This window comes from Lycorma delicatula, chromosome 9 (assembly GCF_047948215.1).
Source record: "Lycorma delicatula isolate Av1 chromosome 9, ASM4794821v1, whole genome shotgun sequence".
NCBI lineage: Eukaryota > Metazoa > Arthropoda > Insecta > Hemiptera > Fulgoridae > Lycorma > Lycorma delicatula.
This window is the reverse complement of record NC_134463.1, coordinates 15,281,737-15,353,825: the sequence shown is the minus strand read 5'-3', so window position 1 is coordinate 15,353,825 and position 72,089 is coordinate 15,281,737.

Genomic DNA, 72,089 nt, shown 5'->3' with positions numbered 1-72,089 from the left:
ATAATGTTATAGGACATTAAAAACCTCAAGAGAACACAAGATTACAAGGGTGTATAAGGGCTTTTGCCGCTTATAAACACACTTCCATTTCAATGAAATGTTTTCATATTTCAAAGGTCTAGTAATCTCACAATTCTTAAAAACTAATCCTTATTGAAAATTCGTCAAAAAACTACAATTACACCATCTATCACCAAATTTATTCGTAGGCCATCCTTTTTAATTTCTTTTTCTCCATCATCCTCACGGCCCTCACTAATGTTTCCAGGGTGTCTGATGCTTCGGAAATGGAATTTTCCGTAGTAAATCACGGAGGATGTTTTTCTGCCGGCATCAGGTGATACTGACGTAGATGGTGCGTTGAACATTGCATCGGAGTCTAAACTTTATGCACTCCCCGTCTAAAAGTTTGTGGTGGCATAACAGCTTGACCTCTTTTCTAAAGGCTTCCGAACTTTCTGGGCTCCAGTAATGCTTATCCGTCTCTCTTTATTTCATCATCACGTCATTTTCTTTTCTGATTTACTGAGTGAAGATTTCCTCTAATTCAACTTTTACCGTCGGTGCATTATGTTCACAAGTAAGTTTTTTTTACATAAATGTTCTTTTTTTAAACTACCGTGAAGTATTTAGGGTGACATTCTTTATCTTCTAAGATAGCCATTTCATTAATTGGGTTTTTGTTCATATTACTAACAATAGCCGGTTTATTGTCTAGAATTATTTTAATTTATTCATTAAGCCTACTCTAAATGAAAAATATTGAACTAATTCAGCTGTCTATCCATTTTTTGTTCTAACACCTGTTTCTGTAATCTGAATTTACTTCTTCATTCTTGACCCACACAGAATCACTACTAAAAGTATTTGATAAATTCCTATTACAACCACCAAAAAAAAAATCAATTTCTCTGTGAAAGTGTTTGTAAATCTCCTTATCACTTTCCCAAAAAGTCTGCTCTTCCAAAAAAAAAGTTAAGTTGAAAATAGGCTCAAAAAACAATTGTTCGTCCTGAAAATAAAAAAAAAAAACAAAACGAAACATAATGGTGAGTAATACAAATCCCCGACAAATATTTACAGTGTGAAGGAAAAATTGATATACAAAGAAACTAAATACTATTTGCAACTCCAGACTCCTGTAAAACACAATCCTTTAGGAAAATTTAACAAATTAAGTTGTGTATAAACTTAAAAAAAGTTACAAAAATTCACTCGCCACGGGCTGTTTCAGTTACAAAATAATAAATATCAATATAATTTTACTCTAAATAAACTTATTTAATATATCTGTATTATTTATTAATAATAAATATTATATTCCGTTAACTAGAATTACCTTATCGTAGACCTACTGATCGTAATTAAGCTGTAATTTTACTGTAATCACTCTTCACTATAATAATACTCAATAAATATATATAATAACCATTTTATTATTTTTTTTAATCCAAAATAATAATACATTCATTATCATTTTTATATTATATTCATATTCTATTATATTTATAGTATAATTTATTAAACAGTAGTTTCATCATAACCTTTTGATACATTATAGAACCCTAATTGCTTGCGCCATCTGACGAAATATAGACAGAAAAATGGTAGTTTCATTTTCTTGAGAAATTAGTAAAATCATGTAATTTGTCAATTAATGAATAATTAATAATGAAAATATATTTTATGTAAAGAAAAATTCACGACAAAGCGGTATTACCGGTTACCGTAGTGTATATTTTTTAGTGAACGAAAAGTCGCGACCTTTCATAAGAAGCTTAACCTTTACTTTAAATAGCTCCTGTTTGTTTGGGATTCATTGACTCCTAACGAGAAGTCTTAATACGTACTTTGAAAAGATTTTGTTAAATAACAATTAAATCATTGTTAAGTTAAAATATATTAATCAGAACTTGACTTGTTTTTTAATAATTGAATATATTTTTTTTTTAATAATAATCTTATTTCCTCACTTGATCTAATTATTATCATTACTTTTTTAGAAATAGACAAAATAATAAAATTTCAGGAAATATTTAGCAATTTAAATTGTTTTACTATTACCAAATATGCTTTCTCCCTCAAATCCATGAATAAACTCGTTAAAATATTCTTATAATCTAGTAGTTCCATTAATTATTTTCCTCACCATTTCCAGCTAAAATCTTCTAAAGACAAAAAATTAATAAAAAATTGATCTTTTACATAAACAGATTACTTACGGGAAAGTAACAAAAACATTGAAGAAAGGTTTTTCATACACATGTCTTCAACATAGCACATATCTAAATTTTGTATTTTTATGTTTAATACATTAAAAAAGGCTAAAAATATTTGATTTTATAATAGATTATTTGTTTTTTAACATAATATCGTATAAAAGCTTTGTATTTTTTGTACTGGATGAGGAGCAAAATAATAATTATTATTCTTCTTTTTTTTAATTTCTTCTGATATTTTAATTTAAAACAATTTTTTACCATCATTTTAATATTTAATCTTTCAAAGTATTTTTTCTCTTTCAAATTCAATTGTTTATACTGGATGGTTTTTAACATTTAAATTTTTTTATTAATACTTTTATTTATATTCGCATTAACAATTAAAGTCATTAGCGACTTAACAATGCAAAGTAACTGGACCGGTAAACGTGTAGTCTGAACAAACTCAGACTACCATTCCTGAAATTTGTGGTTAATTGAAACATAACTACCAAAGAACACCGGTATCCACAAATTAGTATTCAAATCCGAATAAAAGCAACTACTTTTATTAGGATTTGAACCTGAGAATTTCGACTTCAAAATCAGCTGATATACGACTACAAGATTACCACTAAACTAACCCGGTGGGTTGGTTTAGTTAATTACTATTATTTTTTTTTTTTAAATTAATTTTAATAAAATTTTCTTTATGGTTATAGAAAAACAGTAAATCAGGTTTGAGCTTAAAGTTACATTATTTGTTTTTGAGAACTTCAAAAAAAATAAGTTAGGATAATATTTAATAATAATAATCTTATTGATACTTTCCTAAATTTTTTTAAATAATTTTTCCAGATATTATTTTTGGAAAAAAATTTTAAGCTTCTTTTTAACTGAATATACAATGACACTGTTATTACTAATATTTATCTTACAGTGTTTAGAATTATAAATTTGTTTTACGTTATGGTTGTTGATTACATATGTTCTTTTAGTTAAATTTAATAATTATTTATAAATTTCATAATATTCAGATATCTGTTTTTTTATAAGTTGGATGTAAATTTTTCTGTTTTGGCTAATTTCTCAGTATGTACACCCTGTTTTTTTTTTCTTGAGGTAATCTACATAGTAAATATTGATTCTGTTCTGTCAAAGTTCTGTATGTATTCATTATTGTGTAGATTAATATTCGTATCCGATGGTTGAATTTAATTCAAATATTTATTTACAAAATACTTGAAAAAAGCAATATTTAGTTTTTTTTTTCTAGGATAAAATTCAGAAGGTGAATGTACACAGCTTGCGTTTACTAAAAGAATTTTTTTTTATTGAATTACTTCAATAAAAGTAAGAATTTAAAAGTACTTAAATAATTTTTTTTTTTAAACATTGAATTACGAGTAAGTTCCGCTTCCAAGCTGTCTAATAACTTGTATATTGTGAATTACTGTTTATTTAATAATGTATCCTATTACTGGGTAAAGTTGACGATAATTCATTATTTATGTCTGAAAAGGAAAGTAACTGGCCTCTCACTTAATATGCAGATATTGCGAAGTAGTAGTAGTATATTTTGTTTTTGAGTAGATAGGTAGTATTTGAGAAGATAAGACAAGACACTATTAACACGTATTAACACTGTATAAACTCACATCCCCACACACAAGCGGTAGACTTTTGAAACGAACCACTTTAGAAATTCTGACGAAAACGTTATTACGTGCTAGAAATGATTTTTTTTTAAAGTCTCGTTTTTCTCATATGAAAAAATAGACAGACAAGGCAGTAACTTTCAGACTTGAACTACCATGTCATTTTTAGCTATTAATAACATTTAATGATTGATAAAGTTATTTTATTTTGTACATGTTAATTTTGAATTTATAATGTTGAACAAAACTTATTTATATAATTTGCTTTTAATTTTTTCAAGTCTCAGAAATAATCACCCAAATAACGATGCATAAATTTGCTGGTATCAAACAATTCTGTGTACGTGTTATGCATTAAATTTTGAGTATGAATAGGTTAGTTGTGTTAATATGTTTTATTTTCTTAAAAGAAATTGTTTGGAAAAAAAAAAATAGAAATACATAAAATTTAATAATTTGAATGCTTTAGTGCTCCAAAATGTTTGTGTATGCGTTTTTAAAAGGATATGTGTGTGTGTGTGTGTGTGTGCTTGCTTACTTAACTGAAGTTCATTTATATTAAATTAACGGTTTAAGATCAATTAAAAAGGATGACAGAATTATCTAGGAAGTAAAATAATTATTTTGTATGAATTCGAGATGGGTGCGTGTAAATTTTTTTATACGTTCGGTATGTGTAGAACGCAGTACATGTAAATATTCTTCGCGTAACTTAACACAACAATGTTGGTTAAAAGCGCTAGGCGACCAAAAATTTGTTTTTAAAAGAACTGCATACTTTGTGTTCTAGTCAATGCACGAAGTATAAATAACATATTTCAGGTTTTGTTAGTTAAATGCAGTATACTGTATTATTTTTTTTATTAGTTTTACTTTGCTACATTATTACTAAGTTTAGTTAATACTTTTGCAAACTTAAAAAAACACCAATTATTTGAACAAATATATAAACACACACGCGATTAACTCGCACGCACATTTTGTGTGTGTGAAATAAATTATTTCATTTTTTATTTATTTAATTTTTTCTGTTTATCAGTCAGTGACAATCTAAAATCAATCTTGGTTCTACGATACGAAGTCGGGAATTCCTCAGGGCTCTGTTCTGTATTCGATTTTAAGATCAGACCTTTCTGCTCCGGATTGCAAACGACAGGAGAATCCTAAATGATGATGAAGATCCCAATCAAGCCTCTGCTAAACAATAATCAGAGTTAGACGAAACCGTAGCTAACGAAATGAAAAATGAGGTGAATCAGAATAAGCCATGTGATATTAATATGGCTTGTCATGGCTGATATAAATTTCAACCGTGTGACATTTACGAGGGAAGGTTGGTTTTCCACTGGTTCACCTGAACGGTGTCTACATTCTTCAAATAGATCAGATACGATACCTTGGATGGTCGCCTTACGTAGAAGGGCCGCATGATAGAAAAGAGGAAACAGCTTAACATCAACTTTAGGGAATTAAACTGGTTGCTGGGTAGAAATTCACAGTTATCGTTATCTAGTAAACTGTTGATCTATAGTGTTATCCTTAAACCTATCTGGACATATAGGAGGATGCTATGGGATACGACGTGTAACAGCAATTTTGAGATAATTTAAATATTCCAAAATAAATTGGTGAGGACCATAACAGAGGCGCTGTGGTTTGTTAGGGGTAGAGAAATTCATGACTGTCTAGAATTACCTTCTGTTTCCGAAGAGATCCCAAAAATTGTCTCGAACTAACAAACAGAGGTTTGACAAACATATAAATTATCTAGCGATAAATGTATTGGACAAGAGATGATATCAGGCGACTGAAACGTTTTCATGTGCTGGATCTGGAAGATGTAATCACAGGAGTAACCTGGAGGAGGAACCTAGTAGTGGAAACACAGGATGACTCTGTCACTGTGAAGTGAACTTCACTTTGGTAGTCTAGGAATTACAACTATTTCTACAGAGTTATTTTTTAGTCCTGTTACCCAATTTTAAATGTAATTTAAGAAAGGGAAATTTAGGTGGAATAAAAAAATGTATTTGTTACTTACAAAAGAGATTTAATAAAAAGCTATTACTTATATAATTGTTAAAGAATATGCCAAAAATGCCCACCCCTTGCGGTTATACACGCACGGACTCTTTTCAGCATATTAGAAGAACCCTTTTTAAGAATTGCATTGGAAATATTCCTGATTGTCTGTAATATTTTTAGTTCTTCAATAGTGTGAGGATTATTTTTGTAGACCTCGGACTTAATATAGTCCCACAAAAAGCAGTCAGGAGATGTGAGGTCTGGGGACCTTGGAGGCCATAAGCCCTTGCTTATTATTCGATCATCAAAGAACTCTTGCAAAAATCCATGGTTTCTCGAAACGTGTCGCATGTAGCGCCGTCTTGCTGAAACCAGCACTACCGTTCTTGAGGTTCCAGGAAGGACACAAATTGGCGCACAATATTCCTGGATACTTGATAACCATCAGTAACACAATGTTACTGGATAACCATCAAGATGGATCCAACCTTCACCACTAAAGAACACAGTGTTTAAAAATTCGATTCCGCTATCATTTACAAGACCTAAACCAACAGCAATATTGCAATCGCTTGTTTAAATCTGGAGGCTGAAGTTCTTGGGGTAATCGCACGCGATACGGATACAATTTCAATCTTTTAGCAGCTTTCTGAATACTGGAATATGACAAACCGAACTTGCTTGGAAAGTTTTCGTAAACTTTTCCGTCGATATTTGAGCAATCTTGTTTTCACATTCTCTAAAACGTCATCTGTCAAGCGAGTTGGTCGACCGCTACGTTTTCTGTCGCAAACACTACCTGTCTCTCGAAATCGGTTTGCTAGCCTAGAAATTGAATTTTTTCTGGCGGAGGAACACCAAAAAAGTTAATTTGAAATAATTCTTTTACACTCACGCACAATTTCGCAACAAAATATTGTTCAAGAATGAAAACTCGTTCTATGGTAAAAGACATTCTGTTTGTAACACGACCGAAAACGGCACAAAAGTTTACACAGTTCAAGGAGAATCAACTCACACTGCCGTATCTATATCGGTTGAGTAGTGCTACCAACTTCGTGTCACAAAACAGAATTTCCCTTTCTTAGAAAAAAATTACCAGACATTAACAATCGGGTAACAGGACTAAAAAATCACCCTCTATTTATCTACGAATATTTGTTTTATCTATAGTATTGTTTTCATATGTTGGTATTGATAGCATTTTTTTTTTCTTTCCTCCTGTGATTTATTTTTAATGCTACGTTAAATATTAAACTTTATTTTGACCACTTGTGTAGAAGTGCTTTTTTTATATAATTAATTATTGTATTGTACCTTTCTATGCTTTAATGAGGGTTTTCGTTGGGGGACCTCTCTTCACGTCATTACCATGACTCAAAATTTATTTTTGGTCCCCTGTGAGGTTTTTTTTTTGTCTTCAGTCATTTGACTGGTTAGATGCAGCTATCCAAGATTCCCTATCTAGTGCTAGTCGTTTCATTTCAGTATACCCTCTACATCCTACATCCCCAACAATTTGTTTTACATACTCCAAACGTGGCCTGCCTACACAATTTTTCCCTTCCACCTGTCCTTCCAATATTAAAGCGACTATTCCAGGATGCCTTAGTATGTGGCCTATAAGTCTGTCTCTTCTTTTAACTATATTTTTCCAAATGCTTCTTTCTTCATCTATTTGCCGGAATACCTCTTCATTTGTCACTTTATCCACCCATCTTATTTTTAACATTCTCCTATAGCACCACATTTCAAAAGCTTCTAATCTTTTCTTCTCAGATACTCCGATTGTCCAAGTTTCACTTCCATATAAAGCGACACTCCAAACATGCACTTTCAAAAATCTTTTCCTGACATTTAAATTCATTTTTGATGTAAACAAATTATATTTCTTACTAAATGCTCGTTTCGCTTGTGCTATTCGGCATTTTATATCGCTCCTGCTTCGTCCATCTTTAGTAATTTTACTTCCCAAATAACAAAATTCTTCTACCTCCATAATCTTTTCTCCTCCTATTTTCACATTCAGCGGTCCATCTTTGTTATTTCTACTACATTTCATTACTTTTGTTTTGTTCTTGTTTATTTTCATGCGATAGTTTTTACGTAGGACTTCATCTATGCCGTTCATTGTTTCTTCTAAATCCTTTTTACTCTCGGCTTGAATTACTATATCATCAGCAAATCGTAGCATCTTTATCTTTTCACCTTGTACTGTTACTCCGAATCTAAATTGTTCTTTAACATCATTAACTGCTAGTTCCATGTAAAGATTAAAAAGTAACGGAGATAGGGAACATCCTTGTCGGACTCCCTTTCTTATTAGGGCTTCTTTCTTATGTTCTTCAATTGTTATTTTTGCTGTTTGGTTCCTGTACATGTTAGCAATTGTTCTTCTATCTCTGTATTTGAACCCTAATTTTTTTAAAATGCTGAACATTTTATTCCAGTCTACGTTATCGAAAGCCTTTTCTAGGTCTATAAACGCCAAGTATGTTGGTTTGTTTTTCTTTAATCTTCCTTCTACTATTAATCTGAGGCCTAAAATTGCTTCCCTTGTCCCTATACTTTTCCTGAAACCAAATTGGTCTTCTCCTAACATTTCCTCCGCTCTCCTTCAATTCTTCTGTATAGAATTCTAGTTAAGATTTTTGATGCATGACTAGTTAAACTAATTGTTCTGTATTCTTCACATTTATCTGCCCCTGCTTTCTTTGGTATCATAACTATAACACTTTTTTTGAAGTCTGACGGAAATTCCCCATTTTCATAAATATTACACACCAGTTTGTAAAATCTATCAATCGCCTCCTCACCTGCACTGCGCAGTAATTCTACAGGTATTCCGTCTATTCCAGGAGCCTTTCTGCCATTTAAATCTTTTAATGCTTTCTTAAATTCAGATCTCAGTATTGTTTCTCCCATTTCATCCTCCTCAACTTCCTCTTCTTCCTGTGAGGTACCGATTGTAAATTCTAACAGAAAAAAAATTTAAATACAGTTCAAAATTAAATATTTAATGATTATAAATTGATATTACCAACCTATTTAATTTAATTTAGTTAATATATATGATTATTTTAAATCTGCAACATTTAAAGCGATGAAAGAATTAATTTAATCATGCTACTTGTAGTCGTTAAAAAACTTTTTTTATGTTTTTTTTTTATGCGGATTATTAAACAAAGATTTCATTTCTGACTTCCGAGGCTAAGTAGGTAGCGTCTCGGCATTTCCCGGGTTCAAATCCCGGTCAGACATAGCATCTTTTCATACGGTACCAATTTCCACCTCGTTAATGACTGGGTTGTTGATGCCCTCCTCTTTCGTAACAAAAAAAATTTTTTTTTTCTAAACTTTTTCCTTCATATTTTCAAAAAAATATGTTTAAAGGTAATTAAATTTTTATTTTATTTTACTTGAAATATTTGTAAATGTTTACTTCATGTTTAATATTCGTTTTCTTGTTGTAATATGTTTTGACTTAATTTTTTTTTTTTTGATTTGCCTATCTATATTATACTTGTACAATTTATTACTATTATAATTTAATAGTAAATTATTTTTTATTATTATTTTTTGAGAAATTCTTATTCACTTTTGTACAGGAAGTATCAAATTTCTTCACAAATCATACAGGAAGTAAAAAATTTAAAGGTATACTTAAAGTTCCTTAAACTTATTTATTTATTTACAAAATACCAATAATATAAAACCAATATTCCATTTACAAAATGTAATGTAGTAATGATAGTGATTATTATATGAATTATACCATAAAATATGCTCGTACTTACCAAAATAAATAGAAAACAAAAGGTCAAAGACTTATAGTTTATGGTAAAGTCTAGAAGACACCAATAAGCATACTTTGAATTCAAAGTATTATTGAATAATAATGATTGAATACCATCATAGAAGTTATTTTACATTAAATCAGTAACAAATTAGCTACAAATTAATTAAAAACAGATTACAGCACAAGATAATATAGTAGAACCCTTGCCATGACAAATTAATTAAATATTCATCCTCTACACAAAAATCCATTCCGGGAAGAAACAAACAAATGAATACAGCATAATTAAATAAATATAAACCTATTTTTCGCATTATTGATAATAATCTTAATCAATTGAATCATTAAATATTTAGAAGTAATTTAAATAACTATTTCATTGAATATTTTAAAAATAAATGTCTAATAGAAAAAAATATAGTGATGTATACAATATAGATTCTAAACCGTTAAGGTGTTATATTTTTATCCTTAATATCTGAATGAAATGTTGTAAATTCTCCCTGCAATTCTGAGTTTTTGGCATATATAAAGTATTATTTCACTACAGAAACGGCTATGTTAATTTTGTTGCGTTACAATTCCTATCTTGTAACAATCTTTAATTTTTTCGACGACTATGAAACATATAAACCATCGACTTTAAAAGAGAAAATTTCTGAATTACCTTTCTTTGAGAGTAACGATGTTTACTTTAGAGTCGGTTCCAATATGAGAAAATGATTGCACAATAGTAAGTAAACTAAAGACGTCACTTAGTCATCAAGGTTGAAGATATCAACCTTGACGAATGAAATGATTCGTATTTAATTTGCGGTTACCAACCTGCAAATCTAAAGGTTGATAAGCTGATAATGGTAGTGTATATTAAGTTCAGTAAGAAACGTAACAGGAACCTAGTTCATTCTTGACTTTTTGTACTATGTTTATTTGGAACCTTGTTATTTTTTTAAAAATGGCGTATTGGTCGTAGAAAGTACTTGTGCTACAAGTCAGGTAGCTTACAGAATCTTGGTGATGATACTTAACATACATGTCATATCTATGATGTGACATGCATACTATTTTACTGTTTATTAATTATCAGATTATTAAAAAATAAATTTGCATATAATTTCATTGTTTTTTACATAATTTGATGTATGTATCTTTATACGTAATTATTATTATGTATATAAGTTTAGAGCTGATTATCATTAAATTTGATTTTATTTTTAAAAAAAAGTGGCTGGAATAATTTTATTAGAATACCTAAAATTAAAATCTTATTTTTAATTTACATCGTCTATAAGTTTAAAGATTATTAAAAAAATAAATATAGATTGACATTATTTAATATTAGAAAGACATTTTTAATTAAAATTATGTGGAAAATATTAATCGTCTGAAATTTTTACATGATTTTTTATCATTAAATAATTAATGACATTTAATGTCATTACAATTGGTGACAATTGTAACTGCTGACATATGATTTAAGTTTAGCTATCCAACTTTTGGACAGCTTGCTCGTCAATGAACTCCCTACTTTTCAGCAAAATTATTAGAATAACTTCATAAAATTACTTTAATAAATAATTTATTTTCAAACAATTAAAACTGAAAAAGTAAAATGTAACTTTTTGTTTATTATCTTTTAACATGAATCAACTAGGATGGTTGCTAAAAAGTCAAACAACATCCAACTATAAGTTTAAATAAATTTTAATTTTTCATTTAACATTGATAACTACTAACAAGAAATTGGCCACATCCCTAAAATTATTGTTCGACAAAATCACTTTATTGTTACCTAGAAATATCTGTAATAAAAGGTGCTGTATTTTTCCAGACCAACGACGAAAAGAACAGTCAATTGCGTGATCATGTTTGGAAAGGAAATAGCCACTATCCTAAAATTGCTTACTAATATTAATTCAATATTTCTGCCAAGCTTTGTATTATAGTTTATATCATTACTGATAAAACAGAGTAGACCCTCGAGTAATTTGGTAATGTAATGATCTATGTCTTTCTTGAGGAAGGTGTTGACTGAGAATATCTTTTTAAAGCTACCGATTGAAATATTTCAAAGCAGTGCAGTTGGATAAATAAATTCAAAGTAGTATTTGTTTGTAATGTTAATAAAGTTTAGTTTGATTATCGAGTTGTTTATTAATTATAAGTTATTGCAAAATAACTCTGCGTATAATTTCATTCTTTTATACACAAGTTAATATACTTATTTTTATACATAATTATTATTATATACATAATAATTATATAGTAACTGTAATAGTTACAGTAACTACATCCCAACCCCGTCGGGGAAGACACTCGTCTCTTCCGGTCGCCACACCACCCTCCCACCGTTCCAAGCCCTGATGGACTTCAATGGGAGTCGTCTTTCGCCCTGTAATTTTTACATCTCATAGTAATAACCCAGGCCTCGTTGGGATTCCAACGATATAAATGCCTGGGTAGACATTTACATCGATGATTTTTAAACTCAGCTTTTGCCTTCGCTGTAGGTCTCGTCCGGACTACAATAACTACAGCAGGTATTACTATATGTAACATACCTCCTAGCCGGTCGGGGTTCATTCACTCACCGAAGCCGTGGGGCTCCACGTCCTGAGCCTTGAACTTAGATCGGCCCAAGCGAATCCCAGAGCCATCCCAGGAATCTCCCAGGGGTACGGGGCCTACCCCAGGGTACAGAGCTGGTTTTACTCTCTATCTCGTCTAGCCAGATCGCTTCACCCCCTGATCCCGTTCGTTACCCTCACGGTTGTGAGAATAATCCTGATAAAGAACAATTAGAGTATTCAGGCTTTATAGAAACCTGAAAAAGAAACTAAATTACAAAAGACAAAATAGTTATAACTACGGTAAATAAAGTACGCACACCTCTGACAAGGAAAACTTCACAACGTATTTCTGTTGGCATGGTGACAGAAATATAACAGTGAAGTAAAAAGATTAATTTTATTTTCTTAATGAATATCATTAATTGCAAACGTCATCCTCAAGGGAGGCTGACAAAGGACATTTAAGCCATAGGTCTTGACCTATGGCTTAAAACCTCCCCTGTGATGATAACACGAGTGTACTCTGTAAATTAATTCTTAAATTTAAAAAAATAATGTACTATATGTTAATTTTTACATCACTGGCTGTCATAGTGAAAAGCAAAATACTGCTATAATAAAATATTATATTTCAGATTAGAATATTGATTCCTTTTTTTGCAGATACCATGAGACCAAAAATAAAATAAAAATATTTGTTAAAAACTTCTTATGGCATAAATATATTTACCGTTGGCGTTTATTTTGTTTTAATATATTCATAAATTTTTATTTTTCAGATCAAGAATTAAAATAAAATTACTCGAAGTAATATTTTTAACAGTAACTGTATAGTTAAATATATATATATATATATATATACAACATTTTGTAGTCTTTGAAATTCTATTTATAATTTTGTTTATAAATTCATAACTGATAAACACTTCTCTTTCGTAAAATGTTAAAAGTACTATTGTAACAATAAAAATAAACTTCATTAATTCAAATGGGCCAAATTTATTTACTATTCATTTGTATACATTACTTGACTACATTGATAACGCTGATTCTAGCGATGTTGTAGTATTTTTATTTCTTTGCTTTAAGTTAATTGAAAATTCATGATGAAAACTAAAGAAATTGCAACACTATTGAAAAGGAAGGGAGAATACGGGGGAATTATACTGAAACTGGATAGTCATTAAGTTAATTAATCAAAAGGAGACAGTTGCAAGACCAGGAGCGACATTCCTGTTTTCCCTTAATCCTTGTTATCATTCTCTCACTCTAATACGTACACTTTCTCTCTTACTTTGTACTTCTCACCCTTTTGCTCTTATTCCTTACATCTATTCTATACTGGAATCCACTTCATTCTAACTATTCATTCTCAGTTAAAGCTCTTCAGATGCTTATTCAGTGGATTGAAATGCATCTGCATGCATTTGAGCTTACACAGATACTTCAGATTTAAAGAGGTACGAATAAAATAATACAAAAAAAATAAAGAAAAAAGGTTTTTTTTAATTTTATTTTCAGTTTATTTAATGTTTTGTATGATAGAAATTTATATCATTTATATTGTTACAATTTCTTTTTAAATTTTACAGGCTATGTAATTTTCTTAGATAATATTTTATAAATGTAGAAGCTTTTTCCACTATATTATATGGGGGATGGGGGTCTAAATACAGTTCAAATTTTATTTTTTTTTAATTGTATAATTATAAAAAAATTTATGTATGTGTAAAATATTTGAAAAACTCATAAAATTCTATATTTAAAAAAAATATTTTTATGGTTACTCGCTAACTGAACCAGGCGTTTCCTGGGTATTTATTTATCCCAATCTTCTGTTATATAGGAAAAGGAATCACGTCTATCTGTAGTGTAAAATCAAAGTAATTTTATTTACAGGATTTTAACAGTATAAGTTCAGTATACAATATATAAAGTAAAATCTTTTACAATTGTTTTATTCGTTTTGTTTGACTAAACTTGACTTAAATGTCAACATCACCAATCAACCTAGCGAACCCGAAAAATGGATTTGTCATTAATATCGGTCATTTTTTATTTTTTCACGTCACCCTGTTTCCGATACTAGCCGTGGGGGTGTCTTTCCCTTACAGTATTTTTTCCATACGGTAAGTCATACGTGTACCAAGTTTGGTTGAAATTGTTCCAGACGTTCCAGAGTTATGCTGGAACATAGACACACACTACATCCGTTTTTATGTACACAGAATTGCAAATTAGAAAAAAGGTATATATTCAGCTATTTAACTGTCTTTCATAAAAATAGGATCATAGCTGATTCTCTCAAAAACAACAATTTTGTAGCTCTTTCCCTTTTATAATTTTCTACAATCTTTCTTAAAGCTTTCCTCTAAAATTCGAGATTATTATTCGAGATGTGTAAGTTACATTCTGTTCAACTATTAAATAATAGTAATATAATATGGATGGTTCTGGCAGAAACTTGGCAAAATGCCAACAATCCAGGCAACTTAAAAAGAGTGCAAAGAATCTGAAAGAGTCTAGATTGTTGGCGACTTGCCACGCCAACAATCTATACTTTTTTCAGATTCTTTGCAGTCTTTTTAAGTTGCGTGGATTGTTGGCAACTTGCCAAGTTTCTGCCAGAACCATCCATATTATACTACTAACAATAAGCAACCTCTTCCTAGCCAAATGAGATAAGGATTATATATATAACATATATATAAAGTATAATCACGTACAGACTCAGGCCGACCATTCCTAAATGTGGGATTAATTAAATACCAACCACCGAAGCACATCGGTATCCACTGCCTAGTATTAAAATCCATATCAAAGCAACCATCCTTTACTAGGATTGAACCTGAAAACCTTCGCCTTCAAAAATCAACTGTTAAACAACTGGTTTGTGACAAAGAATCTACCACTAGACCAGCCCGGTGGGCTAAAATTGTATTTATTTTATAATTTTTCTCGGTAAATATTTCAGAAAATTTGACAAAAGGTATTACATCAATGAAAAATAAACCATAAGATTTCAATTATTCGTACGAAGAAAAATTATTTTAGTGAAAGAAAGTAATATTACAAAAAGGAATATTGAAAAGAAACCCTTATTTCTATATACAAAAATTTTAAATTCTTGAAACAAAAATAATTTAAAAACTCAAATAATAATATATCCGTTTTATTATTTTTTATTCATTGCATTTAAAAGTTTGTTATTTTTTTTTTCGTTAAATGACAGAATTATATGTAAGACTCAATTATTTATAAAATGATTTTTAACAGTATGTTGAAATTTGATATTTCGTTCAGTATTTTGTTTGATTTAATTTTCTGAAATTTAGTTTTCTGATCTATTTGTTATAATAAGGATAGAATTTAAAAATCTTGTAGAAGGCAAGAAAAATGAAATTTTAATATCAGTAAATATATAGAATTTTTATTTGATGAGATTACCTTTAGGAAATAAATTTAAATCTTTTTTTACAAAGTACCAAGAATAAGATATATAGGAGGATATAATGCAAAGAGGTGAATGGAAAATTCTTTTCGATTATTAAAGGGAAATTAGACAAGAACCGGTTAATCACACCATAAACCGATAAAAATATCATTTTCTCTCTTTTAAATTTTTCCGATGAAAAATAGAAAAGTGGTTTCTCTTTCGTCCTTGTTTCCATAAATATTTTGTCAAATTATATTTTTAGTGTGATAAACATAGCATTCTCAATTTTGGTGAAAACCGTATTAATTTAATATTTTGGTTAAAATATATTAATTAGTAAATATACAAAATTATTTACGCATGCCAATTATCAGTTTGACAGAAAACTTTAGAAATAAGTTAATTAAAATAATTTATATTTACTAGTGATACTATTAACGTAAATAAAGATCGGTAATGTGGCAATAATATACATTTAATATTGTAACTACATTTTAAAGTCCATTAAAATTACGTTTGAAGCTGACATAAACGAACGCTGTACTTGTTTATCGATGGGTTGTGCATCTCTCTCTTAGCCCGTGAAATCAATTAGTGCAACACATTCTAATATTATTAATTTATACAAATATTATTTATTACTATAATATTTTAATTTGTAAATTTTTGTTTCTTTTATGGCTAATGACATCTGGTAGTATCGGGAGAAAACGATACAAAAACATTTTCATGAAGAATATGTCTGCCGGCTGCAATAACGATGGTTTTATTAACCCATCCTTATAGTGTGTCTATGAAACTCTTGGATGTTCATTTACACGAGAGACGTAGATAATCCAGGTGTGTCATTAAATTTTAGATGTACAATGAAACTTGTTTGTACCATCTTAGCTAACCGGTAGCTATTGGATACTAAATGCTGCGTATAATTTAACATAATTTGTTTTTAATTTTTCCACTGTACAGAAGAGGAGTTAAACATTCGTAAGCAGTGTTATTTTAAAATTCTTTTACAAAAATAACGGTTCAATAATTTTTTTACTTAAGTTTATTGTAACAAGATTATAATGCAAAATAATATAATATATATAGGCATAATTGTATTAAATTTATACCACGAGATTAGGTTAAAATTTAATTAAATTTGTGAAATTATGGCTAAAATAAGCAATAAATAGTAATTTTTCTTATATAAAGGAATATACTGTTATAATTGAAACCTATATTATAAGGAGCGTAACTTTTTAACAATACACGAAACTAATTGATTAATACGTAAATAATGACAAAGAAAGCTTATTAATTAGTTTTTTTACAAGAGAATTAAGTCAAAATTATTTTAAACATATCTTCAATAAATTTAACAAAATATAAAAAAAAACAAACATTATATTAATTAATATTGTAAATCAGAAATAATATTATTTCTTAATTCTTACCATATATAATACGATATAAACAAAGAAAAATTCTGTATAAATTTTCGGTTTAAAACACTAGGGACATTTAATAGCAGGAAGTTTTAAAAGAGAAATATATTTTTCATTCAATTTCACTTTTCAGCCTACATTACATTCACAACTTCCGGTGTGTAGAAAACATTATTCCAGAAAAAAAAAACAAACATGCTATTTTTAACAGACGCTGGGTTCTCATTTTTTTTTGTTTTTAATGTAATAAAGCTTAAAAAAAGTAAAGGAAAGTTTTTCACAATCGAATAAAAAACATAATTTTAATACATTATTTTTATCTTAGCACTTAGTATTAAAATTTAATTATATTAAAAATAACAATAATATTACGTAGAACTATAAATTATCTTTAAAAAATCTGATATGGGCACCACATAACTTCCTTGTACGCCTATTAAATTGCATATACAAATTTTTTGCTGCACTTCACTTAAACTTATTTCATTTGAAAGTCAGATACGATCCTCCAATTCTTTAATGAAATGGACAGTTACACAATTGCTGAAACATAACATCAAATATTTATATAATTATTAATTCAAAAATCTTACATGAAATATTGGGATAGAGTATAAATCCCTTTATTACTTGTATTACTAGATCGTATCTAGTATCTCGCATTCGTATCTAGATCGTATCTCGTCTTCGTATCTTCATGAGTTGCTGATGAACATAAGTTTCAGATTTCTGGTGTGTCGTATAAATAAAAGTTAATAATAATTAAACTATTCCCTTTAATGAACACCTGTGTACTGCTTACAAATGTTAATTTCGACCTTACGGTGTAAAATATTCAGTTTTTTATTATCGGATTATTTGGTGATAATCAGAGATTAAAGAGAAACAATCATACGGAAAAAGAAAGATAATATGAAGAAACATATCTCAAAAAAACAACAAGATGAATATGAAAAGGAAAAAAAATGTAACGACCAAGGGAACAATAAAAAAATTAACTGATGTAAAATATAAACAGGAAGAAAACGTTAAGACCAAGGAAAGAATTAAAAGATTAAGAGAGTATAATAAATATAAAGAGGGAGAATATTTGAAAAATAGAGAACGTGTTCACAAATTAAGATCACAAGATTATATCAAACCAAAGATCGATTAAATGAATGGCGACAAAAAACAAATAAACGACATAATGATCAACTCCGACTGTTAGCAGAATTGTCCGATAATATCAGAGAAGCAGTGAACTAAAAAGTAAAAATTTTTTGCTATTTATTATAGATCGGTCATGTGTGTCTCAGTGCATATGTTGATCTTGTGAGAGTACGTTTCAGTCACTCTGTAGTTACATTGTAAATAAAATTAAACAGAAATTCCAGAATAGTTAAATAAAATTAAACTAGAAAATACAAAAATAATAGATTCTAAACTATAATTTTCAATTAATGTTAAATAACCAGATGTTTCACCCACTCTATTACATATACACATTTTTAAAAATATCAAAAATTTTATTTCACAAATAACTTCTGAATTTTTTCTTATTTTTTTTTTTTTTATTGTCATTATTAAATAATTATTTATTATTAAACCTTTTTTACAATCACGGGTTAATAATTATTAATAAATCTCTATATTTAAATTAAAAGAAAAATGGGAAGAATTCGGATTCGAACCAATGTGCCTTCCCCCTGTAAAATCCAAATATTTCATCTGGCTATAACTCTGGAACCAATGAAAATAAGAACCTTCTATGACATATTGTTGAAAAGCTTTCAATGAGAGCATATTACTGCAGATAAGAAAAAGTCCAAAAACCAAAGATTTTATATTTTGTGCTTTTTTGGAAATTTTTGGTTCAGTCAATTGGTATCAAAACGGGAGCTGCACAACTAGCTGTTACAACAGTCCTTAAATCCAAAATTTCATCATACTACGTTTTTGAGTTATGCGAGATACCTACGTACATACATACATACATACGTACTAACAGAGGTCAGATCGAAAGTAGTCAAAATGGATTCAGTTATGGTCAGAATGGATATTGTCGTTGAAATCTGGAAACTGAAATTTTTCACGATCACAATATACTTCCTTTACTTCGTACAAGGAAGTAAAGACATATTAAAAAAAAAAATATTCTTTGATGAAAAATTCAGATTTTGTATAATGTACTTAAGCTAAAATTCATTGATTGCTAAAACTATTTTTTCCTCTATTAAAACATTTAAAATTCATAGTCTGTAATTGATAAAAGAAAAAAATTGCTTAGATATTGTTAAATTTTACAGCCGAACAACTAGAGATATGACTTCCTAAATTTTTGTATAATCACATCCCTTTGAAACCCCGATTTCAAACCTTAATAGCAGTAATAATCCATTTTCAGAAGTCACCATGCCAAAGATTTTGGCATGGGAAGATTTTTGGTCAAAACATTCCCGAATTTTTAGGCCAATTATATGCCAAGCATATATATATATATATATGAAAACACAAATACTAACACACACACACATATATATATATAAACGAATAAAATTTACTCTCTTTTTTGTTTATTCTTCGGAATTTTTGGTTTTGATTCCTGATTCAAAAACCTTTTTTTTTGCTGAAAGCAAAAATTTACAATCGGTTTCTCATGGCAAAATTGTAAGTAAATACTTATGATTTGACCCCCCACCATAAAAACAAACAGAAAATAGTTTTAATATCAGAAAACGTAATGCACTCATTATGTCATAAACATTATCATCTTTGTGTTCTATAACTTGTTTAATCTGTTTACCGCATGTATCCAACACGTTCAATTCGCACGCGATATTTTTTTCCCAATCAGAAGATCCTAACTCACGTATTAACACATGGACATGAACAAATGAAAAATTAAAACACAAACTTAAATAAAAGGTGATAAAGTAAGCGAATATAAATAAATGAAAAGCAACAATAGTGTCAAAACAGCAACAGTAAATAGCAACAATGTAAACAAAAAACAGTAACAGAAATAGGTAAATACACAATTTAAAAAAGTACCTATAAAACATAAGTCTAAAACATAGAAAAAAAAAGTATATGTGATTTTTATGACAATACGATTAACAAACTTCGCTCTTGATATAGTTTATTCTCTACTTTTACTGCTAAGAAAATAAAATATTATAATACCATTCTAAATGTATTTGAATAAGTTTTTATTTGATATAGTTATATTATTTTAAATATACATATTTTTATAAATAAGTAAAATACTTTTGGGAAATAGTTTTCCAAAAATCATTTCTTTTTACTTCCTTATACAAAGCAAAGGAAGTATTGTGATCGCGAAAAATTTCATTTTTCATATTTCAATGGGAATGTCCATTTTGACCATCCATGAATCCATTTTGACTAGTTTCGTCATGACGTTTGTACGTACGTACGCATAACTCAAAAACGATTAGCCGAAGTATGTTGAAATTTCGGATTTAGGACAGTTGTTAACATCTAGTTGTGCACCTCCTTTTTTGATTCCAGTCGACTGAACTAAAAGTATCCTAAAAAGCCCAAAATCCAAAAGATTAGAATTTTGGACGTTTTTTTAACTGTAATAATAAGCTTTCATTGATAGCTTTTCGACGATATATCAGAATAGGTACTTATTTTCATTGGTTGCAGAGTTATAGCCAAATTAAATTTTAATTACTGAAATATTTAAATCTTACAAGGGGAAGGCACATTGGTTCGAATCCGACCTCTTCTCCTTTTTCTTTTAATTTAAATATTTCGATTTATTAATAATTATTAACCCCTGATTGAAAAAAAAAATACAATAAATAATAATTCAATAATAACAATTAAAAAAAAAAAAACAAAGATATGAAAATATATGAAAAAATATTAGAAGTTATTAATATAATAAAATTTCATGTGGTTTTCATTTAAAAAAAAAAAAAATGTGTATATGTAATTTAATAGGCGTACAAGGAAGTCATGCGGTTCTACATCAGATTGTTTTTGTAAATCTTCGGAATGGATATTTATTTTTATAATTATTAATGTAGTTTCTCTAGATATATTTTCCATGAACTTTACTGTTTGTTGGTTAGCAGAAAATATCGATTTATGTTGTTGTAAGCCAATAATGTTCAACGATTTAGGTCAATCTGCTGTTGAGTACATAAAAGAAATTAATGTTATTAGATATGATTCATCAATGGATTTATGTTCTATTAATCACGCTATGGTAGGTTCTTTGTAAGAGTATAAAATTGGATACTAAAGATTTAAATTTTTAATCTAGTTAAATTCGCTAATGGTTTCTGGGCTTTTTAAGAAAATGAAATTTTTATAAGTTTTCAACATGTTTAATGTAATACTGTAAAAGCGGATTAAAAAAAATAAGTTACGTTTAAAAAACTTTTATCTCTTAAAGTAAATATTTTATTTTAAAAAATTCACGTTATTGTAATTTAGTTTATATTTAATTCTAATATAAAGAGTGACACAAAAAAACCTAAGATTTAAATTTTTCATTCGATAAGTGATAATATTTTTGCTTTATTTGACAGTAGTGACATGGAGGTTATGAGTGGTACAAAACATCTGACAAATGAGCGCCCCGGACTTGGCTGTACATGTTCACCCTTGTGACAAAATTCTTCAAAACATGTTGACATAATTGCTGGGAAATGTTGCGTCGAATTTCTTCTTTGAAGTGCTCAGTGGTTGATAGTTTATTGATGTATACTTCATCTGTAAGATAATCCTAAAGAAAAAACTCTTACGGTGTCAAGTCACAAGATCATGGCAGTCAATTCAAATCATCTCGCTGCGAGATGACACGACCATTAAATTTCTCTCGTAATAAATGCATGGTTTCACTGACAATGTGGGATGTTGCACTGTTTTATTGAAACCACATGTATTCCACATACATATTATTAATTATAGGCCATAAAAAGTTTGAAGTCATCTCACAATATCAAACTCCATTGACGGTAAGAGCATCTCCACTTTAATTTTCGAAGAAAGTATGATCCAATCAATCCCCCAACCGAAAATCCACACCAAACGGTCGTGAATGTATAGGAAGTTCTTCAGTATTTTTTGAATTTTCTGATCTACAAATTCAACAGTTCTGTTTACTGATAAAGCCGATAAGAAGGGAATCTATCTCATCGTTAAAGATGATGTTTTTCGAAAATTTGTTATATTGTTATTTTTACAAATTTTACGCTTTATTCAAGTGTGTACTTTTCCATAATCTAACTTCAATGTTTACTAATAACATATAAAAATCTCTACTCTGGTTTTACAGTGAAAAAAATGGCAGCAAATTAAAAAAATATCAGTTCATTTTCGGACACTTTTTATAACTAAAATTATATTAACTTTACTTTTTACATTTACCTTCGCCAACATCTTCATTTAAAACCCCCAAAAAAAGGATTTGTAAAATATAAATATTGAAATTTTCTCGGGAAATATTTCTGTTTCTGTAAAATTTCTTGTAATATTTTGTAAATGCTAGATGATATAAGTAATCATTAATTTACCGATTTTTATAACGGATGAAAACTGCGGAGAAGTTAAATTTAAGGTAGATTCATATCATACCAAAAATTGCAGCATTAAAAAAAAATAATTAAAGTTTTAAGAAAGGTGTAGAAAGTATAGAATATTAAAATCCAGGAAATTACTTATTATAGAAAAAATTTGAAATAAAAAGAAGAATACTTACATAGTTTAAATAATATAAATTTTCTTTTTTAATGGTGAAGCTTGATTTTTGATAAGAGAATAATTAATGATAAGTCATTTTAGCTGCCTCGAGTAAGAGAATATAGTAGTGAATAAATATATATTGGATAAATTATGTAAAGAAAGAGAGTGATTGAATTAATTAGAAAGGTACGTCGTGTGTTCTATTTAAACATAGTTAAGACAGAAAGGGGGGTGGATAAGCTGATATCATTAATACGACTGACTTAAAAAAAAAAGAAAATTTCAGATTTCATGAAAATTGTTTGAGATCTTCAAATAAAATTGTAAACCTAATATTATAAATATTAACTAGTACTTTGAATTTAGTCGCGCAATGTTTTTAGGAGATCTAAGAAATTGGGTTCGGGAAACCACTTCAAATGTTTTTATTTATTCATGTTGAACCTTGAATATATCAGGAACTCAGTTGACCTTAAAATTGGTAAAATTGAAAGTGATTGATCATTATTGGCTATTCCAATACTGGATAAATTTTTTATTTTCTTATGTTTTACTCTATTTATTTTTTATCTTTTAAACTAAACCAATATTGTGCATAAAGTTATATCATATAGAAATAAAAATAAACAATTCATATAAATAGGAAAAAAAAGATAATTTGAGAAAATATTTTTAAAAACATGTTATAATAATATTATTGTTCAAAATAGTTTTATGATGAGATAATGTAATAATGTTTTAATAGTTTACTGTAGTAAAGAAAAAACAAATGTATATTTAAATACGATTTTTTTAAATGAAATTATTATTTTAGTAGCTTAAATGAAATCTGAAAATATTAAAAGTTTTAATGAAAATAGGTAAAAAAAAATTACAAGGAAAAATTTTATTATGAAAATAAAATAATATTATAAAACAAATAAAAATAAATTATATTTACTAAAGAAGAAAAAAGTATACTAAAATATTACTCAAATTAATTCAAAGTAGAATGGTTAAAAATAAAATGGTTAAAAAAGTGTTCATTTAAAACTGGATGTAATTTTTAATTATTAAATATTAAAAAAATATTATATTTAAAAAACATTACAAACTTTATAAAAATAAACAAAAATAAAATAAATTACAGTAAAGAATAACCAGTCGCCATCCGTAGCGCGATTGGTAGCGTCTCGGCCATTAATCTGGAGGTCCTAGGTTCGAATTCCGGTCAGGTGTGGCATTTTCACACACTACAAATCATTCATCTCATCCTCTGAAGCAATACCTAACGGTGTCCCGGAGGTTAAAAAAAAGTTTCAAGTAAATAATAACCAAATAAATAATACTTTTGAAACATTTATAACAAGTTTTTTATTTACGTTATAATAAAAAATAAATAAAAATAATTGTTGATTAGAAATTAAAAAGTAAATAAAAAATCTCTGTAAACTGTTTAGTTAAAACCAGTTTTAACTAAATATTCAGACTATTTTAGATTTCAAGTTTGATTGGTTAGAAATACTATTGTTTCGTAAGAATTATTTATTTAGTTATTAATCATTACAAACATTCTGTTTTTGTATAAATGACGAATACTTGAATCATTTTATTTTTATATAATTATTACTTTTATTAATAAATAGAATTGCAATAATTGGGAAACCGTGATTGATAAAAATAAGAAAAGAAATGTTGAGAAACGACGAAATACTGATCGTAAGGGATGGTTCAGGAATTTAATAATGTGTTATACTTTTTATTATATTATTATAATAATATTATTTATATATATGTATAATTATTATTATAACCTTTTTTCTACTAATTTTTCAGTGAAAATAATTTGAATATCATAATTATTACATCAGATTTTAGCGCTACATAATTACTCTATAATAATGTAATACTAATCATGATACAAAATTGAAAAATATGTTTAAATCGTTTATGTAGAAATGGAATTTTTAATTAAGAAAAGTCATTCACATAAATTAAAAAAAAAAAAAAAATTAGCGATACAGGGAAAATGAGCAAAATAAAATAAATTGTCCGAACGATTTATTTGATAAATATTAAGCTGTAAAAAATTCATTATATAAAATAAATGTCCTGACTGTCTGACTGATTCATTAACGCCCAGCAAAAACTATTGAAGATAAATTGATTAAAATTTGTGTATATGTTCTTTTAACAGTCAGAAAGGATTTTTTTTTAATTCAGAATTAAATGGTTAAAACGGAGTAAGAATGAAATTTATAATTTTTTTTATTTTTCTGTAACAAATGAATATATCAAATTTAATTTGGGTGTACGTAATCTTCATGTGAATATCTAAAAAAAAGATTTCTACATTTTTTTGAAATTCCAGCTTTGAAGGGTTAAAATGGATTTTGAATTTTTTTTAAAACCCGGCTGTTATTTAATTTCTTGGTAAAAAATGAAGATATCAACGCGATATTTGCTGTAATATTCATGAAAATATCTAAAAAAAACATTTCAGAATTTTCGAATTTCGAACTTGAAACGGGTGAAGTAAATTACCAAAAAAATGAACAATGACTGAAACTTTTACTAACCGATATATTCATTAGATTGGCGCTCGCAAATAACCTTCAGATAAATATTTAAAAACCAATTTCGGGTTTTTTAATTTCGATTTTTTAAGTGCTTGGCGCAGTGGCTCAACCAACAACAGCCAGTGCCTGTGTCTGTTGAAGTGCGACGGGATTGGTTGTAACTGCCTGTGGTTACTTAATTAAAAACCATAAAACAAACAAAAATTTAAAAAATGAGAAACAAAGTACGGTTACCTGCTTGTGGTGTTTGTCGGATAACGCTAAGAACTAGGTAAAGTACATTTTTACCTAACAAAGGACAGGTAACCAGCTATAAATAATATTTTTAATAGAACCAGACTCTTTTGGAGATCGCATTCTTCAGATCACTCACGAGTTTCGGGTCCTGAACTGACCAAACTGTTGCTCTGAAGAAATTACTATACACTGATAATTTTTATAAATTGAACAGGCTTTAATTTTTGTTTTTCGTTATTATTCTCCCAAGCTTGAGTTTAATGAACATAGTGGATTCCAGAGGTAGAACTTCCTGACCGGTTATACATCCTCTGATCGCTTTTTAAAACGCAAGTAATAAAATAGCGCGGGTAAAGCGCGATCGCGGGGATCAACAGGTATGGTCATTAGCCCGGTGGAAATTAGTAGCATATGAAAAAAATGCCATACATGAGCGGGATTCGAACCCGGAAACTCTACACATTGTCTCTTTATTCTAATCTAATTATCATATAAAAATTAATCCATTCCATTCTTTATTTTTTAAATATATTTTTGGTTTTAATTAAAATAATATTTTCATTACCTAATGATAGTATGTTTTTGTTGATCATTGTGAGAAAATGCGTGGTTCAATATTTTGATGTTAAATTATAACTTCAGATTTGTTTTATTTGATATTTTTTCCATCTAAAAACGATGATTCTTAATAGTAACTAACAAGACGGTAAGAATGAAATAATCAATTCAGTATAAATATTTATTATAAGTTTATTTAATTACTTTCAAATTTAAAGTATATATATATATTTTTTTTTAAATATTTTCATGATAATCTAAACTAAATGACATATTTTTTAAATGTTTTAAAATTATTCTTGGTGCCTAACGTTTTGAATCACATGCTTTTGATTTCCTTTATTCAATCTCTTTTATTACTCGATCCACTTGTTGAATATCAAACAATTTTGATTTTTCAGCCTGTAAAAAATTACTTTTACACTCCGTCACACACTTATATACTTTAAATCGTTGTATAGGGAGTATAAATAGATGAGATGAGATGGAAATTCCGATAGTTATTTCAAGGGTACCAATTCAGTTATTCTGGAGTTATAGAGTACGAGCAAAAACTCATTGATGTACTTTCATTTCAACGTATTCATTGAAAATTGTAAATAAGTGTTTCTGTAAATTTAAACAGTTTTCCTTAATATTTTAATCATTACACTGCCTCCTACGTTAATTAATTAATTTTTAAAATCTGTATATCAGCAACAGTAATTTTTCCTCTACATTTTAAATTTATTGTGAGAGTTTAAATTAGTTTTGATACCACGAATTTTAATAACCAAAATTATATTCAATTAGTAAATGTATTGATCTTCATTACGTCCTCTACGTTTGTTTTTCTGTTATTCTACAAATTGTAAGTCTAAACTATTTTCTAATCTTTCGATTTTTTGGTTGTCCATCACTGGTCTGTAAAATATTTTTAAAAATTATTAAAATATTAACTATTAAATAGACCTAAAGGGAATTTTATCAGAAAAATGATCTCCATGGTCAACTTTGTACTTATTTCTAGATAATATGAATTCAGTGGTATTACTTAATGCTATGATATTCAAGTAATAGTAAGAACCAAAACTTTAGTCCCGTAATATAAGTGAACAAATCTGAATAGATTATATTAATAATAATTATGCTAATAAGTACCCCAGATCTGCTTTCTGTAGTAACATATTTGTACATCCTTATGAGCAATAAAATTCACCTAACCAATGGGGTTTATCACATCACGTGCCATCTGATTCACACTGATTAAAACACCGCAATCATCGGCTTAACCTTAGGATCCGGTAACTCGTAAAATATTGCATTACCAGACTTAACCATATTAGCTTCGTTTTTTCGTTTTGGTAGAAAACAGGCTTTTACTTCCACGTGTACCTTGTGGGTTTGCTGAATAAGATTTTATTCTGATCGGTTAACCGGTGGTTACCTATATTCCAGTTGGAATCAACTGCAGCAAGCACTTACGCACGATGGTTACATGAATCAACTGTCTTCACTTCATACTGAATTTTGGACCAAAGGTAAAGGATGTGTTCTGATTGCAGACCTGGTTTTAGACTCACCGTTTATTTTAATATACCTAAATTCTTCCCTGGGGTAGTGATCTCACTCCGCCTGACTCACCGTTGAAGGTGAAACCATCCCGCTATTGGGAAAACAATAACAAGGGAATTGACCCGTCCTGAACCCATCCGCTGTTTGATATGGTCTTATCAAAGTGCAGATAATACAATCTTTAGAAATAATTTAGATAGGATATGACCCGGTTGCACAAAATTTCCCTCTGTATTAAAAAAAATAAAAAAAATGTAATCTTCTTGCTTGAATTAAGTGAAAGGAAAACTGTGTGTTCACAAATTAATGGTTGATTCAGTGGTCGTTTTAACATTATCTTCAAGTCACTTTAGTTAACAGCCACCCATGAGGATAGGGACAGTATCCGGTAAAATTATGAATGAAAAAAGTAAGGTACTCAAGTTGTGTAATACTATAATACGGTTATTATTTTCAAACAAGAACTTCCAATCCATTAAACAGCCTTAATGTATAATTTAGAGTTTGTTAGTCAGCTCTGCCAGTAATTTAGAATTTTTCATAAAATATTTTATATTAATTTATTTTATATATTACGTTAAGGGGTTAATTGTTTTTAAATATTATAGTTTTAAGCGAAAGAAAATGTTTAATAGTATTGATTGTTAAAAACGAAATTTATTAAAATTACTAACAATAAAAGTAAGGACTCGTGAAATAATTTATCAAGATGAAGATAAAAAAGATATTTACAACAAACAGTATTATATATCGGCACGGTATATTTATTTTAAAATAAGGCGGTCGTGTGAGGAAATCAACGAAACGCTGGAGGCTAGTGTACAAGATACAGACTCGGTGTTATCAACATCGAATAGTTATCGTCACTGAAGCATGTGGCGGATATGATGGTCCAGGGATGAAGATATCCTTCTCTCATACAGAGGGAGATGAAAAGTGAGGCGGGTGCTTGCCTGCCTTCCCTTGCTTGTATTGATTACGCCATAGTATGCCGGCCTGTTTCCCTTCTGGGCTCTATAGTCGATCTCAAAACTACGCTGCCTTTCCATTTCATATAAATATATATATATACATATACAATAATACATTAAAATTAAATATTTCTTCCATTAATAAGTAGTTTATATATTGTATAATTCGGAAAATATTTGAAATTAAGTTAACTAAATATTTACAATGAATTAAAACATCGAAGTTCATCATGGAATGAATTTTACTATAATAATTATAACATAAAGATAATAATTTTAAAACAATAATTATTTTCAAAAATAACAAAATGATCATCTAAACTTTAATACATTTAAATATTAAATTACACAAAATGATGATAAACGGATAGTAGAATGAATAACAAAGCATGCACTCAACTTTTATATAGCACTTTAGTAGTCAAGAACTTTTGCATAAAATAAACATAAACGGTTATGGAATAAGTAAAAAATAAAAACAAAATTCTTAATAAAAAGAAGACCGAGTTTTCGATTTCAACGCGCTCACTATTTCACAGTCAGCAACGCACTGATTTTTAGACGTTCGATTAATGAGAAGACCCTACACACAAGCATCACTACCTACACATAAGGACTCAATGGAAAATGCGTATAAACAATACACCACTAAACAGTAAACATAACCAAAAATATTTTTTTCAACGTAAATTGAACGAAACTCAAGAACAACTCAACAAACCGTAATGAAATTTTCACTTGTACAACCTTAGATATACTACTAGCATATGTAAATTTTAATGAAACTGATCCAGTTTTGAAGATTTTCGTTCCACAAAATATTATAGATAGTCCTCTTCTCACTCTCTCTCTCTCTCTCTCTCTCTCTCTCTATATATATATATATGTTCGTATGAATAAGGAAACCCCAATTTAAGAGAATGGTTTTTCGTACTTTCTTTCCTCAAAACGTAAAGAAAATTAATTTTCTCTCCTCACTACCAACATGCGACCCAAAGAAGTACAGTACCTTTCTTCGAAAACTCGTAACAAAATTATAAGTTTTAAAATTTTTTAAATAAAATAAAAAAGACATAAAAGTATAAAAAAACACTCTTACACAACATTAAAATTGTTTAAATATTCTAAAATTATAACTATTTTTTTAAAAATATACTATTTTGCATATATTATTTCTATTGCTTCTGAAGTGTATTTTATTATATTTTCCCTTGAATTTTTGTTTCTGATAATGATTATTGATTAATATATGTATGCAATTAGATTTTATTTTTAATTTATATTTAGTTATTTTAATTAAATAAATAAATAGTTAATGTTATCAAAATAAAACTATTAAATGTAAATGTAAGTATTTAGTAAATTTTTTTCACATTTTCTTTGGTTTACACAACACAATTGAACAATTTTTATCTATTAATTTTTATTTTACCTATGTTTTTAATATATTTTTTCTTTTTTATTTCAAAAAAGTTAAATTTTAATTTTTTTATAATTTTAAATGGTTTCAATTACTTTACACAACTGCACAAAATGTAGTGTGCTGTATTTAAAATGCATGTATGTATGTATGTTCCACAGTAGCAGCTCAACAGATTATGAACCCGCGTTGGAATCCTTACGTTACTGGGAGTGTCATAGGCTATATATATATATATAATTTTCAAATGTTATATATACATATATGTATATATAATTTTCAAATGTTATTTATATATATATATATATATAAAATTTGGAAAACTTTATCAGAAGAATGAGTCTTTTTTGAATAACTCGTATCTCAACGCCCATTCTGAACGATTCGGTATACGTGTGAAGTTGTCTTACCAGTGTTTTCATACGACAACCCAAAAAGGACTGTAATGTATTTAGGGTGTATGTATGTTCCTCTGTAGTAGATCAACGATTGAATCGATTTAAATATATGACACCGCCTTGGAATCCTTACGTTACCGGGAGTATCATAGGCTATATAAATATGTACATGTAACATATATATATATATATATATATATATATATATATACTTAAGTAAATTTAAAAAAATTCACTATATAAAAGTACTATAGACAATATTGTTACCCGCTCGATATTTAATTAACCTATATTAAAGAGTAATGCTGTTATTAGCAGTCGTGGTTTTCTTTTTTTCGTTTGTTATTCATCGGTAATTGATGTGTGGATTGTTAAATAAAAAATAATTATAATTCATAAATATTTTATTGTTTATTGTTATTTTTAATGTTTTATTTAACTGTGGTATCCAAAAATTATTTTAAAGATACAATAATCAAACAATCAAGTAAAAATTAATTACGATTTTTTTGTCTTATTATGTTTTTAATTTTATCTTAAATATTTGAAAAAACATCTTTCTTTCTCTATTCAATTAAAATGTAACACATTAAATTGTGAAGTTTATTATATTAATTTTAGGTTTTATGAATTGACTGATAAAACTGACTTATCCGTCTAACTTGCACTGTTTATGTTTATGTCTTCAACGCGCTAAAATTTTAGTTGTTCCTTCTAAAACTTGGAATAGTTGTTAAAAAGGGTTTATGGAAGTATACTCTGCAGTCATTTGTTCTTAGAGAACATTTACAGTACTTACCTAAAAGCCTAGGTAATCATGATAAGGTTTATTAAAGCTTTTATGTTGCAGTAATATTTTCACTATTGTTATTATAGTAGTAGTAATAATAATACAAATAAATTTAATGACTTTCCCAAGGATAAATAGTGTTCTGAATATCTTAATGGAATATTACTTTTTATGGTCCGTTATATGGATGTACTAGTAAAGAAATAAATTATTATATCAATTTCAAAAACATTGATAAACATGTCTACTACCCCTTTTTGTTGATATTTTATGTTAATCAAATCCAATAATTTGATAGAATACAATCGAGCTCATACATTCGATTATTATTATTATTTTTATTTTTATTTTTTTGATAATATAATATTATGAATATTTTTGTTTTCTTTAAAAAAAGTTTACTCTGTTCATATTTTTCCGGTGATAAATTATGTGATAGTTTTCACAAGTTTCTTTTTAATTGATTAACACCCAATTTGAATTTTCTGTAAACTTTAACAGTACTTTTATCAATAAAATAATATCATTAGGTTTTTAATTGTTTATACACTTAAAAAAAAAAAAAAAATGAAAAAGAAAACATGATAAAATCACCATAATAAATAATATATTAACAACATATTAGATATAAAAGTATTAAGACATTAATATTTTTTTATGTTACAGTTTTATAATTTTTATATTGCTTCTTTGTTTTACATAAGCGTCAAAATAACGGTATGAGTAGATCATAGATTTGTTTGTGTTTATGCCTAAAATTTTCTTGTTTATACATTAAAAAATGTCTGATTTTTTAACAGAATAAATATAAATTTATATTTATTTAATTAATGTAGATGACATGAATTTCAAAATTAATACCAGTGTTATTAAGTAATGTATCGGTTTGCCCCAACAAAAATCGGTCATTCTACTTTACGCTGATTTATCTTTATTCATTTCAGGGAATATTTTTAATTTTTTTTTTTTTTTTTTGACTGGTTTGATGCAGCTCTCCAAGATTCCCTATCTAGTGCTAGTCGTTTCATTTCAGTATACCCTCTACATCCTACATCCCCAACAATTTGTTTTACATACTCCAAACGTGGCCTGCCTACATAATTTTTCCCTTCTACCTCTCCTTCCAATATTAAAGCGACTATTCCAGGATGCCTTAGTATGTGGCCTATAAGTCTGTCTCTTCTTTTAACTACATTTTTCCAAATGCTTCTTCCTTCATCTATTTGCCGCAATACCTCTTCATTTGTCACTTTATCCACCCATCTGATTTTTAACATTCTCCTATAGCACCATACTTCAGAAGCTTCTAATCTTTTCTTCTGAGATACTCCGATCGTCCAAGTTTCACTTCCATATAAAGCGACACTCCAAACATATACTTTCAAAAATCTTTTCCTGACATTTAAATTAATTTTTGATGTAAACAAATTATATTTCTTACTAAAGGCTCGTTTCGCTTGTGCTATTCGGCATTTTATATCGCTCCTGCTTCGTCCATCTTTAGTAATTTTACTTCCCAAATAACAAAATTCTTCTACCTCCATAATCTTTTCTCCTCCTATTTTCACATTCAGCGGTCCATCTTTGTTATTTCTACTACATTTCATTACTTTTGTTTTGTTCTTGTTTATTTTCATGCGATAGTTCTTGCGTAGGACTTCATCTATGCCGTTCATTGTTTCTTCTAAATCCTTTTTACTCTCGGCTAGAATTACTATATCATCAGCAAATCGTAGCACCTTTATCTTTTCACCTTGTACTGTTACTGCGAATCTAAATTGTTCTTTAACATCATTAACTGCTAGTTCCATGTAAAGATTAAAAAGTAACGGAGATAGGGAACATCCTTGTCGGACTCCCTTTCTTATTAGGGCTTCTTTCTTATGTTCTTCAATTGTTATTGTTGCTGTTTGGTTCCTGTACATGTTAGCAATTGTTCTTCTATCTCTGTATTTGAACCCTAATTTTTTTTAAAATGCTGAACATTTTATTCCAATATACGTTATCGAAAGCCTTTTCTAGGTCTATAAACGCCAAGTATGTTGGTTTGTTTTTCTTTAATCTTCCTTCTACTATTAATCTGAGGCCTAAAATTGCTTCCCTTGTCCCTATACTTTTCCTGAAACCAAATTGGTCTTCTCCTAACACTTCTTCCACTCTCCTCTCAATTCTTCTGTATAAAATTCTAGTTAAGATTTTTGATGCATTTTTAATTTAACATTAGCGAAGAATTCTTCTTATAGTTTCTGTTAATTTAAAATTCCTATTATAATTTAAAATTATTCTCAAAGGATATTGTCTCATGTTGTATTTGACAGCAAAATATCACTTATCTTGTTCATTACTCCGTTAGCTGTGTTTCCTATTGCTTATATTCACTTACCTGTTTAGGAATCTATCTATAATTTCAGGGTTCAACAATGCTGTTAAATAATGTACTTAATATTTTTTTTAATTTTTCCAGAGTCCTTTTTATTTATTGATATTGTTTAATAACTACGGTGTTTGAAAAATAGTCGATGTTTTATGGAAACATTTTCTGATTTCTGAAAGATAAAACTTTTTGTATTATTTTTTATTTTTATTCATTTATTCTTTGAAGATATGCGATGTATAAAATTTTTAAGGTTATTTACATATTTTTAAGCTATCATAATCATGTCTGTTAAAGATAGCTATTAGTTAAATCCGTGAAAGTTAAAATAAATCTTTACCTACGTCAATGAATAAATAACACAGTACAGTATGTTCCTCATTAGTAAAGAAATATTAAGTGGAAAATACCTCAAATTGATTAGCTATAACAATCCAATACTTCCTATGAAGATAATAACTGATGGCAATTTTGCAGAGATCTAAACAAATCTTATTTAGTCTACAAATTTACAAAATTTGAATGAAATTTTTTTAACAGCAATATTTTACATTTTTGTAATTTTAAAGTAAAATTTGAGACGTTAAAAAGAATTTAATTTGAGGTTATACGTATATCCAATAGCACTGCATGTTTTAGATTATGTGGTAATTTTTTAACATTAGGCTATATTCAATTTTAAACCATAAGTAAAACGTACTACTACATAATTTAACCACCCCGTTTAAAAAAATACCCAAAATATTTAATACTGTCTATAGCTTTTTATTTTACTCCGTTTTTTGCTACACTAAATTATCATTATCTCATTTTCACTGTATAAATAATTTAACTCTTCCTTTTATAATAAAATGGAGCAGTTCAGTTAGAAAAAAACTATTAATAAAATTGTTTATTCATTTGGTAGAAAGAATTGAAAACATTGACTGTCAGCATTCACTGTACCCATAAAGTCAATGTTTTCATTTTGATTATTATTTCATCTGACGTTTGCAGAAGGCTGATAATTTAACTCCTCACTGTTGTATCAACTACCGCTACGATAACTATAGGATATCATTTTTTTTACCATTTCAACTCATTTATGACATCAATCTTTGTTTTATTTCAGATCCATTAAAAGAATTTCCTGTCACGTTAAGAATTATCATAAAACGTTAATTTTTCATCTTTTCTTATATAGGCGGTAGCTTTTTTTAAATGTATTCTTTTTGACCTGTAATATATTATTTGTATTAGATATGAATTTCATTTTAGACTTTATTTCTCTTGATAATTTTATAAAGTTTATTGATTTCAAAAATATATACTAGCTTTGTATATTTTAATGTTAATAGGCATTGCTTTTTTTAATTTAAAATGTAGAATAAGAATAGCTTAAAATGACTGTATATAAGTAATAATAATGATATCTAAATAATTTATCATTAAAATTTACAAGTAACCATAATAGATATTGATAATAATATTAATAATATGTATATATGGATATATAGATATTAATAATAGATATTGTTTCATAATTTTTTTCCCAGTATTGTAACTCTTTGTTATAAACAATAATTGAATATGTAGGTTCGATTTTTTATTTAAAATTTTATTCCATTCACTTATTTATTTTATAATCCCATTCATTTATTCTTTTTAATGATGTTTATCATTAAAAACAGCAATTATTTTTTGGGCTGTCGATAAATAATTATTTACACCATCCTGTAATTTATAGTATGAATATAATTAAAATATATCAGAACATATACAATCTGAAATAGTAAAATTAATTTATAGAATAAAAAAATAAGTAAATCTTTTCTATTAGTATTTTCATTTTAACTTATAATTTCTTGTTAAATAATAGTACATAATCTATAAATAAAAATCATGTATTCTATTTAATGTCATACATGTCAAAATTTGTATTGGTATTGGTACATGTCAATGTCAATATTATAAATTTAAGTTCAACTGTCATTGTTCTGCTGTATAGAAACTTGCCCAGAAGTCAATGCCTATTGATTTAATAGTGAATTGAATCTTGGGAAAGAGCGTTAACCTCGGTTAAAATTAAGTTCATTGTATGTTTAATAGAATAGGAAATTTTATTTACTATTTGTAATTAATTACAATACTCGTATGTTCTTTAACTGATCATTTATTTACATTTATATTTGAAAAAAGATTATTCTTAATTTTATATATTATATAAATATATATATATATAATAGTACATATGAATTCATTTTAAAATAATTTATTTATTTTAGTTCTTATTTTCTTACTATTATATATATGTTACGGTAAAACCCTGAATTCCGGAAAATTTTAACATTTACCAAGTCACTTGGTAAAAGTCCGAAAAAATCTTGAAAATACTTTTTTTTTTACTTTTACCAAATAGTTTTGGTCATTATTGACATTTACCATGGACTGTTGGTAAAAGTTGACAATTCTGTAATGAAATCACTCAAAAGTATGAATTTAAAAATGCTCTTCCCAATTTCGGAATTTCAGTGCACTGCGGGTGAAAAATGAAACTGGTTTTTTTCAGAAGATTACAAAAAACTTTATTTTGTTATATAATAATAAGACATTTCAAAAACTTTACAAGTAATTAATTGATATACAGTAATATTCAGGGATGAATAATTTTCAACAAACTTTTTCAATGGTAAATAGCAATATGTTCGTTGTTATAATTAAATTAATTCTTTCGAGACGACAAATTACAAAAAAAACTGTATAACTAAAAATAATCCCCATCTCAAGTACTAGATACTCGTTACCAAGTAACTCGTATGCAAGAAACATTTGCTCTTCATATTAATTACTTTTTGAATGAAAAATTTTGTTATCCTTTTCAAAGGATAAAGCCGGTAGAATACAATTTTCATTAAGATTAATCGATTAACATTTTTGTGTAAAAATTATTCTTAATTATATTAAATAAAAGAGTCAATCACATTTTCTTAACAGCATGTTTTTTTTAATCATGGTGCTTTGTAAAAGGAAAGACGAATTTTACGATAAATAGAAAACTGGAAGGCTATATTTAAAAAAAGAAACAGAATTTTTAGTTATATTTTTTAAGTTTTTTATATATTTCCTTAAGTTTTAGAATGGTTTAAACGAACAAAATGACTGTATTTAATGAAAAACGTTCAGTTGGGATTCTAAACTTTTTTCCTGCAGCAAAAATTGAAAATAAATTGGGTTAAAAAACAATCCGGGTGTTTTTTAGAGACCCAGACAGTGTATTTCAGAGTTAACTATTAATTTATTATTCTCGCGTTTGAAAATTATTAATTTTAATGCAATTTTTAACTGAAATCCCGAAAATCCCGCGAAATTGAGAAGTGCATTTTTAAATTCATGCTCTTATCTATTTAGAAGTGATTTCGTTACAGAATTGTCAAATTTTACCAAAAAAATATGGTAATGACCAAAACGATTTGGTAAAAGTCCGAATTAAATGTGTTTTCAAGATTTTTTTTTTACTTTTACCAAGTAACTTAGTAAATGTTAGAATTTACATATATATATATATATATATATTTTTTTTCAAAACAGGTTGCCACAATATCAATAATTACATCGTACTACATTCGTCTTACACTGGGTAAGATTGAATAATTAAAGGAAAAATAGCGTGTTAATGGGCTTTGTCGAATAACTAACCGCCTCGGTGTATATTTATTCTCTGTCTTAAATTGCTGGTTCATTTTTCTGACAAATAAAGGTCATTGATCAATTCATGATTAAATATAATTTTTAATATGTCGTAATGATCATTACATCTTTAATATTAATTTTTTTATGTTATATGAATATTACATTGTTGATGAAGATATTAGTTGATAAGAGTGTACGATTAAAAAATGAAATGTAAATCTAGACTGAACAATACATTATTAATTATAAAAATAATAAATATAAAATATCAGCTGGTAAAATAGGGTAGATGAATATAAACAAATTTATTTACTTTTACAAATGAATAGAAACAACGAGATAATCTTATTCATTTATAATTAATAAGAAGAAAAGTAGAAATGAGTCTTAACAGGCTTGACCTTGTAATTTAACCGTTAGAAGATTGATAGCAGTTACCCACCGGGTTGGTCTAGTGGTGAACGCGTCTTCGCAAATCAACAGTTTTCGAAATCGAGAGTACCAACGTTCAAATCCTATAAAAAGCAGTTACTTTTATATGGATTTGAATACTAGATCGTGAATACCGTTTTTCTATGGTTGTTGGATTTCAATTAACCACACATCTCAGAAATGGTCAACCTGAGACTGTAAAAGACTAAACGTTACTTACACTCATGCATATCATCCTCAATAATCCTCTGAAGTAACATCTGACGGTGATTCCCGGAAGCTAAACAGGAAAAAATATAAAAAAAGTTACTTTGAGCATGATATAAACGGTTTGTTACATTTTAAGGAAATTAAATGATGTTCAAGGAAAGTAATTGTTAAATTGAATATGAAAAAGTGATTTGTTATGACAAAATCAAATGGAAATATTAGTACACAGTTAAACTATGGAATTTTAGTTAACAGCATTTATTTATTTATTTTTTTAATAGTAACGTACACTAGAGGTTTAGGATTGACTAAAGAGTGAATCACAAGTAGAAAGTAAATTCAATTCTAAACCTGAAACTTACAAAAAAAAAAAAAAAAATAGAGAAAAAGTTAATATTTCAATCCAGTAAAACAATTTTGAATTAAACATGGTCTTTTTCTGTTACCATAAGTAATACTGGCAAATGATAATTTTTTCATAAACTTTTATTCTACATTAATCAAGTTACTTTGTTTCATATAATGTTTTCAGAAATATATTTCTTTCTATTTCTTAATTTATATATATAAGGGATTATAATAAAGCTAAATTATTTCTTTTTAAAAGGCTTGATGTAAGAGAGTTATAGAGTAGGAATGGTTATTCCTTCGTGTATGTGTGTGTGTGTGTGTGTGTGTATGTGTGTGTGTGTATGTGTGTGTGTGTGTGTGTGTGTGTGTGTGTGTGTGTGTGTGTGTGTGTGTGTGTGTGTCCTAGTGTAGAAGAAGATTTAATATAAGGAGAGGAATTTATTTGAAAATAATAGAATAATATTTATTCTGGGTTGTCCAAAATATTGAATATATTTATAAACCCAATACATTTGTAAAACGAGGTTAGTAATTGAAAAAAAATTAAGAAAAACAAAACATAAAAGAATGAATAAAGATAAAATTGAAGAGGAAATAAACAGAAAAAGTCGACTGAGAAATGAAACAGGATTTGAGAATAAAAGAAAAACTCTTATCTACAAATGTAAATGAACGGAGCATGTAAGAAGAAAGAGAGATGGACAAGAAGAATAGTTGATTGATGACTGTACAGGCGAAAAACATCATACGAGTGACTAACGTGTTACACCTCTCTGAGGTGATATCATATGTACAAGAGAAAAACAATGATTAGATATCTCAGAACAGAAAACATTGAAAAGAAACAAAATGCATATATTATATATATATATATAAATATATTCCATTAATTATATTATAAAGATTGGCATAAACATATAATTACTATAATATGAACCTTTTTCAATTTCTATATTCAATCATGTTCTGTTTCTGATAGATGGTTTCAAGAACTGTATAGGCTTTAGGAAATGTAAAACCAATTTAATTTATTGATTTGTGGAAACTAGATTACGCATGTCAATAACACCATTCTATTTTTGTAGAATACACTATTTCTGTTTAATTTTTTTTTTAACAAAAAATAATACAAAATAAGTATTTTAATAATAATAATCTTGTACTTAATATCAAACACAAAAAAATTATATCAAAGTTAAAAATAAAACCACTTTAAATCTGAGATAAATAAATAATTACAATATTCCAATTATCATGAATTATGTTTAGCCTTATCAAAATAAAAAAAAAAAAAAAACATTTTAAGTAAATTTCAGTAATGCTTTGTTTATATCGATATTATACTTCAAATAATCTTTCTTTATAATATACATTTTAATATTCTGAACTGTATAATTTATTTTGTTATATAAATAACTGAACCAACTATTTTTCTTTATTATAAAGTAATAAAAACGGTAAAATCATCATAAAATAAAAATCTTACAAAAAGAAAAATAAATAGAAATTTCACGAAAAAATTATTATACCTATATGTACATAATTTAATTACTGAGATTTTCCATTAATGCAAGTAATTATGATAGGTTTAGATTAATCATCTTAAAATTAGGTATTTTTCACATTCTATAAAGTTCATTTTTCATTATCATTAAAAAAATACATTGTAATAGATTCCCAGATTGTAATTATTATGAGAATAAAGAAATAAATAACTCTAGCGAAAATTTGTTATTTACTCTAGAAAACAATCAGATATTTTATCAGTTATTTTAAGTTTTTATTGTAATAGACACAATGTCAAGAAACATTTCAAATTTAAATAAATATAAATTTTTTTGAGGAAAAAATTTAATTTTTTCCCCAGGAGAGGGATAGCTCTGCCAGCCGTCCCAAGACCCGCTCTGACGGTAGTGCGGGCTCTCACCTGCTAAAAAACATCCCTTCCAGTCACGCAGTGGCCAGACCTAATCCCTATGGAATGTATCAGCCTCCGCGTGATAACCCGGGATCTCTTCTATCCGATTCGAGATGCCCCATGGGTCCCCTAGGGACGATTGACAGACGGCGACTCCGGGGAGCCCCCGGAGTCGCCAAGAAGAGGTCCAAAAATTTTGGTTTTCAAATTTCAACGGAAATATCCGTTTTGACTATTTTTACTTAGTTATTGACTTAGTTTTTGACTGGTTTCCGCGTGACGTTTGTACGTACGTATGTATCTCGCATAATTCAAAAATAATTGGCCGTTGGATGTTGAAATTTTGGATTTAGGACTGATGTAACATCTAGTTGTATACCTTTCCTTTAGACTGCAATCAATTGAAACAAAAGTGTCCAAAATAAGCCCAATATCTAAAAAATTTGATTTTTGGATTTTTTAACTGTAGTAATAAGCTCTCATTGAGAGTTTTTCAACGATATATCATAAGTGGTACTTATTTTCATTGGTTCTATAGTTATAACCAAATCGAATTTTAATTAATGAAATAATTTGTTCTCACAAGGGGAAGGTACATTGGTTCGAATCAGACTTCATCTCCTTTATATTTCTATTTATTTAAAAAAAAAAATTATTTTTTAATTTACGCGCGTCTTCGCAAATCAGTTGACTTCAAATTCGAGAGGTCCAACGTTTAAATCTTAGTAAAGGCAATTAATTTTATACGGATTTGAATACTAGATCGTGGATACGGAGTTCTTTGGTAGTTGAGTTTCACTTAACCACACATCTCAGAAATAGTTGACCTGAGACTTTACAAAACTACAATTCACTTACACTCATACATATCATCCTCATTCATCCGCTGAAGTAATACCTTACGGTGATTCCCGGAGGCTAAACAGTAAAAAGACATTTTTACATATGTGTGTATGTAACAGATTAGGTGAAACGTATATCAATATCAATATCAATTGAAAATTATAATTTAGAACCGTATTATTTTTGGATTTTCTAGTTTAATTTCTGTTTAATTTATTTAATTTTTCTGTAATTTCTGTTTAATTTTATCTACATTAAAGTTAACTACGCAGTGACTGAAAAATAGACCTTCACAAGAACAACATATGCACTAAGGTATAAATAGCCGATCTTTAATAAATAGCAAAAAATTCTTATCTTTTAGTTCATTACTCCTCTGATATTGTCGGACAATTTCCTATTTGAGTCGGAGTTGATCATCATATCGTTTATTTGTTCAATGTTGCCAACTATTTGATGCCCTTTGGTGTGATATAATTTTTCTGATCTTAATTTGTGTACACGTTCACTCGTTTTTAAATTTTCTCTCTCTTACATTCATCATCCTCTCTTAATATTTTTATTCTTTCCTTGGTCTTAAAGTTTTCTTTCTCTTTATATTTATCATATCTTAATGTTTTTTTTATTTATTCTTTGTTTGTAATTTTATCTTCCTCTTTATTTTTTTTTTGCAACAATTTCTTCCTTCTTTAGTTTTAACATATTCTTCCCCTTTTTTTGAGATGTATTTCTTCATATTATCTGTGTTTTTCCTGTATGATTGTTTTTCATTTTTGATTATTCACCAGATAATCCAATAATAAAAACTGAATATGTTATACTGTAAGGTCGAAATAAACATTTGTAACCAGTATATAGGTGTTCACTAAACGGAGTAGTTTAATTATTATTAAATTTAATTTATATGACACACCAGAAATATTAAACTTTTATTAATCAGCAACTTACGAAGATACAAATGATACTGATCTGGCAACACGAGTAATAAAGGGACTTGTAGTCTATCCTAATATTTCATGTAAGATTGTTGAATTGATTATTGTATAAATATTTGATGTTAAAAAAAACGAATATTTTAGCAGTTGTGTAATTGTCCACTTTATTAAAGAATTGGAGGATCGTATCTCACTTTCAAATGAAATAAATTTAAATGAAGTGCAGTAAAAAATGTGTATATGTAATTTAATAGGCGTACAAGGAAGTCATGTGTTTTCCACATCAGTTTTATTTTTTATTTTAAATTCGCAATAAAAAGGTTCATATACATTTTACATAGATGGAGTTATAATTTCAGCTGGGAGTAAGAAGAAAACTGAAAAGTTCTAAAAAGAAAAAAAAACATTAGGAAAATATTTTTCTAGTGTTCCAAAATAGTGCGTAGATTGTGAATTGCTACGTTAAATTAAAATTAAAAATACGACTTTCTTTCCTGTGCATAACTGTATATTAGAAAATATCGAGTTTTAAAAGTTATCGGTAACTATCTTATGTTTTATTCCACATATAAAATAAAACTTCAGTTTATTAAATCTAAGTTTGAGTATTTCAAAATATTCAACAATTATATTTAGGTAATTTCATAAACAATGATTTTTTAATATTGAATCAAATAATTATCTAGGAAAATAAAAAAAAAAATTCGTAATAATAAAAGGAAACATAAAAGATGCCATAATTATGACAGTCAGTAAAAACATTAGTCGAAATTGAAATTTTAAAATTATAAAAATATTCAAGACATAAAAAAACTTTTTACGAGGGCAAACCGTTTGGTTATCTGGCACACGTACAAAACTAATTGCAGTCTGTAGCCTATATATAGAATACAAAATCGAGGGTTGCAGCATGAGTTTAATTCCTATTTTATGTTAATTGCTAATTACATTTTAAATATTAAGTTCTGTTTTCACTCTAATAATTGTAGTTTTGTTTTGATTTTTTTACTTTCTGACCTTGTTAATATTATTTTTATTAAAAAAGATCATCCTATTTCGTAATTTATAATTTATATATTTTCATTTTAAATAACAATAATTTTAAATAAATTAAATTATTTTTATTGAAAACAAGATAGTCTAAAACTTCCTTTTTTAAATTGTAGGAAGAAGAACATTTTATATTGATTTTTATTATTTTTTAGTTCTGAATTATTTATATAGCTTTAAAAATGTAAAACATAAATCATAAAAGATCTAAAAAGACAAAAGAACTATATTTATTATTCAGTTAATTTTAATTCCTTTATTCAAGATTTAAAAAAAAAAATAAAAATAAAAAAAATATTATTTTTTAAATAAATCCAATTCTATTCATATTGATCTTTCATAAAATGTTTAATTGAGATTCTGTTAACGTTCAAAAGCTATAAATTGTATTAAAAGGGAATTCTTTGTAAATAATTCTTGTTAATGACATAAATATTACTATCTCATATAACATTTTTTGTTCATTTTCAATTTATTTTTATCCAATTTTGTTTGACCTTTAAAATAAAATAAAAATTTGACGTTAAGTTGTTGATTTATTTTTTTTTTCAACTGGCAAAACTTAGATAAAAAATTATTTGTATGAAATCTTAAGTTTTATGACACTAAAAAATGGTCAAATTAATAGTCAGAAAAAATATAAATTTTGTCTTGCAGATTTAACATTAATCATAAAATTGAACTGATAGTATATAAGGAATTGCAAAATAAATAAACTTGGGGAATATTTAAAGAAGGATTTTATAAAGCATCAAACAATGATAACGGATTCATTTAAGTCATCCTTGATCTGATTTACGAATAAGAGTTACAAAAATATTAATGAAAAAAAAATTTAAATTTTTTTTGTTTGTCTTCAGTCATTTCACTGGTTTGATGCAGCTTTCCAAGGTTCCCTATCTAGTGCTAGTCGTTTCATTTCAGTATACCCTCTACATCCTACATCCCTAACAATTTGTTTTACATATTCCAAACGTGGTCTGCCTACACAATTTTTTCCTTCTACCTGTCCTTCCAATATCAAAGCGACTATTCCAGGATGCCTTAGTATGTGGCCTATAAGTCTGTCTCTTCTTTTAACTATATTTTTCCAAATGATTCTTTTTTCATCTATTTGCCGCAATACCTCTTCATTTGTCACTTTATCCACCCGTCTGATTTGTAACATTCTCCTATAGCACCGCATTTCAAAAGCTTCTAATCTTTTCTTCTCAGATACTCCGATCGTCCAAGTTTCACTTCCATATAAAGCGACACTCCAAACATGCACTTTCAAAAATCTTTTCCTGACATTTAAATTAATTTTTGATGTAAACAAATTATATTTCTTACTGAAGGCTCGTTTAGCTTGTGCTATTCGGCATTTTATATCGCTCCTGCTTCGTCCATCTTTAGCAATTCTACTTCCCAAATAACAAAATTCTTCTACCTCCGTAATCTTTTCTCCTCCTATTTTCACATTCAGTGATCCATCTTTGTTATTTCTACTACATTTCATTACTTTTGTTTTCTTTTTATTTTCATGCGATAGTTCTTGCGTAGGACTTCATCTATGCCGTTCATTGTTTCTTCTAAATCCTTTTTACTTTCGGCTAGAATTACTATATAATCAGCAAATCGTAGCATCTTTATCTTTTCACCTTGTACTGTTACTCCGAATCTAAATTGTTCCTTAACATCATTAACTGCTAGTTCCATGCAAAGATTAAAAAGTAACGGAGATAGGGAACATCCTTGTCGGACTCCCTTTCTTATTACGGCTTCTTTCTTATGTTCTTCAATTGTTACTGTTGCTGTTTGGTTCCTGTACATGTTAGCAATTGTTCTTCTATCTCTGTATTTGAACCCTAATTTTTTTAAAATGCTGAACATTTTATTCCAGTCTACGTTATAAATTTATAAAAAAAATAATAATTGATCCTGCAAGGTTTAGGAGATGTATAAGCGGTAAATTTAGAAGTAACCAATAAATAGAAAGTAAAGTATATGTGAAACAAACCCAATAAAAAAAGACGAAAAGAATATCTCTAAAAAAAAAATTATATATATATATATATATATATATATATATGTATTGAAAAATAACAAATTTAAAAAAAAATAATACCCTAATATTGTAATAACTATGTTTTCTAACAACGTAAATTTTGCTATGTTTTTTTTATTTACGATAAAAAAGCAAACAACATTACTGATAAAAAAAAATTATCAATTATACGAGTTATTTTTTGTTAGTTCGTGTTTACGGAAATTATTCCATGAAAGTTTACATTACAATTGAAAATTGTGTCAAACACATAGGCTTTTCTTTTAGTCATTTATTTTACTTTTGTCGGTTTTATATCTTTTAATGCGAGATCTCCGTGTCTTACAGTCTTAAGAATATATAATGCTCATATTATTGCCGGCTACTTTGACGACTTGTTTGCGTGAGATCGGCGCCTTTTTCCCTTATAATATTGTTTTTCAGGCGTCCATTACAGACTGAAGAGTTATTTTATATTTATTCATAACATTCAAATAATTTTTTCCATTTATGATTGCTTTTCTTGACTAAATGACCGTAATTATTATCAATTAAATAATAATAATATTAATAAATAACAAAAATAATTACTATTTTCTTTTATGTGAATGAAAAGACGTTTGATCAATCTAAAGATAGAAAATTTTATTCTTCATCAAATTTTAATTAGTAATTCTCAATTATCCTAGAGTGGATTATCTAATTTGAGGCCTGTTTGAGATGGAATCCGAAAAAATTATTGCTTTTAATTTTTAAAACAAATTTAAACATCTAACTACACACGATTTTAAATTACACGATTTTTTTTTAGAGAATGATTTATAAAAATAATTTATTTGTCAGTTAAAAAATATAGAAAAAAGTAAGTAAAATAATTGTGTTACTTGCTTATCTTTAACTTCCAATGATTTTTTATTTATGTTAGTCCTCAAATCTTGCATCCTTAATTTAGTATACCTTCTGACTGCCGATTGAAGACATTTTGCACAGTTACTAAGGACGGGTGACAGTACAGCACTCCACACTTATTTTTGCAAAAACCTCCCTTACGGGGGTAAGAGTGCAGATGTAATAATTTAACAAACTTCTTGACATTGCTTTTGATGAAATTTTTACAGTTACTGAGGTCGAGTGACAATACAATATTTCACAATTACTTTTGCAAGCATCCCTTCGTACGGAGGTAAATTAAGGGTGGAAACTGAGGGTGCGGGCGTAACAAATTGCAAAATATATAAAACGGCTATGTCGGGTTTTTGGGTTCGCAGATGATTTGCTGAACGCCGAATTCTGCCGTTAACTTTATCATGGAAATCAACCGTCCATAAAATGCAAGGCATCACTGTAGATTACGCAGTTGTTTATCTTGGTCGAAAGCTGTTTGCTGAAAGTCACGCGTATGTCAGCCTTAGCTAAGTTAGATCTCTCGATGGACTTAGGATCGAAGAATTGGACAACTCTAAATTAACAGGAAGGAAACATTACAATAGTGATGCATTATCAGAGATGGATCGTGTATTGTATTGATAATTGAAATTTAATTTGATTAATGAACTGTAGAATAAACACTGAATTGAACATAACAACTTTATTAACAAGAAATGATACTATTACTTTTAACAAAAGAATATTGATACATAATAGTTGGCGACTTGGCCATGTTGTGTAATTGCTCTCTTAGTGCACTAACAATTAAAGAATAAAATTAGGAAGCAAAACATTATGTAAAAAAAAAAAAAGAAGTAAAACTAATTTTTCAACATATGTAAAAAAGAAGTAAAACTATTATTTTGTATCACATGGTGTACGAGATAGTAGCGCTACTGAGTGCCGCTACTTGAATAGTTCGATCTTATGCAAGCGACGCAACAGATCGAATGAAAAATCTTTTATAAAAACGTTTGTCGAAAATTGTAATTAAATAAATGAAATAAAAACTTCACTGTAAAACTTCATTATGGAAAAACTTCACTATTTCGTTACTTTGTACAGTGATTGTTTGATTGGAAAGTTGTTTGATATTTTATAAATATATTAGAAATTTCAATACATGATGTTATCTTTTGAAATACAAATTAATATACTAATTAAACTCATACAAGATGTGATAATAATTTAATGAATTATACCTAAAAAGTATAAAGCAAGTTTTTAAAAATTTTGAAAAATATTTGTAATATAATTTTAAAATTAGCAAATATAATATGGATTTTTTCTCTTTCGGTTGAATCATAAAATCCAGTAAATACAATGTTATTAATATTAAATAAAAAATAAATAATGATACCTCACAGCAAATTCTACATTACGAAAATTTGGAAATCATATCAGTTCAATTTTAAGACCTGACAAATAATTCTTTTTTAAATACCATATCTCTTTATAATCCATAATATTTGCAAATATACAGATAATTCCAACTCTGTCTACAGCTGACATGAATGCTGATCTTAGTGACGCGACAAACCACTTAAATTCTTTAATCACGATACTCTCCTTTACGCTGAACCTAGATTTCTCATGATCTTCCTTTGACGTATGAGAAACGGAAACTGATACTTCTCTAGATGTCTCGTTTCATGTGTAAATTTCTCTAATTTTTCTAATTAACAATCTTAAATACATCTGTGTGAGCAACCGATCTTTTGATTACAGCTTCATTTTGATTTTCGTTTCTTAAAATAATTTTAAGATCTCAAGGACTTTAATTCTGATTGATAATGTTTTTGATAAAGTCCAAGATTCAGTACCATGCAAAAACATAGAAACAAGGTAGTACTTGATTATTTTCTTCTTTAAAATTGACTAAAGTTAAATTGTAGCTATATAGACAGTTGTACTGATAAAATTGATTGCTATTGTTTTTTTTTTTGTTTTTTTGGGGGGAACAATCACAATTGTAAAAGTTTTATAAGCAGGATTGTAAGTATACAAAATGTGATATTAATCCAAGAGGAATATTACCAGAGAAAAGGTCATCGTCATCGTAGATTCTATATTAACTTAATACCATATTTTTCCTCTTTTGAACGTTGTTTTAGAATTACTTATAAAAAGAAATCTACTGTAAGAAGATGCTAATGGTTTTAAATCTATGAGTATTTTTGTAATGAGAAAAATTTTTTTTTTTTTAATTTCTTTTATGGAATTAATATTTATTACTACGATTAAACTATACCGAGTAAATTTCTAGAAAGATCATAATGTACGGTTGAAAACACTAATATTAACAAATATATTACGTGATATCTTACAGGCGATGATTATTATTCAGTGATGTCATGTCCCTTATTTCATTTATAGTAAAAACATAATCAACTTAGCAAGAACGTGCGTTACTACGGATACTGTTTACAAATTTAAAGGTTTTTTTTTTTAATGGTATTCAACAATGAATGACAGTTACAGGATTTTACATCAGAAATCCCATTCTAATTTCACAACAAAAATAATTAAGATCCCATTCGAAAACTATACGTGTAAATTTTAGAATTAATGGTATTACATAATTATACCCGAGAAGAAATTATACGGTAGATTTAATTGTAATTATGTGAGCGAAAATATCAAATTCTTTAAAAAGAGGGAAAGCAAAGAATTCATCATTGAAATCTTTAAATAATAATTGTGGTTGGATGAACGGTAAATTTTTATGGAATGATTTTCAGTACGTTAAATAACCCAATAATTTTGATTATAGAAATTAATCCATTTTAATGAAAATACCTACCAAAAATATCCATTAAACATACGAACAATGCTCAAAACTCACCTAAAAGTATGTAAATTATAGTTTAATGGTGAAAAATTACAGAAATATCTATTGTTTAATGTAACACTGACTTTAATTCATCCAAGAAATTATTTCTTCTACTTAATTTTTATTCTTTTCCAATTTTCTAAAGAACATACAGAAAAGATAAATGATGCGGAATTACTTTCAAATATGTTATACTACTCTCGATAGAATTTCTAATATTGCGGGCATTAAACATGAAAATGATATATAACAATATCGGAAAATTAAACTTTTATTATAATTTAAAAACTTACCGGTGTAACTTTTATCAGGTACACTGATTAAATTTTGATAAGTCATTTATCAGATAATGATAATGTTGACTCGCATTTAAAGAAAACTTATATTACTAAAGAAGTAATTACAGCTCATTTTGAATAAATTGAAAATGGAATTTGAGAAAGTGGAAAAGTTAATAAACGATTTAAATGCGATTATGATAAATCCGTTTACGAGTTAGTAACGAGAAAAAAAGATTGTATCGGTGCCCGAAGTGAGTACGAAAATATCGATAATGGTGAGGGTACGTGGTGAGGGACAAGGTTGACTCAATATGTCGCACCGTTCCCTACTGAATAACATGTAAAGTTTGATCGATTGTAATACTTGTAGTCCCAAAGAAGTTTATAAATGGACCAAATATTGTTAGGTAGCCTGACGCTTATCTAATAAAAAAACAGGAAATCTGATGGAAAGAACAAATATATTAAACAACTGTTTTAACGAGTTTTTTTTGTAACCGACTGTACATGTCAAAATGTTATTTTCATATAATACTTCTTAGCTTACATCTTTATTAATACCAGTGTTTTATTATATTTATATTTATGATATATATATATATATGTTTGTTAGTGCAATAATACGGTTATAGGCAAATTAATATGAGGCTAACTCATTCCGAAAATGCTTTAGATTATTATAATGAAAAATCAAGAAAAAAATGAAAAAAATATTACAATTTATTCCTGCTTAATGTATATTAATAATAAATTTTGTATATTACATAAAATATGTGGGGAGGTGAGTAGTAAAGTCGTTTCCCATTTCCTTCATTACAGAGAGGAATGAACTGTTGCATATTAGCTACCTAATCTCACCGAAACTCAGGCGATATTTAGCTCTACAATTTTCACTCTATTCTTCACAAAGACTAGTTATGTAATGTGTGTTAATTTCAAATAAAAAGAAAAAATGTATCTAGCTAATGTACTTTGTACCTCGAACGCTTTACAAACATCACAACTCTAAAAAAATCTTGATAAGTATTATAAAGCAACTAATGTAATAATATATTTTTTACGTTAGATATTTAATTTTTTTTTTTTAATGAAATTAATAATTAATTTAATAAAAAAATATGCTGTAATTATTGCAGTAGAATTAATGCTTCGCAAGATATAGCATTACAGACTTTTTTTTGTTATTTAATTTAAACTACCGGCATAAATTCTCTTTTTAAGAGTATAAGCTACCCGGAAAAAATCTCAATATGTCACATAATCGAGAATACATAATATCAATTACCCTTAAATATTCACCGTGTTTTCTTTATGAAAGCGTTTTGTTTCAATTTTTTGACTTAATTTTCAAGATAAAAAAATTGTAAATTAGACTTTATTTATTGATTATATTTTTTATCTGACATTAAAAGTAATTTATATATATAAGTGAATTAAATTACTTATAGAAATAACTTCCAAAGGGTGTAGGTTATATTTCAGTTTGACATCTACACGGTGTAAAATTAGGAGGAAGACTGAGGGTATTTGTAAGAGAAACCTAGACCTGTCATGAGTACAATTTTAGATTTTGAAAGAAAAGTTATTTTTTGTAGCATACATTTTAAAACAGCTATTTGTCCGGAAACTATTTTTTTTGTAATTCAGCTTAACGATTAAGTGCATATTAGATTATACAGAATCTCTTAATATCTGCTAAATTATAAATGGATTTTACCAAATGCATTTTATAAATATATATTTTTTTCTTTTTTTTTATCATCCACAGGGTTATAAAATTATAGTATTCTCATTTTATAACCCTGTGGATAATAACAAAAAAGAGAATATTATTTTCTTCAACAAAAGAAAATGCTAATTTTAAAACGATATTGAAATACAGAAGTTTTAATATTAATTAATTATTAATATCTTTAAAAACATATCATTAATTCTATAAATAATTTAGTTACAAACAGCTATAACAGCAAGAAATATTTAAAAAAATTATAGATTTTATTCAGACAGATAAATGATTTTGCTACATAAGAAAAATAAATACAAATTTAAATAAAGTAAAACTAAAGAGGGCACAACTACATACAATCGCGCGCGCGTGTACACACACACACACACACGCGCGCGCGCGCGCGCGCAAACATTGCATGGACGTAAATATATACATTTATTGCACTAAAATGTTAATATTATATGATTTATTGATTTATTTTTTTTAAATATTGTTGAAACGTCAGTAATAAGGTATGAATCATTATCAGATGTCTTCAGCGATAGCAAAAATTATTGTAAATAATATAATGCACGTTAAAAAAGGAATTTTTAAGAAGTAGCAGAAATATTTCAATTTCCACTTTTAAAATTGTGTCAGATATTTTGATATTTATTTGGTATTTAATTAAGTATTTTTACAATTTAAAAAAAATTATAAATCTATTTTCATATGCGTATGAGTGTGATGTATTGCAAAAAGATGTAAGATGATTATAGCAAATAAAGGAGATATTCTTTTAACAAATTTTTTAATCGCAAATAGCTTCTAGTTGATTTCAAAATGATGTATGTGATTTATAAATAGTTAAAAAAATTCTGATGTGGACACCACATGACTTCCTTGTAAGCCTATTAAATTACATATACAATTTTTTTTTTTTTTTAATGAAAAATTCTGATATTTTTTTTTGTTATTGAATTTTTAATTTTTTATTTATTTTGAGTGCATCATTTCTCCCTCCCCCCCCGGGACCAAGACACATAACTAAGCCTTAACACAGCTCCACGGTGTCCCTTCGCCTCAAACTGTCTCCCTAATGTTAAAAACTAAGAACTAATGTTCCCCCAGGCAGCAGGGACTCGGTCTTTTGGTGATATGCCATGCCTCTAATGAGGAAATACGACAGGATTCATTTCCGGGCGCCGGCCCTGCATCCATGGCTCCCAAAAGCGTGCCCATGAGCATTGCAGTGCGAACACTTAGCCTCCGTTGGACAGTTCTTACGGGTATGCCCCTCAGCCCCAAAAATTGAAACATCGTCCCTTTCTCTCAGGACCGCCGCAGGTTCCCGCCAGGTGCCTTATACTCCAACAGGGTACGTAGAGACGAAACGCCGAATCTAGTCAAAATGAACTCAGGAATGGACAAAATGGATATTTCCGTTGAAATCTGAAAACCGAATTTTTTTCGATCACAATACTTCCTTTACTTAGTACAAGGAAGTAATAAAAGTTACTCAAAATAACAAGGAAAGTTAAATTTTAATAGGTTTTTTAAATTAAACTATGCCAATTACGGCATAGTTTCTTTAACATAGACTACATTTAATAGCAAAAATAAGTTGAAACTAAAAAAAGAACCTTTTTCTACTATTTATAAAAAAAAAAAAACGAAATATATATTTTGACTATAGTGTGCTATGGTGGTAAAGCGTCTTGCAAACGAAGGTTCTCCTAAGCTGTAATTTTTGTTGTAGGTTATAAAAAGCTATATTTTTTTATAAATTTGAACGAAAATATATAAACAAACTATCGGAAGAAAAGTAAAATGTGTAATTAAATTTAAAATGAAGTATTTAGAGATAATTCTTTGTTAAGTAAAATTAATTTCGTTTTTATTTTTATTTCGTAAAATTTTTAATTCCCTGTATGCAACTAATTTGGATTAGGAATGTAATACACTAACTGATGAATGGAAACTTGTATTACAGTTTGCGGTCAGTTGACATGGTCAACTGGAGGTCCCGTTGACTTCAGCAGAAAGCATTGCGTGAACAGACATGCAATCAAGCTCCGTTATACATTTGCATTGTACACTCTAATTAATGGTAGTAATTGCATTGTGCAATGTGAATCCACGATTAACTCTGTACAACTGCACCGAACTTGGACGTTTGCTTGTTCATTGGTATCTAGCTTTCTATGCTGAATTTGAATACAGATTAAATTGTAATTAAAATTATTTTTATTAGTTTGTCATTAAATCCTAATTTATACAACAAATATGATAATTTCATAAGTTAAAAAAAAATTAATAAATTGCAAACAAATTGGAACACACTGCCGAAAGGAAGTGGAATTAACTGCTTACCCTTTACGAACGAAAATGCAATTTTTTTTAAGTATATCGAAACGGAAGTAGAACAAAAAAACAATCAAAAAGATATCATAAAGAAAGTAGGGCTAAATATATCCTTTAAAAAAAATAAAATCGTGATTAATATCAAATATTCCCCTATATTTCTAAATACGAAATACAGAAATATCTTCAGTCAATAAATTTAAATGTCTAGGAGAAATAAAGGAAATTAGTGGTTTAGATAAATAAGCCAATATTTTGGTTTTCTTACCAAAGAAAATTCTAATCAATTCGCTAATAAATCCAGACGACCTGTACGGATCAGATCTGTTTTAAATCAGGTGAAATAAATGCAACAGAAAAGAAAGCCTTTAGAAAAATTCTAAAATCACTAAAAAAAATGTACAAACCTATACAATTAAAATAGGAAAGATTTTTACAAATACAATGAAACTGAGAAAATGTCAGATTCATTCATGAAAAAAAGAAAGTGAAATTCTTTGGTCACCTTATAAGAATGGATTCAACTACATTTATATAAAATAATTAAATAAATAAAAATATTTATTTATAAAATTAAATTAAATAAAAAAAATAAAATATAAAAATATATAAAATTCATATTTTATTTTAATAAAATAAAATATAAATATTTTATTAAAGAATTAATAAACATCTGTAAATTAGAAAGATCTAAAAGAAATGAAAATATTTGAAGAAATATTAGAAGATATAGTAACGATACAAGATTTCAACGGTTTCCAAAAGCAGTTAAAAAAAACAACCAACTTCTAGTCAGAAGGTAAAAGTAAAACGTAACAATAAAGAACTGTTGAAAAATCAGGAATAAAACTCCCAAAATAAAAGAAATGAATGCAAAAATTTGCTTCACGTGGTCCTCACTCAGCCAAACTCAAAAACAGAAATCCCGAAAAAATATAAATTATTACGTGATTAAAAATTTTCTGGATAATGTAAAACAAAGACTAAAAACTGAAATGAAATATAATCTCATTGGGATCTGCTCCAAAGGAAAATTTTTTTTTTCTTAGATTATGTTGGTAATCTCTTAACTTAGATAGTTAATAAACTAGCATTTCTCTTAAAAATTATAATAGCGAAACAGTGTTATAGATTAATTTTGTATCCCTTTTTCCAAAACAGTTTTATTTACTTTTAGTGATTTGTGTTTCTTATATATTTTATCGACTTTGTTTTATGCTTTTTCCTTAAGCTTTATGCGCACGAAAATCACTTGGCTGTTAACCTTCGGATAGTAGTATAGATATGAGACGACTAAAGAAGCTGCATGTATTGGCTCTAGAGGCAGTTGTGGGTTGAATAACATTCTTTTGTTACAGAAATATTTACGAATTATTTTGATTTAGTAATATAAATTCGTTCGTTTTCTTATTTATGAATTATGAATCTTTTAATTTACATGGTTTTGACTCTGTTTCTTTGATGTGATCACTGTTAATTTGTTATATATCTTCTTTTTTTCGTATACGACTTGTGACTATTGTTTTTATACGCAATTGCTTATTTTCTTTTGTTAACCATTCAATGTTATTGTTCTCAATACCTATCTTAAGTTATGTTAAAATTTAATTTTTTTTCTTAGCAGTTAATTTTCGAATTATTTGTACTTTGATACGATTAGTTACATTTTTTATTTTTTATACTTTTTATTGTACAACTTACATTGTGTTTAAACCTATATATTGTCTTGGGATATATCACTGGATGCCTCCCTTTCACGTCATTATTACTCTGTACAATTTACTGATAGTTTTATTATTCAGGAAACTGATAGTAAAAAAGAAAATTAAAAGAACAATTGCCGCCAGAACAAAAATTAAAATTTTGATTATTTAGAGCTCTTGAAAATTCACTTTATTAAGTAAATTTCATAAGAAAGCTACCTATTGTAACGGGTACCATGATTCGACTTCCGAAAAATTTCGACATATCTTCGCGTCTCATATCTCTCAAATCCCAAAACTACTCAAGCTCAAAAGTTTATATATAGATTTATATATATATATTTCACTTTCTTATGGACACAACTGCCGTAATTTTGCGCCAATCACTTTCAAATTGTTCCTTAAAAATAACTTGTCACAAAATCTCGGTCGAGTTCGTTAACGGTCAAAATCGGACTATGAGGGTGGAAGTGTGGCGGCTTTTTTGAAAAACAAATATCGCTATAACTTTCTTATTAAGTAAAATATCGAATTCGTTTAAAATTCCTACTATTCTTTGGATAAGGGCCTAAAACCTATGTAAGTAAAGGTTTTGATATAGCCAACCATTGGTCCAGGGGGTGGAAAAATTGGGTTTTAAAGATAAAAAAAAATCATACCTCCCTTAATAGGCACAGTATCGAATCGGTTTTAAAGTGGTCGTTAGTCCTTTAAACATTACCTAACCTTTGAAACAATTTTTGATATGACTAACCCTTACGGCAAGAGATGACCAAAATATTTCTGGAATTGAAAGAAGATGGGCCTTGTCGTATGCTAAACATGTGAAATTTTTTCACATGCGATCATTGTCGTATTGAGTAAATCTGAAATTTTTCTTAATTGTAAGGTGGAAATATGTTTTATCCCCTACTTAGCACCGGTAAAATCTACCTCCGCCTTCCGATGTGCCGAAAGGAATTTTTTTATTTCAATATTCTTCTAGTTCTTCATTACTTTTATTATATACAAGTATTTATGAATACGATTACACTTGTGCAATTTTTTTGCAGTTTTAATTTTTACTACTCATTTTACTAAACCTTATAGAAACTACAAGGTTTAGTAGTTTTACTACTCATTTTACTAAACCTTATAGAAACTACAAGGTTTAGTAGTTTTAGCGATTTAATAAAAAAATTATAATTTTAGAAATAGTTTAAATAAATCAAAATGAACAATATGTTCATTTTGATGGGGTAATATGTCTCCAAAAATAGATGTTTTCTTCCAGAATATAATAATAATAACAGTAAAAAATGAGGATATATTCGTTTGTTCAGTAAGAGGTATAATATATTAAGCATCAACATTACTGGATGAATTACGATATGAAAATATAGCTATAGTAAAAGCTTTCAATATTTTTGGTTTGAAAAATATTTATTTAGACTTTTTTTTCGTAATTATGTTCTGTGTACCTAATTATGTAGATGGGAAAATTGAACATCAGTAAGGTCTCAAGGCTTTGTATTTTAATAACAAAGTAATTTATTCCAAATCTCAAATCATTCAAGTCATAGACCTTGTTAAGTCTAATAAACAGAATGAATGGTCAAGGGAAGAGAGAATCATTAAAAATCCTGAAGAGGTTAAATAATTCTAAAGTATAGAAATAAACTAAAAAAAATTCGATAAATCTTGGTTTTTATTAGGGTTTAAATACAGAGATAGAAAAACAATTGCTAACATATACAGGAACCAAACAGCAACAGTAACAATTGAAGAACATAAGAAAGAAGCCGTAATAAGAAAGGGAGTCCGACAAGGATGTTCCCTATCTCCGTTACTTTTTAATCTTTGCATGGAACTAGCAGTTAATGATGTTAAAGAACAATTTAGATTCGGAGTAACAGTACAAGGTGAAAAGTTAAAGATGCTACGATTTGCTGATGATATAGTAATTCTAGCCGAGAGTAAAAAGGATTTAGAAGAAACAATGAACGGCATAGATGAAGTCCTACGCAAGAACTATCGCATGAAAATAAACAAGAACAAAATAAAAGTAATGAAATTTAGTAGAAATAACAAAGATGGACCGCTGAATGTGAAAATAGGAGGAGAAAAGATTATGGAGGTAGAAGAATTCTGTTATTTCGGAAGTAGAATTACGAAAGACGGACGAAGCAGGAGCGATATAAAATGCCGAATAGCACAAGCTAAACGAGCCTTCAGTAAGAAATATAATTTGTTTACATCAAAAATTAATTTAAATGTCAGGAAAAGATTTTTGAAAGTGTATGTTTGGAGTGTCGCTTTATATGGAAGTGAAACTTGGACGATCGGAGTATCTGAGAAGAAAAGATTAGACGTTTTTGAAATGCGGTGCTACAGGAGAATGTTAAAAATCAGATGGGTGGATAAAGTGACAAATGAAGAGGTATTGCGGCAAATAGATGAAGAAAGAAGCATTTGGAAAAATATAGTTAAAAGAAGAGACAGACTTATAGGCCACATACTAAGGCATCCTGGAATAGTCGCTTTAATATTGGAAGGACAGGTAGAAGGAAAAAATTGTGTAGACAGGCCACGTTTGGAATATGTAAAACAAATTGTTAGGGATGTAGGATGTAGAGGGTATACTGAAATGAAACGACTAGCACTAGATAGGGAATCTTGGAGAGCTGCATTAAACCAGTCAAATGACTGAAGACAAAAAAAAAACTTGATTTTGTTTATATAAAAAATTGTAAATAGTGTATTTATTGTTTCCTAAATAAATAATACTTATCTTTGCTAAAATAATCGTAATACTTATCCAAAAATATTAATTTTAATGCTATGGAAATAACCTTTCTGAAACATCAATGTTCATGATTTTGCTATTTTTCCAATTCTAAAGATGTTCTTACGACATCTCCTTGTTGACAACAGAGATTGGTTGTATAATGAACATCATTATTCTCAGAGAAACTAATTCTGTTCCTCTTGCACTTAAAGGATTTAGATGTATTTCAATCAAAGAATTTAAGAAAAAATCATCCTATTTATAGTTAAATATTATTTTTGAAGGCCACTATTATCAAATGGAAGAAATATTTATCTTAGGGTAAAATTTTGTTCATAAATTGTTTTTAATCAAAACAAATAGAAATATACTAAACATCCGGAGCAATAATAATCCATTTCACTTTAAATACGAGTAAAATAAGTTGTAGAATTATTTATCATTAAAATTATGAATATTAATTTGAATTTAGCACTTTGACCTAAACTAACAAATTTATTACAGACATATAGGTAATGAAATTTTAATTTAAAAAAAAAATCTTACTTTCCTTATTTATATAATTTGACAATAAAAGTTTGTTAATTTACTTATTTCATATTACTTGTAGTCAGTCAATTCAATCAAAATCCTTAGCTTTTAATAAATATCATGGTAAGTATAAATTAGACGTGACTAACAATTTTGATGGAAAAATTTAACCGTATATTAAGAAATAATAAAAATTCACTCTTTAGATAATTGGAGACAATAAAATTGCACTCCTGAAAATAATTTTTGTTATAAAAATCAAATTATTTGAGGATAATAATATATAAAGGACGAATAACAAGTCGCAAAAATGGTCAGGAAATTAAAGATTAATCCTGAATAGAATTGTTTCAAATTATACCGATGGTCGAATAGTGATCGGGATTCTCAAGTGACGATGTAGAAAACAGTTAGAACAATACATGTTCAAGGGATTTTATCTGTTCGTAAAAGCCAGGACTGATCAAAGTTCATAAAAATAGAGGTCACTTACTTTCCTTGCCTCATAGCTAGAGAGCTATGCTGCAAGAAGGAAAGTATAGTAATGGTTTTTTTGCATTTCTCGGTGTTTCATAACCCAGGTATCCCCCCAAAAACCGAATGTTCATACGTAATTAAGGATGAACGTGTGTAAATGTGTTGGCGTTTTTGAAACTTAATAAATTTTGACTGGTAAAAGCTATTTTTATAAAATTATGGGGCAATTTGTTGGTAACGTTTAATATCACTATCTCCAAGAGGTAAAGTAGATCATTTTTTAAGATCAATTTTTTAAAAACTTTCCCAACGTAACTCCATTCTATATTAAGCTAAGTACATGCCTGCATTTTAATCTTTACATTTGAAAATAAAATGCCCCAAAATTCCCTCTTCCCAAAAATTGAAAAAAAAAATCTTTTTATTTATTGCACATTTTTAACAGATTTCTTTTATGTGTTCTAGCTAGTAGTGCAGTTGACCCAAAAAAATACTGTTGGGCAATGTTGAGGGTGGAGAACTAAAAATATTTTTAAAATATAGATTTTTTTCAGATTGTAACTTTTCCGTTGTGTTTCTTGTATAATTATTTTTCCACTGTATAAAAATAAATAATCATTGCCAGGAAATTATTACAACTTTGTTGTCACCTTTTTTAATTTAGTTTTAATTATGATTTTTCAATTTATTTCTCTTGTTATCGTTTAACATAGAATATATTTTTATAGAAGGTACTAAGAAAATGTTTTAGACAGTTTTTATAAACAATCTAGTGAGGTAATTTTAATCTTTTTAATCAAAATGTGTTTTATACACGTACTGTAAGTAAAAAAATAACAAAATAATCCTCACTAATTATTTGACAAATATTTGTGGCTGTACAAAAAAATTAACAAAAAGATAAGAATAATTATACAAAATAAAATTAAAACAAGTTCAATAAAAAATGAATTCATATACAAAAAATGTATGTATGTATAAAAACAATAAAATAGGATCTGTACAGGATCTTATTTTTTCAATAGGCTGTAGAGACCTTTTAAATATTAAATACGGTGGTTTTAAATATTATGTTCATCTATCAGTTCTATATTTTTAACGATTAAGTAGTGAAATATCTTTCTTCTTTCTTCCAGTTTTAATCGATTAGAAAATGAAGAAAGTTTGTTATATATGTGTTATTTTTATTAAAGACATGATATAAAAGATAGTGAGCTTAAAATAAAATTGACTTACACACGTGATTAGGGACCGATTGGGAAAAATAAATAGTCTGTGAATATTAATATAAATAGTCTGTAAGTTTATTTTGTGATCCTTAAGGATCGAAAACAATTGGAATAAGATATGTCTTCATCCTTCGACCATCAGTATATCTTAACAACCCCCACATAAAATAAGATTTAAAAAAAATAGCAGTGTAACCTAATTTAATAGTGTTCAAATTTTTTTTTTGGAAAGGACAGCGCTGGTTGGTCTTTCCTATTTCTATTTGCGCTATTGAAAAATATTATGAATATAAAAAAAAAGATAATTTAAAGAAACAGTAAAATGATTTTTCTTTCAGCAACGTAACTATTTGATCAGGGGTATTTCTCTAACCTGGTTATAGCATATACTAATTTACAGAATATGTTTAATATTGATAAGTAAAGATATATTTCATTAGGCAGATTTATTACTAACCGTACACATGACGGTACCCAAGTCCCCAAAGTCCAAAACATTGGACGTAGTTCCTAAGTGTTCCGATCGGACTTCGATGAGGGGGCAAAGCAAGAGCGTTGCCTCGGTGGGGATCCCTTTGAGGTTCCTCATTTGAGGCATGGCGTCTAGACCGGAGTCCCGGAGGGGGGATTTCTACGAAGTCCCCTCATTAGAGGCATGGTGGCTAATTAAAGACCTAGTCCCGGTTATCTGGGGAGAACCTCAGTTCTCGGCTACGCAGTTTGAGCCGATGAGCCCCCCCCCCCGGAGCTTTCTTCTTTTTTTTTCCTGTTTAGCCTCCAGTAACTACCGTTCAGATAATACTTCAGAGGATGAATGAGGATGATATGTATGAGTGAAAAATGAAGTGTAGTCTTGTACATTCTCAGTTCGTCCATTCCTGAGATGTGTGGTTAATTGAAACCCAACCGCCAAAGAACACCGGTATCCACGATCTAGTATTCAAATCCGTGTAAAAATAACTGGCTTTACTAGGACTTGAACGCTGGAACTCTCGACTTCCAAATCAGCTGATGTGGGAAGACGCGTTCACCACTAGACCAACCCGGTGGGTTCCCCCCGGAGCTGTGTTTATGCTTGGTTTCGGGTTCTGCTCCAGGGAGAAGGATAAACACCGATGAACTCAAACAAAGTCCCCAAAGTGTAGACAACTTAAATTTTTTTGTAATTAAAAAATTATGTTTTCTTGTTTTTGTTAATTAAAATTATAAAAATATGTTCTAACCATAATGATGTTAAAAAAAAAACTTCAATAAATAAACATTTTTCCATTTTTACTACAGGTGAAAAAAATCATTTTTTAAAACAATTATAATGAAACTATCAGTTTTTGGGACCGTAAAGTCTATAGTGATGTTACATTCTTTAAACGACGATGGAATTCGGATATTAAATAAGATATACTTTAAATATAATCTTTTTTTTTTTTATATTACCTCTTAACGAATTAAGAAACATTGAAATTGTATGCACCACAAAAACAGAAAAACAAATTTTTCATTTGTTATTTAATTCATATTTACTCCAAATAAACTCCAGCTAATATTAACATGAAAAAATTACAAGTTATAAAATATTTTGAAAAAATTATTTTGGGCAGGTTATATATATATATATATATATATATATAGAAAGATAAGGCCTTTCCTTTCTTCACGCATAATATCGGTCATTTTAGTTAGTATTTTTGGATAACTGAATAAATAACAGAATATTGAAATATATAATCAATTACATAAATTGTCATATTCTTTGATGCATTCCCATTTCGAATATTATTACATGAAAATATACACACATACTACAGTTTATATACTTGTATATTCAAATATAAATATAAGTCTATGCGTCAATAATTTCTTTAGTATTGGTTATAAAACATATATTATGAAGACAAAGTAGGAAAAAGACGAAGAATTCTTTTGTGACATTCTAACACCAATACTAAAAGTGATGGGTCCTAGTACCAGATGTTGCCTGTGGATTTGTGACGTGCACAGAAAAGAAGCTAGGTTTGAGTTTCCGAATCCTGGCTTTCGTTCACTTTCCTCTGATACTATTCTTACTGGTCTTTTCTACAACTGTCCCCGCCCAACCCAACCGCATCGCTATAAAACAGTTTTCTTCATATTATTTCCTTATGTGCTCTACAGAAGTACTTTCTTTTTTTTGCTTTGGTCAACCTACATTTAATCAAATATGCATTTACTATATGATATTGAAAAACGTAAATTTGTTTTCGTTACTCTTTATTAAATTGTATTTGAAAAATTATTCATATTTTAACAAAATTTGGAAAATAAATTATACGTATAATACATTTAACTATTTTTAATTGATTATAAGATAGTTCCATTTTGTTTGTTATTTGGCTGACCGACTGCTCCTGGAGAAAAAAAATATGAGTTTTCGTCGTATGCGGGTTTCATTTGTAACCCCTAACGTAACAATTACATAAATTTATTTACATGAAACCATTATCAAACGATTCTATTTAACTTGAAATCTTTGCATAGAAAAGTAAGTAGAATAAAATAGCAGACATAAAAAGCAATTTTTCCCCGGCTGAAATATAAAAATTATTTCCAGTTATCTGTAACTTTTTTGAATTATTCCTAAGTTTCAAATTAAATTGAATAAAAAGCAAATTTAATAAATATAGAAAGTAACACTTATGCTGTATGTGTGTGTTTTTTTCTGTATTTACCTAACAATATTATGTATTAAAAATCTGTACCATTCAAAAACATTTTTTTTTTAATGATATTTTTAGTTAAAATAAATCTTTTAATCATTTCGTAAATATAAAAAAAAAATTCATGTGGACACCACATGAATTCCTTGTACGCCTATTAAATTACATACATTTTTTATATAGATATTTATATTTTTAATACATTTTTTCTTTTTTTTTTTTTTTGTTATTGAAATATTATTTATTCTAATTTTTTTTATAAGCATAGGTTAATAATTATTAATAAATCAATATATATTTAAATTAAAAAAATCAAAAAATAAAGAGAAAAGGAAATGAAGTCGGATTCCAACCGGTGTGCTTTCCTCTTGTAAGATCCAAGTATTTTATTAAATAAAATTTTATTGGGATATAACTCTGGAACCAATGAAAATAAGTAGTACTTATGATATATCGTTTAAAATCTTTTAATAAAGGCTTATTACTGCAGTTAAGAATAAGTCCAAAATCCGAATATTTTTGATTTTGAGCATTTTTTGACACTTTTCAATCTATTGCAGTCAAAAGGGGAGATGCTCAACTAGATGTTATAACAGTTTAAATCCAAAATTTCAACATCCTATGGCTAATCGTTTTTGATTATGCGAGATACATACGTACAGAATGTCGCTTAAACTAGTCAAAATGGATTCAGAGATTGTTAAAATGGATATTTCCGTTGAAATCTGAAAATCGAAATTTTTCGCGATCACAATACTTCCTTTACTTCGTACATACAAGAAACTAGAAATGAAAATTTAAACTGTTAGTAACGAAATATAGTTTGAAATTATTATTTTAAATTAATGGATATAAAAGATAACAAATGTAGATTAAAATAATGTGGTTTAACTATTAATTTTATTCGCAGAATCATTATAAACGTATGTATATAAATTTTCTTCTACCGAGTAGACGGCGTATATAGTGCATTTCTTACCTTAGAAGAGGTGATTAATTACGTTATTTTGTTATTTAAATATCTCCTAGTCTTTCTTAAAGCGTTAACACATTAGATGTCTGTTGTAAATTTGGTCTAGACAGATGGTGTTGAAGTGGTATTTATCATTTAACTACGGTAAACAGATTGAAGTTGTTATATGTACTACTGATTATCACAAGCGATTTGACAGGTTTGGAATGTTTTAACATGATGAAGGCAATGGAAAATCATTTGACATCTCTCGACATTACTGTTAAGCAATTAGCCCCCAAAAGAGAACAATTTTTCTTTTAGAAAATGACTAGATATGATTTTTAGCGAAACTGTGTCTGTCTTCTGTCTTTTTTAGATCATCTACACTCATTAACTGTCATGTTAGGCGTCCAATATATATTATATTATATATATATATATATATATATATATATATATATATATATATATATATATATATGAATTCATGTACCTCTTTTTGTTAACAACTCAAGAAATGCTGAACCGATCGGAGTGATTCTTTTAATAATCTTTCTATTGATATATTTTAATAATTTCATTTATAATTAATTATATGAGAATAATTTTATAACTGGATGAGCAACACGTTGGAGTATTTATTTATGCAGAGAATACTTTGTATTTTAAACGATAATTTTTCGTGTAATTAATTTATCCAGTCTTTGACTACATCACTTTCTATGAAAGATAGTTACGTGCTTCCTACAAATAAAATTTAGAAAACAACAAAATTAATTGTTTTATTTCGTTAGTTAAATTGCTTGATCTGTACTCGAGATATCCAATTCAATTGAAAACTTTATTTTCCTACAATTTTTGAACCTAAGCGAATGACGTAATATTTCGTAGCGAGGATATCTATTTACTACATATATGATAAAGTTAGGTCTGTAAATAATTTCAAAAAAATATTTTAGTTCCTTGTTTTTTTTGCGGTTTATATAAAAATAAACTAAAAAAGGTTTTTATTTAAAAGTATTTGCTTACTTCTATTTGAACTTTTTTAATCTATTTTTGTCTATTCTATGCTTTGAACAGGATTACTCATGATTGATTTCATATGAGATTTAATAATGAATTTTATTTTAACGAAATTCAACAATTTAAAACACAAAGTTTTATACAATTTCTGATATTCGACATCTTTACATGGGTTGTTCCACTTTAACGAAATATAAATTGTTGGAATTTATTCACTCAAGATGCATTAAAAAAGTAACATAAAAAAAAATTAAAATGGTTTTCCTTTTATTAATTAATTTTTTTAAATTACAAAGAGATTTAGTAAAAAGATCTCACCTGTTAAAAATAATCATCTGTTCAATTGCAGTGATATGGGCTATTTTTCCATATTTTCTTTGCAATTTTAAAGTTTTTTGTGAGAGAACACTTGAAAAATATAATTTTGTTTCGGATGCATGATCATCTGTAATAAACTTATTATACCAGATGTATAATATGTTATTTATATTGACGGTAGTTTAATAAATAAGCTACTTAAATAAATTATGGATTATATGTAGATTACAATAAAAAAAAAATTATTTGATTAAAATTGAATTAAGAAAAGAAATATTTGAAAAACTATTTCGAAATTATTACTGAGAGAAGAACGAAGAGAAAATAAACAGATTTTTTTTTAAATTAATATTTCCAAGAAATACATACATGATTTTATTAAAAAAAAATTGGATATTTATTTAAAACGTTTAAAACTTTGTGACATTGGGTACGTGCCAATTTATTATGGTAAGCTTAAATATTATTACCGATTATAAAGATGGTTTGTTTTGTGAATAGTTTTCAATTTCCAGCTCGTTTAAAAATCAATTTAAAAAATAATTTACTATAATAAATAGATGAAAATCTTAACTACGCAAATATTAGCGTAGAAATTTTATTTAATCATAACATTTATATATATATATATATATATATATATATATATATATATATATATATATATATATTGTAAAGATAATTTTTGTTTTTTTGCTTGATGATATCGCCACATAAGCTTGAAAAGCTTATGCGTGGGATATGGAAACGTAGCGTATGAAAAATGCCGTACCTGACCGGGATTTGAACCTAGGACCTCCAGATGAAAGGTCGAGACGCTACTCCATTCGCACAACGGAGGTCGGCAAATTTAATTAAACTTATTACCTACCCAAAATTAAACTTAAATCAAAATCTAAAATTTTTGTACTCCTGCAAAAGATTTATATAAAAATTGAATTTTTAATTTTCTTCCAAAATTTGACTTTGATTTTGTATCCAAATTATCACACTAAATTTAACTTTATGGAAAAAATAAAATTTACATAACATGTTTATTATATATTTCATCAATTTACTCGAATAATTTTTATTTCTAATAAATTATCCCGATTACTAAAAAAAAAATTACCCCTTTTTATTGTAAAAATGATTTAATAATGAACACATACATGATGTTTGAGCTACACATTACAATGCAAATGGAAGTGGGATTATTACTGAAACTAATGGTATCGTCACTAATGGTACGGTGATACTATTCATTAGTATTCAAATTAGCGTTAACGTGTACTGTGCTTTATATTTTATAGTTGTAAATTTTTTATTTTATTATAATCCATATTAGTAATTAGTTATAGATATATTCATGTACCCCAATTGAATAAAACCGTGAATTGATTTTAAGTATATACTGTATTTGGTTGAGGATATATTACTTTTTCCAGCGATTCTTCATTTAAAAATATTTTCTCTTATACGATTTGTTAACATAAATTTTTTTTACAGTTAGCCTTTTTCGTACTTTACCATAATTCAATTTTCAAATATAAGTAGAAAATCCTGAGTGATTATAGATTCAACGTATACTAATATTGTAATAACTTTTTGATTTTTACGGCACAATATAATAAAAAAAAACTTTTTTTTTCCAATAAACAATAATGAAGTTTTGTTTTCTGTTACACTCTGTATAGAACATAATTATATAAACTTATTGTTCGTGTTAAAAACCACGAATAATTTTTTTTAAATATAATGGAATAGTTTTTCTAATTACGTATGGATAGATATGAAAGACTAGAAGATATTTGCCTTTTTAAACTACGGGTCTGCCGGAAGGTATTTCTTCAAAAGATGAGGTGAATGATTTTTAGCGTGTGTGAAAATGCCATGCATGACCGGGTTTCGAACCCGGGACTTCCGGATAAAAGGCCTAGACGGTACCAATCGCGCCACGAAGACCGGCTGTTTGCATTATATTAAGAAACGTTTTCAGTTAATATTAAAAATTTTTCAATAAAACTTATTTCTTATTCATCCGTAAAAAATAATGTACACTAATAAAAAATAATGAATTTATTTACCTTTTAATCCAAGTATATATAAGAGATTAAGGAAGTTGAATTTTTTTAAGGAACGTAAAATAAGAAGATAAAAAAATAAATATTTTTTGTGGAGTTTTAAATAGTTTTCATTTTTAATACAAATATATTTTTCTTATATTAAATATAATTGCAGTTTAGCCTCAGAAAAATGATTAAAATCGGAAAATATTAAATAATTTCTAAGTTATAAAAAAAAATATAATGAATAATGGATAAGATTGAGGTTAATTTTTAAAAAAATCTGATGTCGGCATTACATGACTCCCTTGTACAGCTATGAAATTACATTCACACTTTTTTTTTTTTTTAAATGAAAAGTACATTAAATTTTATTTCATTAATAACTTCTGATATTTTTTCCTAATTTTTATTCATAGTAATTGAATTATTATTTATTGTATTTTTTTTTACCATTAGAGGTTAATAGTTATTAATAAATCAATATATTTAAATTAAAAAAAAAAGTTAAAAAATAAAAAAGGAGATGAAGCCTGATTCGAAACGATGTGCCTTCCCTTGAAAGATCCAAATATTTCATTAATTAAAATTTTATTTGGCTATAACACTTGAACCAATAAAAATAAGTACCACTTACGAGTTACGGGAGATATGTACATTCATACATACATACGTACAGAGGTCACGCCGAAACTAGTTTAAACGGATTCAGGGATGGTAAAAATAGATTTTCCGTAGAAATCTGTAAACCGAAATTTTTCGTGATCACAATACTTCCTTTATTTCGTACAAGGAAGTAAAAAAGATTCAATATGAATATATATTATATTATTAGAGCACGTAATGTTTAATTGTTGATTAAGTGACAAAAATATTAAAATAACAATGTATCGCAAAGAAAGAAATTTTTGTAGATCTGTTCGGTAAATTCTTATCTATACGATCTTAGTATTTTTGAAGGAGAAATCTATACTACCCAAATTGTTTTGAATGACTGTTGATGTCATTTGTTAAGAAAAAGAGAATGCAAAGAGGAGAAGTTGACAAAAACAGGAATGGTTTTCGAGAAAATGATATAGAAAAAGAGGAGTTTTAGGGTGAGTGCCACTGGAGATAATCCTTGAATAAAGCATACACTTTTTTACCTTTTTCTTTAAGTTTGTTCGTTAATATATGATTTCCTCTATTTCAGGTAAGCAAGATTCTCTCCGTTTTGGGGTAGGAATATAACGAGGACCACAAAATATTGTTGACTTGTAAGTTATTATAGTTTTATTATTTTACAAATCTATTAATTAATTCAGTCATATAAATATACTTAGTCTATTATCAGGTATAATTATAAATTAAGGAACGGCGTCATACCGGAAATATTTATATCTAAACCCCTTATTGAGTTATTATACACAATTCCCTTCTCACCCACCCTATTTGCAATCTGTCAAAATTGCAAATGTGGAGAATAATCTATTAAAATTACTATTAATCGATAACTTCTTTCTATTATATTAAAACTATTCGTCCTAGAATGGTAAATTTATCGTTACTTATGGTAGGTTGAAAATCACGTTTAAACATTGCATATTTCTAGCTGATGATGACAAGTTGTTATTAAAAACGCGTATAAAGTTATATAACCTATATATGTCATTATAAACAAAGAATTAATCTACTTCTCTTTCTTAAAGAGTGATTTTATAGAAAGTCTCTTATCGCTTTAATAAATTAAAACATCAAAATATTACATATTATAATGTAACAATCTCTCAGCAGTCATGTTGACATAAAAAACTTAATTATAATGTGATAAATTTCGTAGTCGGTTTGATAGTAAATACTTTTATTATTTCTGTAAATAGATATAACTATGTACCGTATATAATGTATTAATAATTTTAAGCGCTGGAAAGCGTTGTAAAATGTAAAAATGCGATAAAAAAGCTGGAGAAGTATTTCCCGTCTATTCCAGTCGAGTCATACAATCACGTACACAACTTTTTCATTGCAAAATCGTTCCGGCCTCCCCGGACGGGAGTGAAAATAGTAAACAATAGTAAAAAAAAAATTAATTTTGGTCCGGAGTATAATATTGGTGCCAAAGCTACATTAATTTTAATAATGCTTTAGTTGATGAAGAAAAATACAAAAAAAAAAATATTTAATTTAACTTAAAAGTAATGGAACTAAAAAAACAAGAAAGATAATATACTATATAATATAATATTTTTTTTTAGAGGTGGGAATTAAATTTAAAAAAAAGTTTTTATAAAAATATTCATCTAAAGGTTAATCGTTACAAATTTGCAAAGTAAAATTTTCTCTAAATTTAACATCCCCTTTCAATAAAAGATAAAATAAAAAGAAGAAAATTTTCAAAAAAACGTTTGTACATTTTAGGTCCGGTTTCTATAATTTCAAAAATTGTAGAAATTTCTTGATAAATCTATACATGAAATAATTTTAAAAAATGTTTAAAGAATATTTAAACCAAATGAAGATAAAGTAAAGAATAAAAATAGCATTAAATTCAATTTAAATAGGTGGGGGTTGGAATTTTTGAATTATTTATATATGTAGGTAAAAAATTTGCTTTAATAAAGTTTTCTCTAAATTTCTCTAAAGAAAATCAAAATTGGTTTTTTCGTGATATTCCCACGTCTTTAATAAATTTTGAAAAAAACTGATGTTTTTAATGCCCCATATATCGAAACATTTAAGCCAGATTTAAAGAAAATCAGTTTCGTTAATCTTGAGATATAAGACCACACAAGAGACAAATGTTAAAATTGTTCAAAACAGGACTATCAAAAAAAAAAAAAACACAAAAACATTGCACTTTAATATAGGATATGTTTTATTATGTAGGTATGCAGTATTTGTGTATAATATAATTTTTTTCAAATTTTTAAAATTTATTTAATCATATATATATATAAATAAAAATGCAAATGTTCGTTTATTCAAAATCTTAAATCTCCGAAAGTTCTTCACCGATTGCTTGGACACAGCGTTTATTTTATTTACTTTTATTTTGATACAACGTTGCATTCGAATACGCGCGTGTTTCTATATACTTACTATTTATATAACTAAGATGTCACACCTTGACAGGTAAAAACATGCTTTTTTTAAAAACAGTACTATCTGTTGGATGTAAAAGCAACACACGCTATTCTAAATATTTAACGATTCCATTTCAATGTTTCCTATATATATGTGTCCGCTATAGACTAAAAAAGTACCGGACGGATTTACGCGCGGGGGAAAAAGGAAGAAAGGAAAATCAAAAAAGGTAAAAGGGAAGAAGGGGAGAATTGAAAAAAGAAAAAAGGTGAAAACGTGGAAAATGGAAAGGAGGAATGGAAATAAGGGAAAGAGAAACAAGGGAAGGTAATGGAAAGGGGTGGGGGAAATGGGGAAAGGGAAGGTAATATGATAAAAATGAAAATGGGGAAAAAGGCAAAGGTAAAATTTTGTGAAGTTCCGTAATGTTCATTTTGTTAATGTTTTATCCAACTCTCAATTGTGTTCATTTAATCTATATATATATATATATATATATATATATATATACTAAAATCTAGCAATAGCAAAGCATTGCCTGGTCTGCTAATATATATATATATACATATATATATATATATATGTATATGAGCCTATGACACTTCCAGTAAGGTAACGATTCCAATTCGGGGTCATACATCTAAATCGGTTCAGCCGTTGAGCTACTACGGCGGTGACAAACATACATACATACACCCTAATTACATTACACTCCTTCTTGGGCAATCGTGTAAATATCTGTGTGACACACACACTTTCATACGTACACTCGTACATGCAGACGTATATTTTTTTTATCTAAATGTAGCAATTTCACCTTAAAACGTAAAGATCCCGAAACCGATGCTCAATATTTGCAATTACCACCGTACATTCCTCTTTAATATAGCTGTCCTACCTATATTCGCCAGGAAAGAAAATTAGTGTCAGAAAAAAGAATACACCGATCATGTACGTCTTTTTTATTCTGAAATGTTAATTCATGTAGAAATTTCGTAGTATAGAAATTGACATATATATATAAATTGTTAATCTATGTTATCAAGACATTGGACATAAACGTATAGGAAGAGCGTTGTTTTCAATTACATTTCATCTTCTGTCATTATTACTTCTGGGAATTTTTATAAAATAATATAAATTTGTATATCTGTTTTGTTTTAAAATCTGTTCTAGTATGAATTTATGGTTTACGTGCGTCTGGTTTAATAGAAACGTAACCCGTTGTTAATTGTTTAATATAAGTTACGTAAGCTTGCAAGTACTAATTATTATTACTATTATTATATTGTATTCACGAGTAATTATTTTATTAAACTATAAAAAAGAATTCAAAGAAAGAAAACAAAATAAATAGGTAGAGAATGGGGAAGAGAAAATTTTAAGATGGATGTAATGAAAGCGTAAAAGAGAAGCGGGATAAGATGGAATAAAAGAGTTGGTTGTAGGGGAAGTGTGTCGTAGGGGGTCCAGTTCCTCCATTATTTTGTACTTTATCTTGTAGTTACAGCACAAAGGCCTCCATGGCTCAGTTGGCTTGTAACAAACAGCGTGCCAGATACCGTTTTTCACTAGTCTTTTATCAAATAATATTATTAGAAACAGTTTTTTAAACTCCAAAATATACTAGTAAACAGTTCTTTTTATATCCTGTCATAATTTTAAGACTTTATTTTTCTGATTAAATATATATATATATATTTTTTTCTATTTCATTGTTTTTGTTTGACGATTTTAATGATTTTGTGTTATATGTCTAATTGGAAATGTTTAAATGCTTAAAGTATTCGTTACATACTAGAGCAAATAAAATTATTACACTCAACGGCTTTATTAAATTTTTTAACTATATTATTAAATTAAATTATTATAAATTTATTGCTTATTAAAGAATTAGGTTCGGTGTAATGGTGACAACTTAGTTTAAATTGGTTTGTTATAATTTTAAAAGGAAAACATTTATAGTGCGTTAAAGTATAATTACTTTTTTAAATAAACAATTTTGTTATATTAATATTAAAAAAAAATATTTTTAATAACGTATAGTGTCATTTAC